The sequence below is a fragment of the Gavia stellata genome, chromosome 3 (genome assembly GCF_030936135.1).
Source record: "Gavia stellata isolate bGavSte3 chromosome 3, bGavSte3.hap2, whole genome shotgun sequence".
Classification (NCBI taxonomy): domain Eukaryota; kingdom Metazoa; phylum Chordata; class Aves; order Gaviiformes; family Gaviidae; genus Gavia; species Gavia stellata.
Window position 1 is genome coordinate 20,321,321 of NC_082596.1, and position 72,089 is coordinate 20,393,409.

Here is a 72,089-nt window from a genome sequence, read left to right on the forward strand (position 1 = left end):
AGAGAAACTCAAGTTCAAAGTCTCTTTCTTAATCAGGTAGACAACTTAACATAAATCTCGTTCTCTACAACCCGGGGAAATGACTCAGTTGTTAGGTTACTGGTAATCCAATGTGGATTCAACCTTGTGGGTATGGCTTTTTCAACAGTGAAAAGGTTTCTGTTTTTTTCTAATATGGAACAAAACCAGAAGTGAAACCTCAATTTTATTGTAAAGCAAAACTATTGCATTCTGGCCAGGCCTCAGTAATATCACTTCCCATTGAAATAGTCATCTTCATTCAGGGCATTCGCGCTCCCCTCCCTCCCACCCCCATGGTGGCACTGATGCGTTGGTTCCACAGCTTTCATCAGATCACTGGGGACCTGACAGCAGACAGACATCCTCCTGACACCTTCTATCCCTCTGTTTCATTTACCTCATCAGAAATAGGTGAACAGAGCCAGTATCTGGCAGCCTCCTGGTATTTTCTTGCTCACTGCCACAGAACGCACCCACAGTTCTCACCCACCACTGAAAAGGGAACAGGACAGAACAACAGAAAAACCACCACCCTGGCGTGACCAGACGTCATCCCTCAGTTCTCATGCACATCATGGTTGGCCACAGCATACGGACAGAAACCCTGCACCAAAGAACCACCGCAAAAGATGTAACTGGTGGGAGGTAACAGGCGAGAGACTGCAGGAACAGACGGAGCATGAAGGAAAAAGACCACATGGCTCCACAGCCCAGCAGAGCACAGGCTTTCTTACGTCTTCTCTATTTCAAGTAAACCTTCTCCCTGACTTCCACCATTTTCAGTCTCTGCAGCCTTTCTTGCATTAATTTTGTCTAAAATGCTGTTCTTACTGCATTAGTCACCAGTCACTTTTGTTGCTTTCTTCCTATGATTTTACACATAGATGGCCATATATGAAAAGGCACTTTTCAATTGCTTACAAATACACATCCAGGGCGATTTAGACAACTATCTATTCTGCTTCCACTTAGGAGTCTGGCAAATGAAAGACACAAAAGAAAAGAAAAATAGTTGGTGCCTAAATTTAAGAATTGAATCCATGCCTAAGCACTTAAGCATTTAAATATGTGGTCTGATTTTCAGAAGAATTTGGAATCAAAAAAGTGCCAGTAAGGCCTAATGGGAGCCGATGACTTGGAGAATTCCATCCCTTATTTTGTTGCCTAAAAAGCAATCCAGGAATAGGGCCCAGGAGCTCATTTTTTAAAAAATATTTCTATGTATGCTGGCTAGAGCTGGAGGGAATAAATCGGATCATTGATCCCCTCTGAACTGGCAAATCACTACAATTTTTAAAAAAGCACTATTCATATTATATAGGCATTCAGAAGATTGAATACGACAGTTGGGCATTGAAAGGACACAAGAAAGTTTGTTCTTGCCCTAAAGATAGATATTAGAGCTGAGTAACAGGCCCCACCGCCTTGGCACAGAAGGCCCAGGTGCTCTCAACCTGGAACACACGTAAGACACTGCTCCTTGCACTAACCTCAGGCACCCACCAGCCTGTTAGGCTCCTACCCCTAAAAATTCACTTTCTGTTACGTAGTTAGATAGCTGAAACACAGGTATCGGCCAACCTAAATGACCCTTCTTCACAGAAGGCTTTTTCTTCAGCAAACTTTACATAAAAAGAAGGGCCTAAGGAAAAGCAGACATAAATCTCTTGCTAAGCTTCTTCATCCAATTCCCTCCCAAAATGATGGTATTGCCTATTGATTTGCTCTCAAAGTTTGCTCCCAAATGGCTGCCACTACATCTCTGCTTTAGCGAGAAGATGGTTTGTACGTGGAAGAACCTTGATGTTCCTTAAACTATTCTGATAATAGGTGTAGCCGTTTCTTTCATACAGCTAATCAGGCTCAAATTTACCTGAATATGGGAGCTTCCCAAGAGGAGTAAATTACCTGCATTAGCAAAGGCTTCTTTCTCAGTCTGGGTGGTGCCTACACTTAACTAAATCAAAGTTTACTTAAAAGCTTATTAGAGCTTTTGGCTCCACACAGACATCACATTTCTGGGAAGTTTTGATCAAAAAGCTTGGCATGGCTACAATTACAATATTGTTACATGTCACTAAATGTTATTGATATGTTTAAACCAGAAATTCTGTGTTCATTTTATATAAAATTTATCTCAATTGCAGTCAGAAAGACCAAGATATTTATAGGTTTTTCAGAATTTTCATCCTCCCTTTGAATCTTTCAAATGGATTTCCAGCTTACAATAAAGCCTGCTAATAATGCCCAAGCAGTCCATACAATAATCATTCAATAAAAAAACCTGAAGGAATAACAGCATTGATTACAGAATTAAAAGGACACAGCAGCTATTGACTTTTAATAGACCTCTTAATAATTTTTCATGGTTTTCATTCTTGATTCTAACTTAAACAGAACAACTGCAACCGCTGCCCAGGGAAAGAGATACTGGTTTACTGGATAGTTTTCTTACGCTGCTGCCCGCGTTGTGATCTATCCACATTTACACAATTTCCAAAGTCTAAACCGAAACAAATATTCTCCGACGGCCAGTGACAGCTTTGAGTGTTGTATCTGTATTTAATGGAATAAAAAACACAAACCAACTTGTCAGACACACCACTGTGTCAAGCTCAATTACCTAAATAAACAGAAGTAATGGTTAATTTTACTTGCTGCTCACTTTTTTGAAACTGCCTCAGTGTTGATTTTTGCAGTCTCTTCCCGGGAGAACTACATCTGCCTGGTTTAAAGTTTCACTTCCAAACACCATATCCAAAATCTAAAAGCTTGCTACGGAAAAACTATATAAATTTGGGAAAAGATCCTTCACTCTTTAGGGAAAATTAGCCTTGATCCTAAAAGGAATCTTATTTAAGCAAGCACCATTTGTGGGACAAGTAGTGCTTCTATTGCTGATGCAAATAGGTCATGCTATGCCGTGATGGAAGCCCGTCAGGAACTCTTCCCATGTGAGCAGTCACTCTAACTGTGTCTTTCTCCACCGGCAGCCCTGAGGCAGATGCCTCCGTGCTAGCCACACGGTACGAGGAACCTTAACATCAACAAGGTCACACTGAAAACAGTTAAAATACACAGGAGAAAAATATTTTTGCACTCCAATTTCAGATTTTTTTTAAACACAGCCTTATGCCTCTCGTTATTTACGCATCGCAAAATGTAGCATATTTTATCATCCTCTACAGTGAAGAGAACTACTGGACCTGTGCTGACTCAGGCAAGCTGCAAAGGTGGCTCTTCCTCCTTCCAGCCATCCCTTGGATAAAGGACCCCCCACCTGGAAGTAGTTTCCCTAAGTTATTCACTCTGTGCTTTCACACACACAAAAAGGCCCAGTGACTGTGAGAACTAAACTGCAGTCACCATGACATCATAAGTAATAGATCTTCTTATACATTTGCATGTCGTTCAGCATGGATAAAATCCACCCTCTTACATTGCCAAGCACTCACAAACGAGCTAAGCAGACTGCAGATGTTTAACAGGACAGGTCTGTTGTCTGATGTCCTTTCAACCCAAGGCAAAGGCTCGTAAGTTGAGCTTTAGGTGTCCACTGGTAGTTCAGTGCACTGAAGCTAAGAACATGAAAAAACTTCACAGATCCAGGATCAATCCAGCAAACTGATCCATCTGTACCCTCACCTCCACGCCTAGCCCCAGGGAAACTGGTAGGGTACCACATCGGCACAAATCTTCTGCAAGACTCCTGCTGTGCAGAATCAAAGGGAAGAACAGTATAATACAGAGTGGACGGTCCCTAGTAGGGGCAGAAACCTGCAGGCAGATTCATTCCCATGTGCAGCCCTATAACAGTTGCGTGGAGACTCCTGCGCTGTGTTGAGTCTCTCAGCACATGTATCTGAGCACCTACTCTGTAGGCTCTGGGCTGTGCTGGTCCCTTTTCGGTTGCAATGGTGCCTGATCACCAGGAGTGCTCACCTCAGGGATCCTGAGTGCAGATGAATGGCATTTTCTTTGCGATTTGTCATAGGATGTCCTACTATGGCATAGGGGTTGAACAGGTCTTTGTGCTGCTCTGCAGCCTTTCTTCCTTCTAGAAAAGCATTAAAAGGATTGCATTGCTTTATACAGGGGATTTTCTCATCACAGAACAAAGTAAATTCACCTATGAAGTGCACTGATAAAGGTTTTCCATTTCACATCTAGCAGCTGAAAAACAACTTTCTCTACCAGAGGTGGGTTTTGGGGGGTTGGGTTTTTTCTGCTTTCTTTTGGGTTTTTTTGGTGGGGTGGTGCTTGGGGTTTTTTGGGGAGGGTTTTTTCATTGCTTTTTTTGTTTGGGGGTTTGTTGTTTGGTTGTTTTGTTTGGCTGGGTTTTTTAAGAGGCAGGTAGATTAATGGATCATTTGTTTCTGAAAACTAGTCTCCGGGTTGAATCCAGCTTCCAGGTGGTGCTTGCAAGAAGATACAGATCTGTAAGGGTGCAGAGTCATTCCAGGTAAGACTAATGACTAATTTCAAGTACTTTATTCTCCATGTAGACTCAAGTATCTGTAGTTAACAAATAGTTTGCCCTAAAATTCTATTCATGCACTGAGCAATGAAAATAATAAACAATACTTTGAGACATATTAAGCAGCATTAGTTTTCTAGACAAACCCTTCAAGAAATGTCCTAACGCTCCTCCACTTTGATATGAACTTGAGGGAGGGTGGGAGAACTGTCCTTTCCCTGCATACCGCAGTACGTGCGCATTGCATAGCGCTGTTTCACTGGAATCTGTATGGTTTAGATTTTAATGGAGTGTTGGGTTTAGAGCTGAATATATGGAAGCTCTTGAGTTACAAGAAGAATTATTATTGCAAACCTGACTACAGCTACGGTTGGTGTTTTTGGAAGATGAGGGTGCAAGTAACAAGAAGCTAACAAATTCATGCCAGTAAGTCAAGTTTAATTTGCTTTCCTTTTCCCCTCCCTTCTAAAGCTGGCTGAAATACAAGTTCCACTATAAATGCAGTGACTAGCAAACATGGATGCCATCACAAATACAGCGCTGCCAAGAGGAAGTCCTCCGTTGACTAATAACAGAGTTTCCAATAGCAACTGCAAGATGTTCTGGGCACTGAACTGAAGAGATTTAGGGATATATTCTAAACAAGATGTGCTTTTTGCAACTACAGAATATGAATTGTATAACATTTGGACAAAAGATTTATAAGAATTCACCAGTAATTTGTATTACAAAGGCAGAATCGGAGATTGTGCTGGCTCTTCAATGACCTTTACTTCAACAGATAACACTAAGCTCTCCCCATCAAGCCTATTATCAAAGTATGGCTGCAAAAATTAAAGACACAAGCCATCGCTACACAGTTTGGCATTGCAAAGGTCTCGAGTTTTTGCTGTCAACTGGTACAATATGAAAACATAGCCTTTTATTTTGGAAAGAGGAGACTGCATGCTTGATAATATTTTTGTGTAGCATTTGTCACTGTTAGAGCACAATACAGAACATAATCAAGTTCATTTGTTAACTAAGCAACCCATTCTTTGAAAACCTATTCTTTAATGCAAGACAGCGTCAGTGACATTACAAAATCTTCTACTAGAACTGGAAAATGACTTTTACAAAGATCGTATTACATCACAGCTTCTCTTCCACACCCTTTGCTTGCTCAGATTGCAGGACATTTCGTACCGTTACTTCCCCTGCAGACACAGGATATTTTAATTTTTTTCTTCATTTGATAATGGAAAAACCCCTGAATTTCCATTGCTGCAATTAAGTAGTTGTATCAAAGTCTGCACATGCATTTTCACCAGAGTAATTTATTTTATCTTTGAAGTAAATAGAAATTTGTCAGAAATATTTGCTAGATCAATTTGTAAGCTCTACTATGTGGGAATTATGCCAAAATACAAGCACAAATCAGAGTGCTAAACAGTAATTTCAAAAAGATGCTAAGCAGTAGTGAAAACTAGAAGGTTCTAAGCAGCCAAATGAGATGAAATTTGTCATCAAATCACTGAAAACAAGAAACAGAACAAACTTCCTTACAGAGAAACTGATGCCCAAGTCTGACATTGTTATGTTAAAAGCTGCCTCTGAGTAAAGTATTATATATGACACCTCCCAGCAGCATAGATACAGATGCCTGCTGCACAAGAATACTGCACTGCTGTTTTTTAATACCTTGGAGGTAAAATATTATGCACGGCTAAGTAATTTTAGTCTAGAGTACCACTTCCCACCATTTTTAATTTTAGAATGCAACCAAGTTATCTGAGAGGTAGGTAAAATAAAAGAAGACTAATGAGGGTTTAAAACTCTAGATGGCACACTCATACAGTAAAAGACTATAAATCTGAACAGAAATACATAGGTTCACCTATGAGATTTTCTTGGTTTTCCACCTGAAACATACATAATCTATCTGCAAATACTGTTCTGTGGCCAGTTTGTGAATTATAATAGGATCTGCACTATTTCCCCAAGTTAGAATTGGGTGACTTAATAAAATACTATGCAGTATTTGCAGTTTTATATTTCAACAGGACTGAATTAAGTTAATTTAAGATTCCACATACAATTAATCCTCATGGCATAGCACCCATCCTGTCACACTACCATACTCCAACCTACTTGATGGATAATGGGAATGAGATCTTACATGTTTCTTAAAGGCACAGTCTTGTGCAACAACCAGTTCAGTTACACACATTTTCCAGCTTTGAACTCACAGGGGTAGTTTTTGTTGCTGCTTTGTTTTACTACATCAACTCCAGGGTTATAAAAAGGACATTTTAATACATAGCCTTTAACCTACCCATCTATATAGAGTAGGCAGTATACAATCTGAAACTCAAATCAGCTTGGATGGTGGTAGCAGTCATGAAAATGACACCACAATATTTTTATTAGCATTTGTCAAGGGTATGTTGCTGCTGTTATGCAATCTTACTGATGCTGTAATAAATGAAATGATAGCTGTGTGACTGAATGGCCACAGTACACATACGAACAACATCCAGAATGATCAGAACAGCAAAATTAATAAATCAGAGTGTTTGACTAATTATCTGAGGAAATAAACAAGTGCCTAAAAGACAAATACAATAGAGATTTACAGTGCGCTAGATGCTTCATGCTAATGATGTAAAAACACTTTTATCCTCCAGTCAGTACAAGGCAGTCGACCAAGCTATCTCATCCTTACAGTGCCGGGACACTTGGTTACTGTGGAGAAGCTAATATACCATAGCTTACCACAGTGAAGGGCACCCATACCGTAGGTACAAAATTAGTACAGACCAGCATGCAGCCCTGCATTCAGATGGTTTTGAAATTCATGATGTGGAACGTATGTACAACAAAGGACACACAGAAGGAATAAAAAAAGTGCATATGTATCTAGTGATTGGAGAACTACATGGACATGGAAGCATTTGCCCACAAAGCCACAGAGAAGAATGTCTTTGGCCTTAAGCCAGCATGAGAGACCCTCTGAAGCGAAGTACACAAATAACTTTTCTCCATTTCTACAGTACTGGATATCAACTCATTAATAAAACCACTAACAACAATCTTTTTCTCTAATAAAGTGCATTCATAATCATTCCTTGCTATATGGTAAATATTTACCAGAAATTGTACATCTGTAGCATGCTGTTACTCTTAAATATGCAAGTAAAATAAAAATTTCTAACATAAGTTATTCATCTACATATAAAAATTTGTAATTTCCATTTGAAAGACCAATAAAACACTAATTTTTTAAATCATTTAACAAGTTTATTTCTACAAATTATGGCTTAAAAGCAGGTACTGTAGATACAAAAATCTAGAGAGACTGATGTGCAGCATATGTCATTTCTTTATGTTGTCTTTGTGGATAAGTTATTCATTTCAGTGGGTATTCATCACATTTCTCATAGCAGCAATAAATAGGTATTTTACTTTTCATAAAACATTATTTTAGATAGCATGTTAATCAATACAAAATTAACTTTTAACAGCACTAGAGTAACATAACACATAAGTCATTACAGGTTCATCACAGAATTGGAAAATTTAATATTGGATCTCTGGGCCAACCTAAGACTGAGTGATTTGCAGGGTCTCCAACATGTCTTCCACTGCCTTCAAAGAGTATTTAGTTTCTTTCTTACTGCGACCTGCAAACTAAACAACAAAAAATGATTGTTATTTGTCATCTATCAGAAATTCTGTGCATAGATCCTGTGCAAATAACAGTTCTAAATACTAAGTACCAAAAATTAACTCTAACTACTACAAACCTAAAAGCCCAGCCTCTTCATTGTTTCACTAAAACTCAGCATTTTTACAAGAATACAAGCTGTATCACCCTTCCTCTTATAAGTAATGAAAAACACAACAGAACTCCTCAATTTCACTCATTTGCTCTGAATCTGAATGTTCTGCACTAATAAATATTCCACTTCGAAATTTAACATTTTTCTGAATAGAGATATCCCTGTTCTTTTGTTTGTTCATAATTTTTATTTCAGACTAATTTTTTATGTGATCCAAATCAGATTATATTCATAATTTCAATAGTAATGAGACCTGGACCTGTTATTTAAGCTAATCTATTTTCTATTTTTGTTATAGTGAGACAGAGAAAGTCCTACTTACCAAAATCTACTATGAAATAGTACAGTCATCATATAATCATAATTTATGACTCAAAGTAACTGTGAGTAATGACCTTGTATTTGATTGTAACCTACTATTACAACAGCAATTTCAGAGAGCATTTGAAATAAAGTCTGTCTTGATAACAAAGAAAGATACAGCTTAATAAATAGTACTTATGGCTTTCAATTCCCTAAGACACATGCAGCCAAGTTTGAGAAAGGAAGGGGTAGAAGGGTAGGAGATGTTGATCACCCCACAGTGACCTCAAAAGGGTTTTTCTAACTTTACTGATGATTCCTGTCACTCATCAGCCATATCTAACACAGTGGATTTATCTACTAGGTTGGTCTTCAGCCAAATGAAACTCTCAACCATTTTTAATACACCTGCATTAAAAAGTTTTGCATTTGGGGTTGTGAGGGGTGGTAAAGAAATGACAGAAGCAGTAACCATAACTTGCTGCTAGTAAAATAGCCTATTCTCTACCTAAATGTTAACATCTAAACACTCAATAAATTTTCAATTTAATGTTTTTTATTTCAAATACCATTGGTGTCTCACATAGTTAGTCCTTGATTTATAATGTGTCCCTTCTCTCTTGTAATTAACTTAATTTAGCAAACTCTTCATGACCTGTTAAGAAAGATTAAGTCATCAAACCCAGGTAATATCACACCAGCAACAAGCTGCAGGACCTGTTAACCTGCTTTTGACCCCCAGGCTTCAATCTAACATTGGGATTCCCAATCAGTACTGAGTTCTTAAAAAAAAAAGTTTTGGCACAGTAAATGAAATGCTATTTCAAATTAAATAGTTAGGAGAATGAAACGTTGTTACTGTGACAAACTTTATACTTAAGAGACATACTGAAAACACCGTATTTTCATATTTTATATTTCAAGATGATGAACTGATGTGCCACGTTTTGACTCTAGTAGTATGTATAAACCCATTTTTCAGGTTGTGACATTTCCATAGTGACCTGCAGTAGTCAACTTCAGCGGAAAATCAAAGATTTCTTAACACTCTCCCAGGTGAGAGAAGTAACTTTTGCTTGGATCTGCCTTAATACAATATCCTCTCTTTGTTCACACTAAACAAGAAGAGTCCCAAGCAGATACTTGGGGAGTCCAAATCCCTTCATAAAAACAAGCAAATAAAAAACAGAACTCAAAATCCTCGACTGAAAAATTGTTTCAATTCAAAGCATTCAGAGATTTCAATAAAAAGCACTGAAGCCTGAATACATTGTGGTCAAAAAGCACACTTGGCAAGACACGCAGAAAGCATGCAGAGGAAAGCTTCAAAATAAGAAGAATTTTACTTATTTTACTTCTCTTCAGGGACACTGAAAGCAAAACTGACATAAGACATTAGTTTAAAAAATGTTACTTGCTAATTTCAAGAGTGGTTGACTTCATGATACTGACATGTACTTTAAGCTGAACAAATAAAACCAAACTCTGTGTCGTAACAAACAGAAGTATACTTGGAAATGTAATCACTTCAAATTTGCCCTGACGAACAATTATTTTGTCTATTCTGCCATTACACAGCAATTTGACTGATTGAGCCGGGATCCATTTCTTAAAATCATGATTTAATTTTCTGTTTCCCAAATGGTTTGTAACAAAATCACCTCTCCAGCCATAAATAACATGGGGATTGCTAACACAGAAGAATTTAGCAATGTACCCGAGAAGCATGTATCTGGAAAATTACTACAAGTAAGATCGCATTAAAGATTTTTGTGAGCATTAATCAAACTTGCCTGCCTCTGCTGAAACGCTTCTACCAGCGGACATGCTAAACCAATTATCTAATTGAAGAGCACTAGGTAGCCATATTTTGTTTCGATGTTAAAGTAACTGTGACTCATGTCCTCAGTCAGAACAGATACACGTTCTTCACAGGGTCTGCACAGAGAGAATAATCCAGTTTCCCAGTGATAAGGCAAAACTAAGCTTATAATAATAATAAACTTACAATAATTCTTTGAATAATGAATACTTCTCTAACATCTGAAATGAAAGACTAAAATGAAATTTTTTGTGTTTTTTTCACTCAAACAATTAAATTTCAGTGGCCTAGAGAATAATGACCTTTTTTTCCAGAGCATGTGTTAGCAGCCAGGAATTCAAGCTCCACACAGCAGCCCTAGCTACAAAACCTTTCTGTCTTCCTTTGAAAGTTTACATTTCTCCTAGATTAGGCACAGATGAGAAGTACTGATCAGCACGGAGTGTTACACATTTAACATCAAAATAAGTATATTAACCAGATGGAGCATCAAGTATCTGTGCTTTTCAGAAAATTATTTATTTCAACTATTCTTTATCACCGTATTTTCCTGTAAAGAAACTACTGTGCAGTCTAATCAACATTGGTGAAAGCAAGGTTTTCTTTTTACACCCAAAGATTGTTTTCTTTAAATGACAGTAAACTAAAAAGTTCCTCTGATTTCATACAGGAAGGCACAGGAAAAGCCAAAATCAAGTGCCAAAGAAAACTGCCTGAATGAGAGGATAAACCAAAAGAAGGGGACCAGTAAAAATATTTCACATAAATTGCATATAAAATTAAAAAATGCAAATATAGCCAGTGCTGAATTTGAAAAAATAAAGTCAGTTTTCCAAAATTATGGAGCAAACTGCTGGTAATTCAAGTTCAAATCCAGACTGAAAATGGGGAAAAATCTCACTGCACGACAATTGCTCAAAAGTAACTTTTTGAATTAGTAACTTCGTATTTTAAAGTCACAAATACATATAATTTGCCTAGGCACCCAAATCAGGACTCTAAATGCATCTTATTCTCTAGACCATGACTACAGGAAAAATTGCATTTAACAGTATAAGAAGGTCCAACTAATGAAACAAGTCAATGCCAAACTCAACAAGCTCTTAAGGCTCTTATTACACTTTACAAAGTGCTTTGGATAATGCAAGGAAAGTGGGGAGGATTTATAGAGATAATATAAGTATCTAGCTTAAAACCTGGCTAGACAAACCTCCACTAATGGAGGAATGCTGCAAGGGCTTCCACTGGTACAAGCGACCAAGGTTTCATCCTTCGGTCCAAAAGATCACAATTTCCAACTGCTCAACATGCTAAGGGAGCAACAAATCAATACTGACTCATACGGGAAACTGCCACCTACTACATCACCAAACACCATTTGCTGTAACAGTTGGATGTTGTAAGTCTCTGACGTACACGCTGGAGGTAGCCAAACCCTTCTGCAGTCATGTAACAAGCTCAGTAGGGTTGGGCTGGGGTAGTCCTGTCCAGCTGTAGTCACTAGAGCTTCTTGTGGTACTTCTGTGAAGAGGAAGGGGGTGTTCACAGCATTTGCTTGGCAAATCCCAGCTTGAGCACTTAACGTTTTCTGTATAGCTAAATTCCCCCCTATGATTCCAGTCAGATATGGTATTCGTCACTTTATGTCCCAAACAGCTAAAAAGAGCAGCTGAAGTATGCAACGTATCACAAAAGTATGAAGTCACAAAAAAGTTATGACATGTGTTTTAAATATATGTTAGTTGTGCTAACATGATCTGTCCTGCTAAGCATCAACCAAAAATGCTTAACGTAGGATTCAAAAGAGCTTTGCAGAAACAGTGGAATTGCACTTTCCAGTAAAAAAAAAAAACCAAAACCAAAACCCAAAAAACCCCCACACACCCAGAAACACCCCCAACACTATCACCACTCCCAATACAAGTCATATTTTGTCAGAGATATTGTCATGTTAACAGAAAGCCATGTGGAGAGAAAAAAAAAAAAGGAAAAAAAAGGCAAGCTTATCTGGCTGTGAGTCAAGTAACTACGAACTGTCATAATTAAACTTTCATTATCTTTAGAACCAGGAGGTGCCTATTTCTAGGTCTTAATCTTGGTATGCCACCATTCCAGGGCCAACACTGGTTTTACATTTCCATCCTGATGCACCCTGAAAGGAGCTGTTTCCCAGAAGTGCTAACAGGTCTCTACTGGTGCTTTGAACTGGAAACTTCAGTTGTAATATTCACTTAAAAAATGTGTTCAAAACCCCTCAAATGTAAGCAGTTTGTTTTATTAAGATGTAGAACATGGAATAATAGTTTTCACTCAACATTCAAACATCTTTTAAAACCTGTTTTGTTCTATCAATGGTGAATCCATTGTGTATTCTGTTCTTTAAGGGGGTTTGGGGCGGGTTTTTTTTTTTTTATTTAAATCCTGCTACACTTGTTTTTTCCATCAATATTGTGCTTACAGGAATGTCAGACATACTGAAGTCAAAAGAAATCCTGCTTATTTATGGGAAATCAAACAAACTTGGTAATTCATACACACCTTACTCTCATGAGCAGGTAAATGGTTTAATAATGAAAAGCAGGGAGTCATTTAAAGAGCAAAACAGAGAAATAAACTTTAAGCACACAAGCATAAAATGCTTAATTATGTCCTCAGGGATACAATATTCTTCACTGTAAAGTACAGGGAGAAGCTACAGGGCCAATTAGGGGAAATGGAAAATACTTCAAAGCTGTAATACATCAAAAACACATCAGCCACAAGAAGCTGCACTCTTGGCAATGAATTGACATACAGTGTATTAAGGAAACTGCATTGACCATAAAAGAAAATCCTAATTTTGACCATCCTAATAATGGTCAAAAGGCCACTTGGTAGTATTAACTGTGAAACAGTAGCAGCAAGAGAAAAATTAAATATTGGGTTCTGATAGAAAAGTATTACAGAGAGAAAGGAGCATTACACATATATAGAGTCTTTGCATTTAATACCAACATTTTTGCTCAGAAAAAGTTCTGGGGAAAACTGGACAGTATGATGTTGATGTTCAGGATTATATATACATCAACTTTGATTGGTAGATCATTAAGAAGAGTTGTAAGGGAGTCAAATAGACATACTATGTTTGGGATTCACAGACAGCAGAACCTATGAACTAAAACCTGTTTTTGTGCAAAGTTACAGAAAAAATATAGAGGCTTATAATACAAAAGCAAATACAGGTGTTTATGCACAACTTTTCCAATAGCTGAGAAGACTCCTAATGACATAAGTAAGCTTTGATTGTGGCCTACAAAGTCTACATTTTCACAATTCAATGGGCATTTTTTCTATAAAACGATGCAAAACCACCTTCAGTCATGATTACTAAGGTAATTATTTGGAACACCATTAAACATGATTTTGAAAGGTCAGAATAAATTGAAGGAAAATAAAATTCTAGATTTTTCATTCATTTTCTAGTAAAATAGAAGTAGATGACCAAATCACTAAGAATTAAGACATACCAAGTTTTATTAAAATACTTAGCTGTAGAACTGTGTATTGGAGGTCAACATTATGCTAGCATACATTCAGTTAATGTTAGTAGAAAAAAATCTGTTTAAAGCTAATAAGTAAGTAATACTAATTAATAACTGTGAAATATCAACCTTATATTAATTAAGGCTTCCAGGAAATCAAACAGAAGTAGAATGCAAAAAACCCAAGCAAATTATTCTCATTTACACATCATATCTAAACTTTTCAACAGCAGTTGATAAAAGTGCAGTAAAGAACTACAGAGCATGTTGAGAGTATCATAAAACAATGATGCACTAACCTGGTATGCTCTATTTATTTGGTTAGCTGCCCAGCTGGCATATTTCATATTATCTTTTTTCATTTTGGCACTTGCTTTTGGATTGGAAGCAATATGGCTGGCAGACTAGGAATACAAAAATAAAAACAGTGTAACTATAAAATATATGTGCATGAAATAAACTGAGAGCATTCAGCACCTTTGCATTCCGAGCTCCATGGACAGTGATAGTGGAAAAAGAGGAAAAATAAAAACAGTTACTGGTAAACAGCATGCAATTAAGAATTAGCTAACTTTTAAAACAATTGTTTGTTTTAACTAAAGCTAAACTAGACTTCAGTTCAGTTGTGTACCGAGTTAGGAACCAAACCTGGATATGATCCACGATTTTGCTTTACCTAAAATGACAGTTATGAAATGGATTTCCCCATTCAATTTGTTACCAGAGACAATACAAAATACATCACTTGTGTGTCCAAACTGGTATTAAAAACATTACATTTTGCCCTGTGGCATCAGAAAACGTATTTTAAAAGCAGGTAAGACTATATACATAAACTATGCCCATCTTCACCTGAAAAAATAAAAACAATTACTTAAGAACCAAAGTCATTTCAGATACTTTTCCACTTATATAAATAAATCCACTTCGCAAGGAATCATTGCTACTCCCTCCCAGAACATCCTTCTGAGTGCAAAAGCACTTGAATGCAAAGAACTACAGAATCCTACTCTCACCCATCAATGAAGAACCTCCAGAGGAGATTTTAAAAAGGAGCATGGAAGCAGATGTCTACATGAATACTATATTTCAAACTCAAAGAATGTTCCCTTACAACTACTTCCCTGAAACTACCTCCAGAAGTGGGAGAGGAGTGGGATTATCAAAGAAGCAGCCTCCACGAACTCAGGAACACATTCTCTGAAGCCATGCCCACGTGAATTGAATTTGTGATCTAGTACAGGGTCGGGTCCTAAGATGAGGCATAATTCTCTCTCGTTTCCGGAATTCAATGAAGTACTGACCAGTTTCCTCAGCAGATATGGCTGAAAGCCTTTGTGAGGATTTTACCTGGATTATGGACATGCTTTGGGGACTACAAACGCTGGGCATGCCTGTCAAGTGCAAAAGCAGCAGCCACAGCAAAACCAGATACTTAAGCCTGGAAACAGTTTACAAAGAATTTAGGAGCCAAAGGGTGGATACAGAAGCAGCAACAGCAAGCTGTGTTTGCAAAAACCACCTAGAGAAACGTGCCAGCAGCCAGATGAGCAAAACTGAAGAACTGAAAGACAGCGTACATGCATTTTTGCAGTAATGAATGTACATTGTGCAAATCAGGTTTTATGTGTATGACTTTCAGGCACTGCCAAAACAAAAAGTTTCTCAAATGCTTGGGTCATGTTAGCTCAAGGTTGCCAGCCAGATCATCATAAGTAACAGGCTCTAAATCTACTTTACATACTGAAAATAACAGGCAGGACATAAGATCTGACAGGACAAGCCACAAGTGGCCATAATAAACCCCCAGGCCTGTCCTACAATCAGTGCAGAAGCCTTTATGTATACATACCTTAAAAATCAGTTTAGGCCAATAAACAGATTTTCTACAAAACTTACTCCTAAAAAGCTAAATGACCTAAGGAACAGCAAGGAGCCAATCTTTCCTCCTTCTTGAACATACAATCACCAACCCAAGAATCTCTGCAGATGGGCTAAGAAGATTAGATCCAAGTCTCTTGAGTCTTAAAGGTGATGCCTAACAAGCCCTTGTAAGGAAGCTCCTATTGCCTGGTATAAAGCCTCAAAGTTACCTGCCTGATGCGTCTCTGTAAACTGCCCCCCTCTCAAGAGACAAAAGGGTAGCCTAGAATTTATTTATTTTTTTTTAATATGGACCTTTCTGGTTTTGCCCCTAAAAAGATCGCCTCAATATCTTTGGAGAAACTGAAGAACTGGTGCCAGTACACTCAACCTGTAGTTACTGTAGTCACGGCCACACTCAAGCCAACAATGCTGTACAAGCTAAAGACTCATTTTGAAATCAAAAGTAGAAAGTTTTATTTAGAAATAGGAGTGAGAAAAAAAACAAAAGAAAAAAACCTGGCTGGTTAAAAAAAAAAGAAAAAAAAGAGAAAAAAAAGCAGCCATCATGCTGTGCTGGTACTCTTCAGCAGTTCACCATCCTGTAGACAGGACTGTGAGTTTAAACCCTTTTTCAAGAAGTTACCTTCGTGTGCCAATAATTATAAATCTTTGCTAAACATGGGCAAGACTTAAAGGTTAAGAGCACTTCAAGTAAGAAGTACTTATTGGCATAAAATTCTATTTTAAAACAGTGTCAATAATCTGAGCTATTAAGTTAAACCAAAAGAAAAAAACAACCAGCAAATAGTAAAGGATAATATACATGCATAAAAACATATTCAAAATGATAAACATGGAAAATACATAATCATGCTTACCATGTAAAGTCCAAACAAAGCTCTCATATTTCTGTTGTTAAGCTTCAGTGCTTGTGCAAAATACTTTCTCGATAGCTCAAGGTTTTCAAGCCCCCCTTGAGTGTATTTAACCTGTAAAAATTATAAGCTCCTGAAACTTTAACATGTCATCCATACCCCAGGCATTCACTCTTGAAGCAAAGATATTATGAAGCTTCACTTCAGGTTTGTTTCACATGATACTTCAAATCAGGTTGACTCCTACCAAAGGTTGAGTCCTACCAAAGGCCAGTCCTACCTACTACTGGCTTGGGAGAAATCCAAGCTCTTTTCAATATAAAAATTTTAAAATATTTAACTGTAGGAGAAAAAGAGCCAGCATTAATTTAATTAATTTATTGCTACAAGAATAAAAAGTTATTATTTTGCACCTATACATACTTAAAACCTTGGGATAGTCTCTTGTGAGAAGTAAAACAAACTTTAAACCTAAAGCTTAATTCTGACTGCTATAGATCCATACTAACTCTATATTCCTTCAGCACAGCATTACACCCGTACACAAAACAACACAATACCTTTGTGTTTTACATTATTTTTACATTAGATATTATACAATATCTATTCAACTGCAAAATAGCACAGAAATTTTAGAAGATTACTCCATTGTTTTTCTATTCATTTTGCCTGTTATTAGATCAACAAAGACAACATGCTTCACAGTCTTTCTACCAGAAAGCTATTTAGACTTCTAAGTTTTAACGTTAACCCAATTTTATCCACATTAACAAAACAAATTAAATTCATTCTAAGCAGTTAATGGTATAATTTAGGAAAAAATAATACACATCTGAAAAAAAAAAAAAAAGAGTGCAAATGGCTAAATCCTTGAGCTATAACTTCTAAGGGCTCTCTCTCCCCCCAGTACTCTTTCAGGCAAAATTTCCTATGTGGATTCCAAGACCTGGCTACACAGTAACAGGCAATATATCACAACCTCCTAAGCAGCATTGTTGTGGAAAAGTTTAACTTCTCATACAGTTAATGTGAAAAGTGCATAAACACTTCAACAAGAATAGCTCATTTAAAACGAATTTTTATCTTCAATAATTCCTGCCCTTACTCTTACATTTAGCTTAGTCACGCTAAGTAACAAAGCAGAGTTTTCTTAACATGTTAAGTTCTGTGAAATGTTCTCTGTGTACTCTGTTAAATCTCCTAGAAAAAAATTAAATAAACCATTTTTATTCCATTTTCACCACTTCAGTGACATAAAAACAGAATATGTATTCAAACATAACTGATTTTTCTGAAAATACTTACTTCAGCATATTGCTGACAATATAAGTGGTTATGTGGATTAGTCATCATAAGCTCCTCTAAGCAGAAGGCTGCCTTTGCATAGCTGAGGAATATAAAAAAGTGACAAAATGAAACAGAGTATACAGTTCTTTGCCTCAGTTTCTTTACAGCACAATAAAATAAGTCTTACTCTCCCCCCCGTAATTTCAATTAAGAAAAATGTTTTATTTTTAAACCAAGTTACTATTTTTACATCACAGATAATGAAAAATATACAAAAATTAATAGTCTAGGTATATATGGAACAGCTCATGGAAAACATTTAATATACTCATTTCTTATTAGCAAGTGCCATTTCTTATCAACGAGAGTGATGAGTACAAACAGGCATTAGGTACTATAAGACACTGAACTCAGACTACAAAATAGTTCATTTTTTTTCCTACAAGAAAGTCCAGCTATCTGAGTATTCACAAACCAAGCTGCAGACCAGAGCACTTACACTGTCAGTTAACTTTACCTGGTCACAGAAGTGAGATCAAAAAAACATACTAAGAACAGTTCTAAAAAAATCAAAGAGTTCACGTCTACATATGAAAATAGCATCATACCAGTCCAAATGGGCAACAACTTATCATTGCAAAAGAAAAGGCTAGTACTTGTTCTTTAAATGAAGGCTTTCAGAAAGATTAAGAAGTCAACCTCAAAAATGTAGGGTTAATTATAAAAACCTTAGCTTCATAATCTTTCAACTAATAGTTTCCTGCAGAATTTGCATCTTCTACAGGTATGTGACAGCACTGTTGCACAGAGTTTACGTGACAGGATTCCAAAATTCAGAGACGCAATATTTATAATGACAGTGTGGGTAGATATTTAACATCAGAGTAAAAGCAATTTAGCAATTATGAGACAATATTAAACCATATAGTCTGTGAAATCTTATTTCTTAAAATGAATATATTCTGGTTTTCTCCTGTGCACATTATGATAGTCATGTATGTATTTCAAATACTAATTTAGAGATAAAAGGATAGCCACCTCATTCTCCAAAAGCAGACGCCGCAGTCCTCATAACGGAACACAGCGCAGAATTGAGGACTATACAAACCTTGTACATCTAAATGTGTTTATGAACAATGGTAACAGCATGGTGATTTCACAAGCGAGACTCAATTTGTGACACTGATAAAACAAGGAAGCTGATGAATTGTTTCCTTTTTTAAAAATTAACTTTCAGTTGCTTTTTAGCCAAGATCCCAATTTTTTCCCCATTTAATCGTCAAAATAATAATGATGCTCATAAAAGTACAGTGAGCACAGTCAATTTTTTCTATGAACTGGAGAAAGTTCTACATACTATTTTTTACTGGAATTACAGACCAAGACAAATACAAGCAAAAGCAATTTATTTCTCAGGTTTTATTACACAATTTTGTAATAAAGATTATAGCCAAAAAACCCCACCCAAACCCAGTAATGGAATATGTATGTTTGCACCACTCTGTCATTCACTTTTGTACTGACAGATATGACAAGCTTAAATATCTTTCTAACCTTTTTTTTTTTTTAAAAAGCTATTTTCTTGGAAAAGTGGCTGATGAATTTCCCAAAACAAATGGAAATCTGCATATCAAAATTCTAGATTATTCCTTAAGTCAGCATTTGCAAGAGTTTGATAATTATTTTCTTTGAGAATGGGTTGGAAGGAGAGGTGATGGGGAACAATTTTTTCATCACAGTGGGAATGGCTACTTCTTCCTTGAGAATTTAATTCTTTTACTACTCTCTGGAAAGGAAGGAAGGAAACAATGTGATATAATTCAGGCTGGGCTGAAGAACTGAAGAAAGGGGAAAAAAAAAGACACGCCTTTGGGTGGAGGTTAGAATTAATGCTGTGATATTAGAAAACTTGCACTAAGGCTTTGAGCTAATCCTCTCACACTGGGATTTCCTCCTGTCACTACAGCAATAAAAAAAAGCTAATGAAAACATTAAATATCCAATAAGAAAGTTACTACAACATTCAGCATTCTTGATTGCATTGGGTTTTGCACCCAGGAGACCAGATGCCTCCAACTCCGGATCCATGTTTTGTTGTGTTTGGTTTTTTTTTTTTTTTTTTTAAAGGTTACTAGAAGTTCTTGCGGAGGTAGGCTAAAAGAAAATCAGAGTATCAGTTGCCATGATCCATTAATTTTAGAAGAATTTAAAATCTATAACTAGTAAATATAACTTGAAAGAAAAATGGGAAATAAGTGCTGTTCTCTGCTACACTCAAACCACTTCTTTTAAAATATCAGATTATAAAAAAATGACTGAAACACACAGGTAATTAAGTAAACGGTTCCTGTTTTAAAATCAAATGCCTCCTTAAAGCATTCAGTAGTCAAATAAGGTTGGTAATTATTTCCTGTTGATGCTTGTTATAGTGGAAATGAGACAGCATACTTTCTAACACTAGTCCTTAAAAAAAAATCACTGATGTCTTTGACTTACACAGAGTAGGTTTCAATTTAATGGTTTTTATGTGGACTTAGCAAACAACTTACTCATGTTCATTGATGTAAAGTTCTGCAAGTTCATGCCAAGCTTCTTGGTCTCCAACAAATCTGTACAGAGAATACAAGAGAGGAAAAAAGGAAAAAAAAAAGAAAGAATGTGCAAGGGATTCTGTAAATGACCAGCATGGAAGCAAAAGCGTAAATCAAATGCAAATTCCATTTTAATTAAAAAGATTTATCAGAATAGCAAAACACAATCCGTATTCTTGTAAGACACTCACTGTTCCAGATACTCATTCAGCTCTCGGATGGCCTCAAGATTTTTTCCCTGGGCTTTTCGAATGGCAATCTTACGCTTTCTTGCTGCCTAGGGGTTGACATTAATAAAGGATTAGGGTCTCATAATTCCCTGGGTTTTTGTAAAGAAAGCAATTTGACTGTGCAAATTATTATCTCAATACCAGTGGAATTCCACTGCAGAGCAACTGCTAAGTTGAAGTTTATAAACATACCCTATGACATCCCACTGAGAGATTGAAAACAACTTCTTACAATCACATTATGTATGCTTTTCTTTGGAGGCACAAACTGTATGCATTATTTCATTCAAATAAATGACTGTCCAGATTCTGATAATTACAAAACAGCAGGGGATGCTAATCTTCAGCCGTTCCAAAGACCCCCACCTTGTCATTCACAAGATCCTTGACTATAGAGGAGAGATGGTGACTGAGTCTTAGAGAATCCCACAGATGTATCTTGGTTGCCATTGTATAAATATGGCTTTCAGCCATTTTTAAAGATTCTTGTTGGAGTGCTGAATGCCATCTTTAATTGATGTTAAATACACACCGATTTCATAAACAAGGTTCTCATGATTCCTGGAGCATAAAGTAGGCTCTTCAGTGTAAAGGGAATACAAAATAGCCATTTCAATGGCAAAACTGAGCAGTACTTCAATATGCGGATGGAAAATATATTTCAACATAAACAATATAAAAACCAGTTATAAGAATTATAATGTATTTAAATTTTGAACTCCATAAAAGTTGTTACAGACCACCAGGAGAAAAGATACACAGAATTTTAATAGTTGATTATTCTGTACTTCAAATATTTCAGTTTTCTGAAGTATGTTGGTTACAGTTCTCTAAAAGCAGTTTTCAGACCTCTAGGAGTTGTGAATCAAGACACACCTGAGGTGTAATTCAAAACAAGGGACATCTTCCCAGCAGTCTGACAGAGTTTGGAGCAAACAGCACTACACCTCAGCTAGCCTGAAAGTCATCAGATCAGGAATCTGACAGACTGAAAGCAAAACCAAATTCCAGCGTAACATGCCTCAAGGAACAAATGCTATCAGCCTCCTGCCTTGCCTGTAACCCCTGTTCTCCTGGGTGATCACAACTGCTGTAGTCAGACACGAGAAGACAGACGGTTTGGTGTGTGTGATGTGTCTGCATGTACACACACACTTATATGTCATTTCTCCAGGAGTTAATATTAATTTAAAAAAAAAAAGCACACTTTTCCAGTAACAAAGTCCCACTGCTTATTCCCCTCATAGCTCTCATCCCATTTCATATCTTATAAAGAGGTTATACAGTTGGGTATCACCTTATGGAAGCCTTGCCAGCACAGGAACGGACAACTCTTCAACAAAACCTTAAACAATTTTCATCTTTGAATTTAATATAGCTCTGAAATTAGTTTCTTTGTGATGTGCCTTCCTATGGTCACAGTCACGTATACGCCAAAAGAGTTCTTTATATTTTTACAGTATTTTAAACATAACTATTCTCTTAAATGATTTCTTATCCTTTGATCATCATTTGAACAAATTTATTGCTTCCGGAAGAAGAGGAGAGTGTAGCATTTAAATAAACTAGTTTGAGCTACCAAAACAGCATAGCTAGAGAGGCTTTTAACACTAACTGGAGGTTTATTCTTTCCTTTGAGGTTATCCCCCTCACCTCCTGCACAAACACATAATCGATGAAAATTCAGTGAAAACGGCTCAAGTGAGGAAAAAGTACTTCACTCCTCTGCTTAAGTGCAAGGCACAGGCATAGAGAAAATTCATCAGAACGATCAAGAGACAAATTAGGACACAGGCAGCGTGGTGGGTTTACCCACAGTCATTTTGTTTTCCACTGCTGCTTTGTCAAACTGCAACCTGTGAAGTTACATTCATCATTCTACTTCTGTTGGGAGACATTTGGCTAAAAGCCATAACTGACTCTGGAAACTTTAATGGCTAACCACATTTATCACTACAACAATAACACACACAGTTTATTTTCTTTTTGAGTTTTTAAAATAAAGATAACAGTGTAATTAAACTTTTTTTTTAATATAAAAAAAATCATCCCACATGCTTATCATACTGCTGCTATTACTAAATAAAATAAAAAAACCCAACAACCAACCAACCCCATTGCTCTCTATCACATTTTATGAAGAGGTCTCAAAGCATTTTGTAAAGCAGGTCAGCACCCTTGCTATGGTGGGAACACCAGGGCAGTGTTAAACTCACTACCCAAGGCTGATATTATACACAGCCCACTGAGCCCACAGCATGAAAGAAGGGAAAGTGGGGATAACAGTGTGCACAGCCAAAGGAGCGTATCATGCAATTACAGCTTATGAAGACAGAAGGTTTTTTGCAGGTAACAGACTATGTACTTTAAAATGTAGCTTTTGGATTAAAAATTCAGTCATTATTTTCAAAATTTAAAGAAAAAACAATCACGAGTGATCAATACTAAACTGCTTGAGAACTGAAATCATCTCTTCAATATATAAAATCAGTCAATGCGTCTGACAACTTAATTTGCAATGGCAATCAGGAACAGTCTACATAAGCCACCCTCCTTTTTTGTTTTAATGCAACTCCTTCAATCGCATGCAAGTCAGTCCTCCAAAAGAGTCTGGAAACATTTTCTCCATGGCTGCTTTGTTTCTTAACCACAGCACTCCCAAGTAACACAAATCACTGGAACCTCAAGACATTAATTTATGAAAAGCTACAACTATTTCCAGTCACAAATATAAACTGATGTTTACCTATAATAAGCATGTCATCTAATGCAATCAAATAATGAGGATAATTAGACATAACTAACATGTTCTGATGGTAGCACTTAGGAATTAAATGAATTGCATATACATTTGACGGAATTTATCTGCTTCTAAACTGCACCAAATTCCACAACATTTCTTCAAAATTACACTTTTTCTTATTTGAGGAAAAACAGCATTTAAAACATCATTTTTTATCCACCTTCCTGATCACCAAAAATAAGGCAGCATCTGGGCTTGAAATCTGCACTCTCTTCACCCTCAAATAAACCTTCAAAAAACTGGGATAAGTTTATTTACAGAGAACTCTTAGTTTACAAAAAAAGAGGCTCAGACACTCAAAACAGTGCTGACATTCAGAGGATGAACAAAATGTTGTATAGTAGCATAGAATTTTTGAAAGTCTCTTTAAAACTGCTGGGAAGAAGTCAATGAAGATATCAGGTTTTTTTAAAGCGATTACTAACATCTTTCCATCACATAAATAAACTTATAATACATATATTCTGAACACATTGCCAAGAGATACACGTAGGTGTTCAGTAGATCTGAAGTATTCAGATCTGTGATTCCTAGGAGCGATAAGACAGGCTAAAAAATAAAGACATGAAAACAAACTACTATTGCTTTTATCTGTATTCACAGACTACTCTCCCATCTGACCTTCTAGTTTTTCTTTGAATCATAAAGACTGTCAGTTTTTTTTTAAATAAAAACTGAAATTCAATGACTCTAGTAGTCAATGCTTCAAGAAAAACATATGCAAAGGCCTGCACTGTAAACTCCTAATTCTCATTCTGATTTATATTGTCCCTGAGCCCCTATCTGGCTGCCTGTTGTATCAGCCTCCTCCTCAGCGAGCTAGGGCTCGCACTCAGTATGCTCACTGAGCATCCTGAGGAAAGCAGCATAACTAATGACAATTTACACACATAGCATCCATTTTTCTTTCTTTCCATCAAATTAAACAAGATGTTTTACTGTGCAGAACCACTGCCAACACTAATAACCACTTTACCAGACAAAAAAATAGTTATTTGATAAGGAAAGCTAGACTCCCACCAATTCTACAGAAGCTTTACCTAGCATCTATTTCATGTATCTGATTTATTACCTGCCTTACTATCAGCTGATATAAGAAACCCAGGCAATTTCATATGTTTATTTCAGGCCTTTTTTTAGTAAAATTCTCACATTTCAAAATGTAAGCTCATATTTAGGGGACCTCTTGCAAGATACTAAAAAACTGCAAAATGAAGAATACAAATTTGTTCAATCATTAATTTCAAGTCCACTGAGACTATTCATGAGAAACTTAGTTTTAACTATGAGATTTGAGATTATTTTGAAATCTATGAAGCATGCTAAAATAGTCATAACAATTACGTTAATAAAGATAAAAAAATAGCATTCAAGAGTTACATTTCAGTTCTTCACATCACAACAGTAAGATTTTTAAGGACAAGTCTGCTACAAAAATGAACTCAATCTCCTTTCTCCTTCCACCTTAAATCAAAAGGAAAAGACAAAACTTTCAGTGCTGCAAAAAGATCTGCAGTGTTTAACCACACAGAACCTACAACATGGAACTCCCCCTATCAATTTTCCAGAGCTTAAAACAAAATGCTGGAATGGTTATTGGCCAATTCTGTAAATCCAGCATTCTTAATCAAAAGATATATGCCATCTTAAAGAAACACTTATACCGTAATCACTATCACATGGACTAAGGTACTTCAGTATGTCACATATTTATTAAACAGTGAACCTTTCTAAGATATTTCTTTTAAAGACTAATAATCCCCAATCTGGCTCGAGAACTAATCCTCCGTTTGTCATGATTCTTTTTAATTAGCATTAAGTAGACTCAAAGTGAAGTGAGGAGTTGAACATTTATCAGCTTCTGTGTTTGATTAGTAAAACATACCAACAGAGAGTCTAAGATTGTTCTAAATGTCATGGTTGCAAAGAAAGTATTAGTGGGAGAATTTTCAGGGACCAACATATCTAAGAAAGGAACAATTTCATATCTGTATAACTGCTGCACCATTAAACAAATTATATTTTGCATCTTAAAAAGAAATTATTCCGTTTTAAGGAATTGTTTTTATCAAGGACTTAACATTTTAGAAAATGTGCATTTGATCTAAGAGTTTGATACATTAAAATAATTTCCTTCAAACTGCAATATGCAAATCAAAACAGAAGTGTAAACAACTGCAACAAAGATAAAGGGAAGGAATTACACAGACGTAAAAAAATACCACATAATCTGAATACAACCACAATAACGAATGTCCTCTTACCAGACTTAGAGTTTTTTCAAAGTTAACCATGGAAGACAGTTAAATCAGGCCAAATTTTGCAAATGAAATTTGTGCAAGCATAGAGCTGCTGAGTTGAAGCTGCTCCTTTAGGGATAACATCAAAGCATAAGTAGCAGAGGTGAACGTAACTTTTTACAGGATTCTAGGGGGAATCCAATAAACAATAGCCTATGAAGTCTAACACCGGCACACAGCAAATTGGTAGAAGCTATAAAGGCTAAAAAGCTAAAGCCTGGAATTGGAAAACATGAAAAATGTTATATACCAAAGAAGATTAAGAACAGTTTACACAGAGGAAAGTAAGGCTTCCCTGATCTACTGGAGTTCTTCAAAGGAGTCACTAAGAGCGTGGATGAATAAAGATCCATTTAAAAGTCAACTTCAACTTCAAAAATAATTTCAACAAGATCTCTCACTCTGAAGCCGAAAGCTCTGAAGGAAACTAAGCTGCTACAGTGTAAGAGGGGAAGGTATTGACATGGATAAATAAACTAGTCAAAAGATATAAAATAGAGGAGAAAAGAGTTCTTGTCTACCAGAGAGTACTCTGCACTGAGAATCCCAGAGTCGTCTGTACTAAAAACTGCTGCTCAGCATCTTCATAAGTTATCTAACAAGGGAATTAGCAGTGATGTGCTAAAGTTAATTGATGATAATCAGTTTTGTAAGTATAAAGAACAAAAGTCAACTGCAAAGAATAGCATTCACAACAGTGAATATCAGCATGGTAAAACAGCCCCTGAAATTTTATCTAGATAAAGTGTTGCATACAGGGTACAACAATACTAATTTAACGTACACAGAAAAGCTGTCTGAATTTGCCCAGTTAGGAAGGAGATGTGGGAGTTACAATAAACAGTTCTATCAAATGTCAGTTCAATCTTCAGAAGAGGCCTTAAACAACAAACCAAAAAAAGGCCCCAAAAACCAAAACCCACAACACTGTGACACAGTGTGACACACCAGTGGCATCATTTTGCCACTGTATAATTCCATAATGCTTTTGCATTTTTAACACTGACTGCAGTTCTGTCCTCTCCTTCCTCATCCAAATATAGAAAAAAACCAGAAAGGATACTCAGAACAGCAGCAGGGTTTCAGGGCACCAAATGGCAACAAGAATTGCTGGACAGATTAGGACTTCTCAGCTTAGAGGGAAGAAAAATGCAAAAGATCCCTAAAATCACAAGCATGAATAAAGTGAACAGAAAGCAACCGTTGACTGTAACAGAGGAATTAGGGGTATCAAATAAAATTGTTAGATTGATGGTTTGGGGGGAAAAAATAATAAAAAAATGAAGAGAGATTTGCCCAATCCATGAATAAATTATGAAATTTCATTTCCGAATAAAGTTGTAGACACACGCACACCAAACTTACACAAGTTTAAAAAAAAAATAAAAAAAAAAATTGATACACAAATTCCATGAAGAGCTATTAAAAACAGAGTTACCACTTCTGGCACAGGAAAGCCATAACATGAAGATGAATATAAACTGGCAGAACAGACCAGAGCATAATGTGATTGCCCTGTTCTTATACATTTCCCCTGGTATCTGCTATTGGTCACTGTCAGAAACAGGACAAGCAAAATGGACTTTTGGCACGACTCCAGTATAGCCGTTTTTATGTTCTCAAATACTTAATTTCAAGGGACAAAATCTCCACCAACATTTAAAAGTGCTATGCTCACAGAAGTAAAACATGGGAAAAATGCTGGAATGCACTCTGCTCTGTCACTTCACCAATCATGACTGAACAAGCAAAAAAAACCTTGCAAAGGTAAATGGTGCTCTAACTGTCAAAAGAAGAAAACACTTCTTTAGGATCCACATCGTGCATCCCCACTTTAACCACCAGTCCTCCTTGGGGACTAGATGTAGCAGCAGCTGCAGCTCTTCACAGCTCTCACCAACTCCATCCTGCATCAGACACAGAGCCAAACTATCTTTTTCAATTCCCTTTAAAACTACTACTATACATATTTAAGTTTAGGCAGTGCTTTTCTGGCAGTGCTAGCAATGTATTTAATGAAACATACACACGTCAACTCAGAAAATTCCCCGTATTAGTAGTTGCTTCATTTGGTGAGCAATTTGCCTTTTTGCAACTTAAAGCATAGATTTATGTAGGTTTATGTAGATAAATGTACAAAGTTGCAAGAACTTCACAGGAGGTCTCTGTTCAAAATGAATGCACAGCTACTGCAGGAGTTTTAAACAATTATCACTGTTCAGATGATAAATAGATATCCAATGCTCAGACTGTAGAGACAAGGAACTGGGGAAAAAAGTTAGCTATACAGTCAAGATGGTAGTAATGCACAATGATAGAAAGAGATGCTAGGGAAGCATGAACTCAGATGTTCATGATATATAATTGCTGCCTATTTACATGATACTAAGATTTTGCTCTGAATCTTTCTACTATCTGGATTCCCACGTCTTCAACTACCTCCTGTCCCTCTTCTGAAACATGTCCAGCTTGGCTAGAAAAAGAATCTCAAAATAGCATGGGAAAGTGTAATTTCATGTGACCATATGCATACACTTGTTCCTGCCCACTCCCATAAACAACAGAGTTGTTAGTGAAGTATTGTACAAACCCTGAAAGACAACTACTTCACCCAGAACACTATCTTGTTCTGAAAAGTCTTTTAATTCTTTGTTCACACAATTATATTACTAGACCCATGAAGTTAATGAGATTAGCCACATGCCCTAAGCTAAGCAAGCATATACAGCATCTTGCTGTATTAAAAGCTTAGTTGAAAAAGCACCAAGAAAAACAGCAGAAGAATTATCCCAATAAAGACATCAGATTTTCTGTGGATTAGAATTACGGCAGAACTTTGTGCCTTATCTCACTTTCCCCTGGTGTTGACCAAGTGCTCTGCAATCTTCTTGATGGCTGAGTTGAAGAATCAGGAGAAACTGCAGTAGCACTAGGATGACAGTGGAGTGGGTTAGACACCAACCTAAGCCTTGAACACATGAATAAAATTTTCTTTCTCATCATCAACCTTCTTTATGCTCTTGGACAGGCTACCTCGAGAAGGGCTTGACTGACAAAAATGTTTAGCTATCTAATTAAAATAGATGGGCCTACATTCCAATTGCTCCCCAAAAGCAGAATCTTTGCCAGGGTAAAATAAAAGCCATTCAACTTAACCTCACAGAGACATCCACACATATTTTAAAAATTCCTCATTTAATATTCATTACAAAATTGAAATCAATAGCAAAATCAGAGAGCTAACTGCTTGCTTAGGAACTGAGTCCGAAATAATTTTGCAGAGCTGGGCTTTCATCTGCTCTCCGTATGTAAAATGTCAGTACTATTTCATCTCACATGGCTGCTGTGGGGCGAATGAGAGAGCAAAACCATTCAAGATACTACTTCCATTTGTAAGGTTCTTATGTACAAGCCCCATTCCCAGAAATACAGACTTATGTCTCAAATAGAAAATACAGATATATCAATTCCATGCAAATTTCCTACCGAATTTTACACAAGCAATCCATCCAAAACATAAACCTTAATGTAGTATCCAGACCACTAATAAAGATGCTGAGAACACTGTCAAGATCAACTTGCGATTTAAAAATGCCTAGGGTTTGAATGTGGCATTACATTTCATATCGCAGTATTATACCATAGTTTAGCCACTGTATTACCTGAACTTACAAAGGATACATCTAAACAGTAACTACTTACTTCAAAAGACTACCAGTCATTTTAAGCGCAGGCAGATTCTGGCATTTTTTAAGCAGCATGCTTTGAGCATTTAGCCTTATCTCCAGAAGGTATGAAGTGTACCTGGGTTTTATTTAGTGAAAGAACAGAAATTCCATCCACAAGTGTGGTTACTTGCAGCATTCAAATGGTATATGCCTTCGCTATTAGAGCTAAAACAGTTACTGACAGAACTAATACACGCCAGGTACTACAGGGAATAAGAGACATTTCACCAGTAGGTCTCAAAGCTGTTTACTGACAGCAGAAAATACAGTGCCTCAAGGCAAAATGTGATTTTATTAATTTTTTTTTAGGGAAGAAAAAAAAGCAGCCAAGACTTAAATGTTAATACAAATCCCTCTGTTCTGATCTCCTACCCACCCTTGAAGCCATCTGTTCCCCTACATCTGACCTTACCTCTCCTGTTAACTAACCACCTAACCTTCCATTAACTGTCCCTCTCTCTTATGGTCCTCACAGTTCTGCTTCGGCCTCTTTTTACTCAGTTCCTTCTGGATTTTTTTTTCCTTCTCCTGCTCATTGCTTGGGTGCAGCTCAGAAAAGAACGGAATCTCCCTACTGTCTGCCTCTTTCTCACAGCCCTACAGCCAGGAGGAGCAACTGCAAGTAAGTCCTACTTAGTCTCTGTAGCCTGGGATAGATCACGCTCAATACAAACGGGATTTTAAGAAGATGTATTTAATAAAAATTCCAAGAGTCTCTGCTGAGAACATGAAGCAAAGATTTTCAAATGCCTGTAACTTAGCCAGTTTGGGTGTTTTTCTCATAGTATAATAAAAGCTGCATTCTACCAAGAGCTCTTTTCCTGTTAGTATCCAAGGCTTCCCTCCAAAGCAGAGCAGGATGAGGATTTCTCAATGAAGTACATTAACAGCAAAAACAAACAAAAAAGTCCTTTCTACCAACCCTGCTAAAAAAACAATGCCCCCCTTATTTCATTCTGAGAAACAGACTAAGCATTTTATCTGAAGATCTACAAACAACTCAGCCACTGTTCGGCACCAGTATAAAGATTTTCAGTTGGATACTAGATTAAATTTCAATTAATAAAAAAGTCCCTACAATGGAAAATATTACGCAGCCTTAATAACAGAGTAATGTGCCAGCTACAGCTCTAATAAGCCTTCATTTCAACTAAAATGGACAAGAATGGAAAAGGTTCCCGTTCTTATCCTATTAAAATGCACGTAAGTTGTGCTTTTCACAAGAGTCACATTTCATTCATTAATGTTAAACTCTTTAGAGAAGGGACAGCCTCTTACTCAACGCCTACATGCTTTGAAAAATGAAATACGATCTCTGAAGTGACAACATTAACATTGCTCCATTGTCAAATGAGTCATCTTTTTCAGCAAGTAAGCTCATACATAGTGAGATAAAACATTGACAGATGATCACCTTTTAAAAACAAAGAGTACGTTGAATTCTAGCCTAAGAAATGAAATAATTACTGTTATCTTGATTTCAGAGTTTTGCATGCAGCAAAACCTCATCCAAAAGTGTAAATGTCCATTACATAATTTGAGTTCAAAGTTCACTTTTCATAACGGAAAAGTCTGCTAGGTGTCTAAACTAAGTATTTTTTTGAAAAAGCTTTTTCCATGCTTCTATTTGAAACTGTCCGTCGATGCAAAGTATGATTTTTACATGATTCGTGTGAACGAATGTCTATGTTTCACTTACAGCACTTGCCAAAGCCTTTAATGTATATAAGCAACTCCATGTGTCAGCAAACGAGAAGAAACTGCTATAAGGTAAGGTGAGTGCCAAGAAAAACTCAGCAACAGTTTCTTTTTTAAAATCTCGAAATATTTATTTTCTGACAGCAGCCACATGCGGGCATGGAAATAATTAGCAGGTAAAAGACACAAAGAAATCTACAGATGACAATTTATCAAAACTTGCTCTTTAACTTTCACTCTTTACATGCAAGGCTTAGCCAGCCTATTCTACAGTTATATAGCAAGGAACCTTTGCTTTGCATTTAACACTCCACTTCTGTTCTCAGATCTTAAGAAATCCAATAGATGATGCAGCTGTTCTAATATTTACATCTTATGCTTCTAAATATTATTGTTTTATGGATCTTTATGGTTTTGTTAAAGGAGGAAATCCAAATTAGATAATAGTCATGCATATTACTTATTTAAATATATCATTTTGTTGTATAAAACTATCCAGCAAACCACTCAGATGACGTTAGCCATGTTGAGACAGCTGAAGAGTAAAACTGCCAAAAATGCACACTTGAAAGATCTGTGGTCCACAGAAGTCACTGTAATATGGTACTCCATTTTCCACTGGCTTCAGCAAAAGGTCATAAAATGTGCACCTAGGTGATGTATTCTTGTGGCTTCACTGTAGATGGGTTCCATCTTGTTTTAACATGACTCTGAAGACCTAGTGTCTCTGAAACTCTTTTGGCCACACACTGATAAAATCCATCAATATTTACTACAGACAGCTATGCACCTTGTGCTCAAACTTCTACTCAAAAACACTACAGACATTCCAAAACCAACTGCAGATCACCTACGTTTGTCTTGCAGAACATAGTTCAAGTAGACTGCTCTAGGGAGAGCAAAAAATAAGAGTGAAGAACTGAAACAGTTCTTTTTACCCTTGCACAAAAAATAGGAGTTCTATCACTGCTAAAAGACACAGACTTTAACCTACCACTGTTGTCCGAGTGCTTAACTTGGTATTAACGTTTTCAGATGTGTTGCCTTGAAAATAATTTTCTGGTTTGGTGGTTTTAGGTGCTTTTTGGTTGTTGGGTTTTTTTAATTTGTTTTGTGGGGTTTTTTTAATGGTTTACTTAGTTTAAGTGATGGCTCTTTATCTATATCCAGCTCTGGCATACCCTAGTTACCCCCAGTTATCTGTGTTTCTGTGGGTCTTCCCCTTCTGAATAGCAGACCACATCAAATAAGCTAACTAAAGAAAGGCAGAGGTTCAAAATGCACCAAGGAACATTTACATGAGACTGTCAAAACATCTGCAATAGCCCAAGTATTACATTTACATAGAAGTTTACCCAATAAAGAGAACCAATTCCTCGAAACCAAGTAACACAAACATATACCCTCAAACAGACAATGATTAATAATAATTAATTGACTTTGCAACATGTGATATAAACATTTTAAACTCCACAGTTTCTTCATGTTTCTAGTTTTATCCTTGAAAATATATTGCTACAAGTTTCCCTAGACTTTCATTTTGGCATTTCATAGCTCAAGGTGGCTTACACAACAAGTATTCAAAAAATGCTTAAAAGAAAAGTACAGTCTGTCTCAAATTTTATTTTATATGATCAGCAAGCTTTATAATATTTTTATTCAAAAGCTAGTAAAATGTCCCAAACAATAAATCAAAATAACTGCTATTCAAGCACTACCTGAGCATATTCATGCTTAATCTTTAAGTAAGATTAAGCATTAAGATGACAGAAGACACGTGGCAGTCTATATTGGTCCTTTAAATACTGACTATTCAGGGCAAATGGAAAAGCTGAAAGGCCCAATCTAAACCATACTAAGACTGCTGGAAAGCTTGCTAGTTATAATCCTGTCTTCTAAATTCAGTGTTTAAGCAGGTATTACATTATGCCTTCTCATCATGAAACAAATCTCATTTGTTCTAATGAAAGTAACATAGGTTATTATAGTAGGAAACTAAAGGAAACAAACACAGTAATACAGACACAGGTTTTTCTACAGTGAAACCCACAAAACATTATCACAGTTTCAAACAACAAAGCACTGCAGTTCAGAAAAATCATTCAAACTTACTGTGTTAGTTGAATCTTCTTGTAAAATTCTATCATATAACTGGATAGCATCATCATACCTGTTCAAAGAAATCATTCACATATTTACTTCTGCTAAGACAGAACTCCTGACTTTTTGACTGTCCTTGCAATAGTTAATAACCCTCCTGCAATTTTATACTGAATATATTTAAGCAAACTATATTCATACAAAATTATCTTGAGTAACTGTTAAATATGAAGAGCAATATTTTATGTCACCAAGTTAAAAAAATACATGGTAATTACTTCATGGAATACTGTTTCAGCAGCAAGTTATACGTTTTACACCCAATTTCTTACTCTCCTATCTGTTCTCTTTTTCTGTACCCAATAGGTCCAATCATCACATCCCAACTCTCCCTTTCACCTCTCCCAAGCAACAGAAACCCCAAAATTTGAAAGGTCATCCAAAATAATGACTTTTCACTTCATTATTGTTATGTAAAACTTCATGTAAGTTTCTTCTGTTATGATTTTATAAAGTATAAGCAGCAGCATACAGTAAACTGGGAGGATTCACACAGGAGTCCACCCCTAGACTATACCATAAATCTTGAAAGAAAATGTTTTCCACCATCACTACATAGGTTTTATTAAATATTTCTGCTATTTGAAGTATGCTCAAAACAGGTTACTCCAGCTGCTATAAATGCTTTAAACCTTCTGGGAAACAGACCTGTGTATTCAGCCAGCCATGCACATGACTGAAACTGACAAATGAAACAATTCAATTCAAAACACATTTGACTGCACAGCTGTTACGCTATCACCACATAACTAGGGCATACTTTGTGTCTTCATGTATAGTTTGACAAGGAGTTTTTCAGAGGTACTGCTGACTGATTTTGATGCTACATATCCCCTTCTCACCTTGGACACACATTTACATACTCTCACTGCTCCCTAAGCCCTGCTGACATTAGCATAGCTCAGCTGTCCAGTCCAGTTATCACAAGGTATGAGAACAAACGTGAAAGGAAGCACAAAAGCAGAAACAAGTAGAAGGTGACTGCTACAGACTTGAGCAGATGTGCTGTACAATGCTGTAGTCATGTTCACTGTTAGTTGCTACTTTATCCAACATATTTTATAAGACTGAACATGATGGCCATAATCCCACTTTACAGGGTGAAGTTCCAGAATACTATTTTTTTTGATCAGCAAGTGTCTACAGGGATGTCTCAGTCTACAGGTATGTTCTTCACTGTTTCCTCTTGCTGCTGGGGAAGGCAGGATCTTATCAACTCCTACAAGTCACTTAGAATTTAACAAGACGCTCACTTCTTCAACTGAAAACATGATCCCTCCAGCCTAAGTCTCCCTAGGCTTCATTTATAATCAGTGGAGAGAGACAGGCTTCTCCAGGGCATGGCTTAGAGCACCTGCAGATGGGTTCCTCTTCAAGACAACCCAGAGCTGAAGCCTCTTTCTTCTCCGACTTCTGGAGAAAATCTATGAAGATGAAACCTCAGCTTTCATTAATGCCTCTGCTCCCCTGATATTCCAAACTCAAGGATCTAACCTGACAAGAGACATTTTGTCAAGAATTTTTAAGAGCACTTTTGGAAAACTGTCGCTCAATCTCACTTCGTTGCTGAAACAACACATAATGTTTGCGCAGCAGTCACCTCCCACAAAGACCTGTTCCCATGCAATAACATCTTCAATGCAGTCACATAAGCCTGAACAGAATTATGATCTTCTGCGCTTCTGAATAGGTTTCGGGAAGGGAAGAAAATCTGCTGCCATTCTCTCACTGTCTTCTTATGCTACATCAAATGAAGACAGAAAAAGAGCTAAGTTTAATGGAAATTCTTCATAAATGTGTATTTGATATAAAGTGAGCGTAAAACATGGAACATTTAGTTGCCCCAAGACTGCTACTGTGGTTGTGGAGTCCAGTTATCCACTGTTTTTGATCCAAGCAACTGACATTCATTGGTGGCTCATATCAAGTAACATTTTAAAAGTTAATTTTGCAAGGATGCAATGGATGAAGAACATCTGCTAAATAAATAAATTACAACAAAAAGCATTTAGGGGTTTACTTCTAAGTTCCAACTCTTCATATCAAGATGGCCCAAAAGCTCCAAATCTCACCACCTCTGTATGCAAAATGTGGCATGGAACAGATTTGCTAGCATTCAAAGGCATTGGAAGCTGGAAGTCCTTCTCAACACCCAAGACAAGTGCTTTAGAACAGAACGTTGATATTAAAGATGTATCCAAAGGAGAAAGGCGGACAATAAAGGTCAACCTCAAGCCCTGAGGTCACTCCACTTTGAAAACTGTGAAGTTTTAAGCTGTTCATTATTTTAATGATTCCTGTTAAACTTAGTATGCTGTAACCCTTCTATAGATGATTTCAAAAAGGTCAGTCTGACTTTTAGGTTCTGCCATTCTATTCCATATGGTTTTTTGAGTTGTTTCTATAACTAACTCTATAGATTCAATCCTTATTAAGTTCTACTCGATTTATCCACACTCAGAAAACAAGGGAAAAGAGCTACATCCTGCAGCAATTAGAAGCACAGGAGAACAATGAAGGCAAAAAAATGCTGGCACTGATTTTCACATGCTACTCTAGCTCTGTGAGATGAAACATATACCTCTCAGACTTGTTTAAAAAGTGCCTAGTGTTTTACTGTATAATGAGTTATGTCATTGAGTAAGAGATCTTTGTAATCTATGAAGTCTGATGGGAAGATTGCAAAAATGTAACACCACACAGTACATGCAATAATGCAATAAAAATGTCTAAACATTATAATATGATCATGCACATCATTATTTTCTATAAAGAAACTGCCCAGCATTGCTTTGCCGTGTTTTTATAGTGCCTGAATTCCTTTTTAAGAAACAGCAAGCAAACTTCCAGACAGAAAGCACATTTTTTTTTAAATTCAGGTTTTACCTCTCCATAGCTTCAAATCTCATTCCAGTTAATCGTTTAACTCTGTGGCTCCCAGGAAACTGCCGCCTTAGCTCCTGAAGACAAAACTATACAAATAAAACCAAAAATACTATTGTGAATATAATGATCTACACGGAAGCTGGAAGAAAAAAAAAATAATAAAGTCCTTGGCTGACGAATTCAACAACCTGAAACGGCACTTCTAAGTAAAAGCAAATTGCAATTTTTTAAATAAGCAATAAAAGGTATTGATAAAGAGAACCTCAGAAACTGAAACTTTGACTGTTAGGAAACTAATTCTAAAAAATATCTTCCCTACAGGCCATTAGATCATCAGGCCTTCTTAGAAATAGTTATTTGTCTAGAAAATTAAACTCAGCTACTAAAACAGTTCTGATACTATTAAAACTTGAAGTCTACTCAGTTGCCTCATAATAACACAAGACAGTAAAAAAACAAAATAAAGATGGTAAGAGCTTACGTGATGCTTCTTTAATAAATGGGTATCTTACAATGGAACAAACTATGCTAATACTATGCCCTGTGTTTATTTTTAAAATACAAATTGAAATCCAAAGAAAATGTTTGTCACTGACTTGGGTTGAGCCTGCTGGCAGAAGAGGCATAGCTTCTAACTCCTGAAATCAATGAGACACCTGGGCTGGATAAAAGAAATTAATCACAGGCAGATTTCTCTGGATTAGCAAAAAAGGATGTTTGGTAGAAGGACTGAGTCACAACTTCCCCAGAGCAAACAAACTCTAACCATATCATGAATGTGGCTAGATAGCATTGCAAAGTTTGTAGGTGACTCATTAAGGTGGGATGCAGGACAGTCCCCAGGCTCTCAAAAAGACCAGTGGTTTGAATCACATTAAAAGCTTCACACAGAACCCTCCTTTTCCAGGCATTTATTTATACAACTCAGTTTAAAAACTTGTTCTTCAAACCTAAGATTCTAGCAGAGGCCTATCTACATCATCTGTTCCATCTCATCACATCCACTGATCAAAGGAAAAATACAGAAGCAATTCAGGAAAAATTAGTAGGTTCCTGCTCTGTTTCTGTAGATAAACAGGTTGCTGGAGCACAGCAAAGAAATATATTCACATCTCTCCATATGCAAAAAAACAGAGAAGGAAGAGAGAAAGGAAACAGTAACCAAAGAAGTAATGCTTAGCCTCAAGTAAGCACAGAATATTTTCATCGTGATCATCTTTGTTTCCCATGAACTGAGATCTCAACAAAGCAATTTCATATAGCAAGACTCAGGTTTAGTACAGAAACAGTTTACTGGCACTTTGAGTGATGTCTAGGTGAACTGCTGCTGCTTTGGACAACAAATTGTCATAAAAAACTACAGGTACTTAGCAACACGTTACATGACGTCTGAACTAACCAGTGAATGTTCTTAAGAGACAGGAAAACTTACATAAAACTCCAGGAAAGTAGTTTCCCTCCAGCTTTTACAATACAAACAGCCTTCTAGATTTTAAAAAGAACTTTCGCAGACAATAAACCCACCTTGTGGCCCAGTGATTGGGGAAACCCAAAGGACAGTGATCTTCAGTATAAAAACATGCAATGCTTTTCTCCAGTAAAATTTTTAAATGTCAAAAATTGTAACATTTGCAATACTAAACACCACAATCTGCAGATGGAATTTTACATCTAGAAAAACCCCATCAACAGTATTAAAAAAGCTGATCAAGTAGCACTGAAGTGCAGGAGTACTACAAGACCAGAATTGTTCACATTAGATCTGACTACACGATCATTATTCAACCGAATACAGCAGCCACAAGGCCAAAATAAACTCCTGTAGATTAAGACATCAGACAAAATGAAGTGACAAGAAAAGTTGTGAGACAGTCACGAACAATTCACTGCAACACTTTCGAAAACGAAAGTGCACAAAGAAACTACACTAGTGATGTCTTCAAAATGTTCTGGACTCAGCAGCACCAAATGTCCTCTTTCTGAATTTAACCTGTAATCCCCATAATCATTTATGTTATTGAGGACTGGTTCTGCAGTATGTCAATAATCTACTTTCGAGATTCTCTCAGAAACTCAGCAGTTACAATGGCAAATCTCATTTGTATGTGGAGCTTTAATTTGCAGTTAATTTGCTTTCTGATTTTTTTAATCACGTCGGTTTTTAATTTTGAAGGTCTGACAAAGGCAAAGAAATATAAACGTGGACTTCACATGTAAAACTTCTTCACTGGGTAAAAAACTGGCTAGACGGCCAAGCCCTAAGAGTAGTGGTGAATGGGGTGAAATGCAGTTGGCGGCCGGTCACAAGCCGAGTCCTCCAGGGCTCAGATTTGGGGCCGGTCCTGTTTAATATAGTTATTGATGATCTGGATGAGGGGATCGAGTGCACCCTCAGCAAGTTTGCAGATGACACCAAGTTGGGAGGGAGTGCTGATCTGCTGGAGGGTCGGAAGGCTCTGCAGAGGGATCTGGACAGGCTGGATCAATGGGCTGAGGCCAATTGTATGAGGTTCAACAAGGCCAAGTGCCGGGTCCTGCACTTTGGCTAAACAACCCCATGCAATGCTACAGGCTTGGGGATGAGTGGCTGGAAAGATCCCCCGCAGAAAAGGATCTGGGGGTGTTGGTTGACAGCCGGCTGAAGATGAGCCAGCAGTGTGCCCAGGTGACCAAGAAGGCCAACGCCATCCTGGCCCGTATCAGAAATAGTGTGGCCAGCAGGAGTAGGGAGGTGATTGTGCCCCTGTACTCAGCGCTGGTGAGGCCGCACCTCGAATACTGTGTTCAGTTTTGGGCCCCTCACTACAAGAAGGACATTGAGGTGCTGGAGTGTGTCCAGAGAAGGGCGACGAAGCTGGTGAGGGGTCTGGAGCACAAGTCTTATGAGGAGCGGCTGAGGGAACTGGGGTTGTTCAGTCTGGAGAAGAGGAGGCTGAGGGGAGACCTCATCGCTCTCTACAATTACCTGAAAGGGGGTTGCAGAGAGGTGGGTGTTGGTCTCTTCTCCCAAGTGACTAGTGACAGGACAAGAGGAAATGGATTCAAGTTGTGCCAGGGGAGGTTTAGATTGGACATGAGGAAAAATTTCTTCACTGAAAAGGTTATCAAGCATTGGAACAGGCTGCCCAGGGAAGTGGCTGAGTCACCATCCCTGGAGGCATTCAAGGAACGTGTGGACGTGGCATTGTGGGACATGGTTTAATGGGCATGGTGATGTTGGGTTGATGGTTGGACTTGATGATCTTACAGGTCTTTTCTAACCATAGTGATTCTGTGATACAGTAAAACACTGGTAGTGCAAGTGCCTGCCAACAGTAAGTGATTTCACTAAAACATGCATATGAAAGAACTGGATGACTGCAGTAGGGACATGCATTACACACAGTCATTTTGTGCAGGACAGAGAGGACAACAGTAATAAAAAGAGGAAAGAAAAAGAAAACACAAAAGTCAGATAAATTACTCTGAAAACCATTTCAGCCTCCTCATTTGGAGCAGATGAGAGGTATACCCCTAAGCAAAATGCATCACAGCTGTCAAAAGCTCACTGCTAAAAACCAGAAGTTCCAAAGCCGTTTGTCTACTTCAGGGCTACAGCTGTAGCAAAAACCCACATATGATGCTGACTTGTTTGAAATAACTACTTCTTTATTATAAATCAATCAAATTTAAAAAAATAAAAAAACAACTAAGTTTCCCTCTAAGCTTTAAACCTCATTTCTGAGCTGCAAGTAAAATGTTGCACTCCTTCACCTCAAGCAGTATTCCTTAGAGGGCACAGAAACTGAAATTGAAAATCCCTGCCAAGGTTAGTAAAAATAAATAGTGTTTCACAACTGATCTTTCAACACTGGCTCCCTCAACAATTTTGTGAAAGTCTTCCTAAAAAGACCCTGAAAATAAAGACCAAAACTGTTTTAGATATAAATCAGAACACAGAAATATATTTATTTAGACAGTAAGTCTATTTGTTTTTGCTTAAACAGACAGCTATACTACAACAGTATTTTCTTCTGAGGAACAAAAGGAAGGGAAGTTCAGCGGGTTCATGACAAGTTCAGCCTTGTGTGCTGTATTTTCCAGCGTACTCCGTTTTACTGTATACATATGGGATGCAAGAAAAACTTGTCTAGTTCTGCCTACTTTTAAATTGCCCTTCTCCCAACTACATCCTCTAGTCTGACCCCTTGTATATCACAGACCATTAAGTTTCACCCAAATAACATCACATGAAGCTCAAAGACTTTATGGGGTATTTTGCCATCTGACAGAGAACAAGGCACTGGAACAGTAATCCCCATGAACGACCTGAACTCCTGAAAATACCTTTCTTTTAACTTAGAATAAACTCAAGCTTGCTGGCTTTCAGGGCACCAGACAAGCTCATGTTTTTTTCCCAGCATTTTGTGAAGGAGGGGTGAAAAGATTATTAAAATTTGCCTGCAAAAGACGCTTTTGCCTTTTTCAGTTGCTGCCTTTAAAGGATTAGCTAAGCTTCGTTGGGTTTTTTGTTTGTTTCAGTGTTTTTTCATTTTTAATCTAGTGAATAGGTGTTACAGTTCTAAATAAACTCATTTTATCTAAATTATTATTTGTATAATTCAAATAAATTTGCATACAAATTGACTAAACCAAAATATCCAATAACAATATTTTTATCAAGTATCACTGAATAATTTGGATTGCAAGGGACCTTTGGAGGTCACCTGCTCCAAATCCCATTCAAAACAGAGCCAGCTTCCAAATGACTGCAGGGCCATGTCCCAGTCCATTTCCGACCACCTCCAAAGCAGATTCCACAGCTTCTCTGTGCCACTTGTCCCGAAGTGTTCACTAACCCCGTTAAAAACTTTTTCCTAACATCTAACTGGAATTTCCTTTGTTGCAGCTTATGTCTCTCGCACTTGTCTTTTGCTACACATCTACAAAAATCTGTCTCCACCTTCTTTATACCTTCCCATTAGTATATATTCAAAGATAGCAATAAAGTCCCTTTTTAGCTTTCTCAAGACTTAACAAACTCAGATCTCTCAGCCTTTCCTTATACATTATGCAGTCCAGCTCTTTATTCATCTTGAAGACTTGCTCCAATATGTCAATGACTTTCTTTGATGATAGGTAACATGACATACAGTATGATATGCATGACAGGACATTTTACCTCAAAACATTCAAAAAACCAATATAATTTGAGAGGTTTTCAATAAACAAACACTCTCTGGACAACATGGCAACTTCAATATTATTCTTGACATTTAGCCCACACCAGAGTAGCTGTAAATATTTTCACGGCTATTGGAAGAGACATGATCTGTCTAAACACAAGTTACACATTAGAGAAGGTGGGTGGAGGTGGTTTCTTCCCAGCAGTGTATTTCTCGATAGACATTCTGCAAGTCCAAGCTATAGAGTTCAGAATATCCTATAACTGTCCAAAGAACTATCTGGAAGAGATAGCCAGGAAGAAAACTTAAGGTTTGAGGGAAAAGTCAACTTGAAAACTTACCAATGCCAAATCATCTCGACTGCAGTCCAGGGCAGCAATCATCACCTGTTCATATATTATCCAAACTGGACACAAAAGAAACATTAAATGCAGATAATTTATTTTTTTAAGATAATGGGAAACACCTACAATGTAAATAAGATTAATGAATTCTGTCTGTATATTTTTCCCCTTCTACTCCCGTGGATCACTACTGAAACAGGGACATTTTAAGAAACTGCTGGAATTAATTAAAAACGCATTTAAGCAATTTTATTGCTTTCAGTAACAAAGTACCTTCTGACATCTTGAAAGGCAAAAAAGCTCTAATTCTCTGCTTTTCCTAACATTATAGCTGCAGTCTTCTAAACAGATCCCCATTAGGACTTGCTCTCTGATCAGACCTGGAAAACAGCCACCTGGGCTAGAAAGAAAACAAATTTGCCTTAACTGTTTCATTGCTGGAAGTCCTACAAATGTTGTTGTCTTCCTGGAATTGAACAATTTCTCTAAAACAATGACAGATTGCATTATTTCTGTTCTAGGCCTACTGACTTCTACAATATAAAGAATTTAACAGTATAGCTACGCAAACTGCAGAAAAGAGAGGTTATGGTAGACAGAAAAATGGGATGCGAGTATTAGAAGTACTAAGTGTTTTGAACTCACGTAAACCCAATCAGGTGCACCCAACATTTCACAGAACTGAAACAGAAGCAAATGTCTTCCAAAATAAAAATAGAAAATAAAAATAAAATAGAAAATAAAAATAACAAAGGCCCTCTCATTTTTAAAAACAGTTTCTGTGATATGAAATTCCACTATTTTTTACAGAAAATACTATTTCTTGCTAAGTATACAAAAGAAGAGAAACAGGCATTAATTTGCCTGTAACCCCTCTTCCTCATTGGAACTGTTTGTAACACATATATTCCATTTTTATTATATAATGTATACATTATTTCCATGAATGTAAAAATACGTACACAGATACAGACAAAATACAGATAACATATATCCATGATATAAATTATATATTATGTTTTTTTTAAAAAAACTGTAAACACAAGAATAAGATACTTCTACAGTTTATGAAATGGCTCTCCCCATTCAATCAAATCTCTCCTTTGTAAGAGAATCAAGTAACCACTCCAGAGGAATGTGTTTTTCTAACCTATACTAGGGCTTTCATGTTCAAGCTTAGAAAAAAACCCAAAAAACCACCAAAGGTCTTATTCCTCTACTTTAAAGTTCAACTTTATAGCTTTGGACTATAAGATTGTCCATAAGAAAATTCCAACTTTTCATTAAAATTATGATGTGGTTAATAGTATCCCCGGCCCTTAGACTGAGTAGTTAATGAGTTATTTTTATTTTTGAAACTGCAATAATGATACAATCTTTTTTTTTCCCCAGTTACATTGGATGTCTTCTGCCCAAGGAGGCAAGTTACAGAGATACCCAAACAATCTACCCCATTGCATTATTTTTCCTTCTAATATGCATTCTGAAATCAGCCCTTGTAATATCCGGGTATCTTCTGAAAACACATGAAGCAACAAGACACCATATAGAACTCATTCACCTTCCGTGGCTACCCAAGAAAGAATTCTAGGTCTACTATAGTTGTCTGGGGGTTTTTTTGGTTGTTGTTTTTTGTTTGTTTGTTTTTACAACTGTATACAGTTACCATTCTGATACTACTTTAAAAAAAAAATCATACAGAATGCAAATACATAAATAAATTTCATATACTTGTATGCATTTGCTAAGAACCTCAGGAACATTGCAGCTAATTTATCTAATGAAACCTGAATGTCAAGTTTATGAAAGAATAGAATACATGTATCTTGAAAAGGACAAACTCAACACTGACAAGAAAGGAATGACTCAGCCTGCCTTACTGAGAACAGTGTTTCAGAAAGGCATCGCTAAGATCTGAGAGGAACATCAAGCTCCTCAACAATTTCTTACTAAAATACAAATCTCATAAATTACTAGCAACATGGTAAGACGGAAGTAAAATCCAGGTTAGTTCTCAAAGTTGTTCTAAAGCAGAGGGAACCTATGACAACTGTCTTGCAGGTGGGTGTATTAAGCCTACCCATGCAGTCTAAAAACAAGCATGTACTTGATACACTTTGTTATACTTTGTTTTATTTTATGCTTATAGTAAAGAATGCTATTGTATTGTGGCACGTTTCTAAAGAATTCTCTTTTAGTAATAAACTATATCCAAGCTTCTATCTACTGAAATTAGTATAAGGTAGTTAAAATAACCTGAAAATAATAACTTTATGAATAGTGGAAACTTAGATTTACCTTTAACTACAATATCACAAATGTAATGTTATAATAAAAACAGCCTTAATATTAATTCCTGCAGCATGTATGACTTGATTAAGGAATAGCTTTCTCTGTTATAAAAAGATACTTTTCAATTTTAGTCGCAGTGTTGAAGAACAGAAAATCAGTCAAATGACAGCTAGGTAACAGCTTCACATCAAGTTTTCACATAATGGTCTAGCTACTAATACAACAAACTAACACTTCTAGTAGGTAATTTTTCCATCTGTTTTCACTGCAGCCCATATTTGGGAAAGAAATAAAATCTAGGAATTCTGGCAGCCTATTAGACTAAGAAAGTAGTATATATTTCATCAACATCAGCAGATACAGGAAGGCAACACAGATGTACAAAATAAAGGCTGAAAAGAGAAAACAAAATCAGACAATGGAAGTTTTAAAGATAATGATTGTTTACTTACTGTCATCTCCGAGTTTAGATGCATACTCATTAATTAACTCTTCTCCAACATCCACTATCTGTTCACTGTTTCGGTAGTTTTCTTCCCTCCATTTCCTCATTTTATCACGCATATCTGGGGGCAAAGGACAGAAAAAAATAAAAAGAAAATATTGAGATTTCCAGATAGTAATGGAATTTGAATTTTATTTCTGGAAAATATACATATGAAAAATGGGTTTAGAGAGCAACAGATCTAAAAAGGTGAATTCTACTAATATTAGAAAACTACTAGAGAACAGATAGGTGTACCAGACTTCTGAAATCGTATCAGACAAACGATGCTCATGCTCGAATATAATTGACTCAACTGTTTGCACTCTCTCAGGTTAGTAACATATGCAGTAAAAAAACCTTATACCTAGTTATCCAATAAATAGTAAAAGTTAGCAGACATTACCCATGGTTAAGAAAAATAAACAAGAGATTTCTCCCAAGTGGTTTCACACTTACATTTACAAACAGCACTAAAAATGCACTTCTGCTCCAGGTGAACAAATCGTCACTTGAAGCGTTATTAGAAAAACTGTGAGAACTCAATCACTGCTCACGTTTATCATTGTATGCAAAACGCTGCGAACTCTCACTCTAAAAAGAATCTACACGCTCCTACGGAAAGGAGCTGCAAGACAGACAGGGAAGTAAAGGTTTTCTACACCAAGGAAGTGCCCAAAGGTATAAAAATTACCACCACCTAGGTAAGACAGAAAAGACGGTTTATTTTAGCATTAGGGTTTTTGTTTCAGGAATACATTTACCATGGATCAGTTCTCCAAGACAGCAGGCATACTCATGAAGTCAGCTAGAGAGCACTACCTAGCCTAGGTTTTATTTATCCTCTGGATCAGAAAATTGCTAAGAATGTGATCTTATATACACATATACATTTATATACATGTAGATGTTCCATATAGAAGAACAGATTTTGAGGAAACTTAAGGATAATAGTTTTCATTAATAGATAGTGGCTTTACTAATATGAAGGTAACATGACAGCTGTTGCCAATATGTTTTTTAAACTTTACAACAGCTGGAAAACCAAACACAATGACAGATCTAAACACTGTCATTTTTTCTTGCGCTTCAAAACACATAGTTAACATAACTGACAGTAAAAATTAAGCACTGAACTTTCTTCCATCTACCTGAAGTGATCTCGTATCACTCATAAGACTGTTATTGTGCTACATTTTGTATTTTGAAATTCAACCAAAACCACCACAGGGTTACATTTCATATGCATGGGTAAAGTCAAATGGTTCTAGGCTCAAGATGGTCCCTGGAAATTCAAAGTTAGACAGCAAGAATGTGAGAGAACACAAACATTCACAAAAGCTGACAAGCTAAACCCATAAAAATAAATAAGGTGTCTGATTTCTACCTACTCATTTACTTGGAAAGTATCAATGCCTCCATCCCAGTGTGATTCCAAATGGAATAGTGTCTGAATTATGTATAATAGAATGCACATCTACCATTCATTAGCCAAGTACAGCATTTACAGCGACGGAAAAAAACTGCAGGACAGAGAATAGTATATCAGCTGATGACCAAAAAAACAAAGTTAAAATAAATGTTCTCACACGTGTGCATCCATCAAAAGGCTCATTAGTTTTGGAAATACTGAATTTTAAGTAAAAGGTAGAAGAAAGAAACTGCTAAAAACTGCAGTAAAACCTACGCAAGGCTTTTTACAATGTTGTCAAACTTAATGAAATTTTTACTAAGAAAGCTATCAAAAGAGTCAGCCAGTAATAATTTAAGTCTTGGAGGCAAATCTACATATAGCACGTAATACAAGGTTGGGCAGTAGCAATTGGGGATTTTAGAAAAAAAAAATTGTTAAAGAAATGTCTAGTTTTAATTGCAATTACTCCTGTCACATATAAAGGCTGGTACTGAGCTATTGATAGATTTCGTTTAGCCTTAGGTTCTCTTAAATTAGCAAGCTTTGCCCATATAAATCAAAACATTAGAAGTTCAAAGGAGCAGACGCACTTGCCACAATGTTTGCTGTTCCCTAAAAACATGTAAGCAGCCTACAAGAAGCCAAAAGAAAGAACCTGTGTTTTATTTTTGTGTCTGTTAAGGCATCAGTTAATTTGGCCTGAGCAACCAGATATGAAGTCATCCTCTTATAACTGCTTATACCTTGTTTAGTTGGATCATAGCTTAGCTGGGCACTGCGGATGCTGCCTCTAACCATAACAACTCAGCTTTCGAAGTGGCCTCAACTACAACCTCAGCATCTCACCTTTGCCTGCTGTAATCCTGTAAGTTTATATACAAAATGCAGAGTGAACTGATCTGTCCCTTTGATTACAACTGAAAATTACGAATACATAAAAGCAAGCAAACAAAACATGAAACACAACAAAAACATCTCACCCATGCTTAATTGTACACAGATTATGAAAGATATAAAATGTTAGACCATTTGCTACTGCCTAAGAGTCTTTCCATACAAAGTAAATGTGAATTCAGTTTCCAAGTCACAGGAAGGAACCAATTTTGTCATCTGAAGTGGACCCTAACGACTAGAGATACTAAAGACAGAAGTGTTCAGTTTTAAAATTTCTTTGGGATTTTCTTTGTTATATACGATGTGCCCAGATACATACTTTTGCAAGAAAATGGCCTCGCATATACAGACTGTTAAGTTTCATCTTATAAAACATTTTTATGATATTTTCAAAAATTACAAAGAATTACTTGAAAAACCCTCCCATGAACATCTAAAAGAACCTCTTAATATGTCACTACTTAAGCAGTGTAATTTTTAATATAAGAAACAGTAATGCTAATTTAATGGTCCAGAAAACCTAAGTAACTTAAGCAACAGTCATCATCAGCTATTCAAAATCTTGCAAAAGATTCTTTTCACTTGTTTTCAATTTGTATTAAGAGAAATCTAGTTTAGATAATATGCCACCTTTTTTGTTTGGTTGTTTTGATATCCAGTGAATAAGAATTATTGACTGGAACAAGAGTTGCCATGACAGCATTCAAAGATCTCCGGAAAGCCCGTCTATCACTAGCTGAAAGTCAACACCTTCATTTTACCTGGGTTTAGGATGTTAACGCAGTTATGCCTCTGTGCAAGGAAGAGAAAGAAAAGAAAACCTGGTTTATTTTGTCCAATTCTGACAATATGTCAGATGAGTCTTCTGTGAGAGCCAACTGTTACTTTAATAGTTTCTATCAAGACTGCTTCTTGTTTGCAGATCACACTAATTCTGCACACAAAAACTAACCTGTGTGCTACAAAACCTGCTTCTAAAATTACACTATACATGTGGTTTTGTTTGGGTTTTTTTTTAGTATTCCCACTCATGGGCCAAATTAATTTTTAATGTACCACTGAAACCATGTTAAATACTAATGAATGGTCTCCATAAAGTTCTACACGGCTTAAGAGGCTCCTGTAAGAGGCTGCACATGACCAGTTACGACTGACATGCTAACCCACTACATCATGCTTCTTTGCCAGACCTGCAGTCCTTTGTTCCTTGTCACTTCACGTAGTTTCTAGTTCTTCTAAATATGAAGGAAGCTGGAAATACACCACCATTTTCCATGGGATAATTAGCAACAATGACCAAAAAAACCCAAAAGCAACGTATCACTTCAGTGTCAAGCAAAAAATATACGATGCATGTCAACATGTACGCATTTCTTTTAATATCATAGCACCCTGATGCCATGTTTGGATCATCTAAGTCTACTGATCAAGACCCTGAAATTAAAAGAGGCTTCCCTGCTCCACAGATTTCAAAATGCACTTTAAAGCTCAAGACACAGCAGCAAAGTAAAGAAAGAAAAATAAAGACAACAGCTCCAACAGTAGAAATCACAGTTATTTTCAGTGATTTTGCTGAACCACCTGTGCAATGCATTTACCTAACATACAATTTAATTATTGCTAAACTCCCACCTTTGTCACAAAGGACAAGAGTGAAAACAAAGCAAGGTATAACCTGTATTTCATTTGCCTCATGTTATTCTTCTTCCCTAACCTTCAATCACAGTTCATCTTTGAGCAATATTTAAGTAAAAAGCATCATGTTTAGAAAGGACTGAGTATATAAAGGACATTTTTCAGATAAATACCAACCATACACCTGGCTTCATAGAAATCAAGTGTTTTGGACAAATGCAAGGTGAGCTACATTCAGCTCCTAGAGCTGTGTTCAAGTTCTTTGTTAGGGACTGGGTCACAACACGGTTGGGATCACCCCACTCATGAAAAGCCTAACTGCACTATGGATCTGTTAAAAGTACACATGGAGTAGAGAGAAGAGCCGCCTTCTCTGAGAAGAGTCTTTGCATGGTCTGTTGCAGTAATCCGTTCACTTTTACTTTACTTTGCATCTCTTAAAATAGAGGAAAAAATACATAATTTTTCAAATGTGTGCTTCTAAAGCGCAGACAGCTGCTTGTAGCAACACACAAGATTTTCAAGGTTTTCCCCTATACTCCAAGTCTTTAATTTGGACATAAACTGGAAGATATCAACTTAGAAGTTGATATGACAAAACTCCCCAGCTAGTCCCCAAAAATTTCCTATTCAGCATACCCATATGCAAAACCACGCACCTAACACAATGCCACAAACATCAATCAAAACTCTTGGAAATAGAATATGGAGGTTATTTCCAAGATGTGCTGGTTTTGGCTGGGATAGGGTTAACTTTCTTCATAGCAGCTAGTATGGGGCTGTGTTTTGGATTTGTGCTGGAAACAGTGATGATAAAGCAGGGATGGTTTAGTTATTGCTGAGCAGGGCTCACACAGAGTCAAGGCCTTTTCTGCTCCTCACCCCACCCCACCAGCGAGTAGGCTGGGGGTGCACAAGAAGTCGGGAGGGGACGCAGCCGGGACAGCTGACCCCAACTGACCAAAGGGATATTCCAGACCATATGACATCGTGCTCAGCATATAAAGCTGGGGGAGGAAGAAGGAAGGGGGGGACATTCAGAGTAATGGTGTTTGTCTTCCCAAGTACCCGTTACGCGTGATGGAGCCCTTGCTTTCCTGGAGATAGCTGAACACCTGCCTGCCGACGGGAAGTGGTGAATGAATTCCTTGTTTTGCTTTGCTTCTCCACACGGTTTTTGCTTTACCTATTAAACCGTCTTTATCTCAGCCCACGAGTTTTCTCACTTTTACTTTTCTGATTCTCTTCCCAATCCCCCCTGGGGGGGGAGGGAGGGAGTGAGTGGCTGTGTGGTGCTTAGTTGCCGGCTGGACTTAAACCACAACACAAGAGTAGGATGCTCACTTCAGTATGAATTAGTCAAGACCAAAAGCAGTAAGCTTGAGCGTCCTATACCTGGCCTTAACATTAGAGGATAAAGACACCAACTCTGTCTGCAATACTTTCAGCCAAAACAATCCTGGGCTAAATGCAGAGAGAACATATCCACAATGCATGTTACCTACCTTGTGAAAAATCTCATTTCTCTTTCCAATCACTGACAACTGAGAACAACAGGAGGAAAGAAACCCTAAATCTCTGCTTTTTGTAACAATTTCTGTTCAAGCAAAATAAAAACTGGATAAGTTCTTTACGCAAGGTGTTTTTAGAGCAACTTTTGGGAAAGTCTAACAGTACCACCAGTAATGCTCCATACAACTTCCCATCCTACACAGTGGCCTGCCTGCTGTCTATCCAAGCTGAGCTTCACAACTGCTATACCTTCTCACAACAGCTATAAAAGAAAAAGCAACCAATCTTTTCCCAAAGTGCTAATTTAGTCAATGATGGTGATACAACCAAATATCAGAGCAAAACTATATACCAACAATCAGACATGCTGGCAAGGACGCCCGCTTTTTCATCCTTAACCATTCAATTACAGCACTATTTTTTTTTCAATACCAGCTAAAATATTTTCTGAGATTAGTGCAATTTGAGCTCAAAACGGAGTATTTAAAATTCCATTTTGTTTTTCTTTGGAGTCCTCTAGAAAAAGGTGCAGGAAAGACATCATGGGCACTATTTCTGATGGGCAAGTTACTGGCATCTGCTAAAATGCGTCCTGTGCAATGTTCCTCCTCTTATCTCCATACTACAAAACCAAACCAACTAATAGTCTACACTCAGGAAATTATTCTGTTAAGTTTTTATTCACCTGCAACTGCTCAATTATTTCTGCACAGATTAGCAACAAATAAATAAAAAAAATCAAAGATCATACAGCTTTTATCTGCATTATCTTCTCTACTGTATAATGTCTGTAATGTACTGGACTACCCAGGTAAAGGTTCCTCCTTTACAGACAAAATTATTATGGAGAAGCAGTAACTTATTCCTGATAGGAGACTCTAACGAACTTGCATTTGAACATGTACTGCTTACAAGAGAAGAACCATTCAAAATGGTTCTCTGAGGTAAACCTCAAAAAGTATTGCTATAAAAAAAGTAAATAATACTTATGATCAAACAGAGACAAAAGCTACAAAGACCTGGGGAGCAGGATTTTCAAAAACTTTTGTGTCACTTCAGAGCTTCTGGAAGTTCCTCCACAAACGCTTATCACCAAGTTTCAGGGAAACATCAGGTAACTTTAAGGCGTTCCAAAAGGTTAACTGAGACACGAACTGCTGACCCAACCGAGAGGCCATTTCCTCCCCGAAGGGCCGTATTAGAGTTAGGGGGGTCGGGAAGCAGGGCTGGGAGGAACGCCCCGCCGCCATCCTCTGGGGGAACGGGGGCCCGTCCCCACAGAGCGGGGGCAACTGCTGGAGGGCCCCCGCCTGTACCGGCGCCTGGGGAGCGCACCCCAGCAGGGAAGCTCACCCCGCCGCACAGCGGGGACCGGCACGGGGCCCTCTCTGCTCTCCGAGCGATGTGCGCGCTACAAGCCGGCGGCCCCGTGGTCCCCGAGGGGCTGCGCACAGAGCGCCGGCTCCGCTTCTCCGGCAACGCCGCCCGCCTTGTGCCGGCCACCCACAGCCCGAGAAGCCCGGCAGCTACCAGAACCCTCGCCCTAACCTCCTGTGCCGCCGCCCGGCCCCGTCCGGGTACCGCCAGCGCCCGGCACCGGCTGCCGGGGCACAGGCGCCGGCCTGCCCCAGGCCCGCCGCGCAGCGGGGCGGGGCTCCGGGGGCACCAGGCAGGTGCGGCCGCCGCCACTCTGCGCCCGGGGGTCGGTCGGCGCGGGCGCGAGCCCGGGCCCTCCGGGAGGCCGCCGTCTGGCCGCGGCGTTACCTTCCCAAGTCACGTCGTACATCTCCGACACCTTCGCCATCTTGGCGGCCGCCCGCGTGACGCGCCGCCGTGACGGCCGCGGCCGTCATTGGCGGGGAGGGCGGGCGGCGTCCCGCGGCGGGGCCGGCCCGGCGGGGCGCCTGACGCGCCCTTCGCCTGCGCAGTCCCGCCGGGGCCGACGCGGGGCTCCCGCCGCCCCCGCGCCCCCTCCTTCCCAGGCGGGGCCGGCAGGAGACGGCCTAAACCCGCTGGACGTGAGTCCCCGAGGAAGCGGAGCTGGCAGGGACGGAGAGTGTAAAAGTTGGCACTTACCCCGTCGTGGGTTTGGGGGTTTGTTCAGTCTGTGTTTGCTTCGGGGGTGCAGTGACCAGGGGAGACGTGCGGTCGCCTTCTCCGTGGCACCCCGTGCTTGTCCTGCCCGCAGCCGGAGAGGCCTGGCTTAGCTGAGTTAAAACGCAGAGTCGCTGCTCGCTTAGCCTGAACCAGAGATGGCACTAAAGGCTGCACAGTAATTTCTTCTATTTTATAATCCGCATAAACTTTCCACGTCCAGTTGGCGCGGTGCAAAGTTTTACACCTTGAACACGCACTGGGTGAGGAGGCGCCTGCTTTGGCTTCTCGTCAGCCTGTGAACTGCCAGTGCGTTTCATGCCTCCTGGCTCCTTCTGGAGACGAGGATGAACCATCCGTTCCTTTGCGTTTGCTCCAGCCACCCCACGTGTGGTGAACACCACAGCAACAAATTTCTGGCGGTGAGTCGGAGAAGCCCTGAAGGGGCATACAGCTGGGAGCGGGGCCAGGGCCCCCCACCGGGCCGCACCCACCTCTGTCTCCCCTCCGCCATTTATTTTCAGACACTGTGGCTTCTGCTGACCACCAGTCACAGCGGTGAAGGCTTTCTTAGTAAAGAAGGCTCTCAATTTCAATACTGTGTAGTTGTTAGACAATATCTCCACTGAAGATGTTCAAAAAATGGTGATGGGTTTTTAACTTCATGTATGCTAAAGGAACTGGTTTTTAGAAAATGCCACCAGAAACTTACTTGTCTGACATTAAACTCTGACAAGATCTCCTCTGGAAAATGCCTCAGACTCCATACTCAGAATTAATCCCCTAGCTCCATCAACAAATGTACCCTAGTATCAAGAAAACTGTTTCTGTATTTATTGTGTTGCTTCCTCTGAACTAAATTAAAATACTAATTCTTAATACAATCTACAGTGTAATTACATATAATGACTTCAACAGCTAAAAGGCCTCAACTGGAATTCAAATGGTAGTCTAAAAAAACTCTGTATGCCTAAATTTTCTTCCCTCAAAAGTGGTTTTTAATATTCTAAGTCACTGAATTTTTTAGACCTTGTATAGCACAGCTGTACTTCCAGCTAATTTTACAATGCCGGTGTCTATAATACCTGGACAATTCCAAGAACATTTATGTATTTATTCTCATAGTATTCCTATGGGTAGGGAAGTATTACTCCTGTTCTACAGGTAAAGGAACGAATGCAGAATGGTTACGTGCCAGATCCATAAAGGATTTAGCACACACCTGCTCTGCACATTACAGGGTAACACTGAAATAGCTGAGGTAAAATGAGAAATTAGCTTGCAGAGATCAGTGCTGCTGAATTGCTAAGCTAGCTGTAATGCCTAATGTGGGACGTAGACAGAACTTTTAAGCATATAAATCCAAAATTTTTATCCTTTTAAAAGCCCAGTCAGCTGCCACCTAATGCTGAAGGAACTGAAATTTGAGAAATGTGTGTTTGAAGTGTTTGGGAGGGGTTTGGACTTTGAGTTCCCCTGACATCTAGCCCTGTGCTTCTGCACCTGCCCACAACTTTCTGTCTCAGCAGGCGGCAGGAGACGGTACCTCACAGCCGCTCGGTCCAGTTACTGTTCTCAGCGATGACTCTGATCTCTCTGCTAGCTAGATCTAGACAGCTTCTCGGTTATGTTGGATTGATTCCTAAGACATACAGCCCTCCACCTGCACTGTAAGAGGAGACTGAATCCTGATGTTATGCACTGTAAGTGTCGCCTGCTGCCTTTTTTGGACGTAGTCTTGAACAACTTGCCTAAAATCACATACGCCACTTTCTGCCGAGCTCAAAACTGACCCTTCCACTGCATTCCTCTGCTCTTACTGTGGAAGAGAAAATCATCCACACTCACCAAGAGCCGGGAATTATTGTTACAATATCCCGTTATGCCAGATACTGTTATAGTTGGAAACAGAAGTGGGTTTGGTATTAAGCTTTTTCTTGGAAACTAAAACAGTGTTTTTGAAAGCTGTTTTCTAATGCCAAGGAGCTCAATTACTTGATTCAAAGTTGAAAGTGTTTTGCTAATAAAGCTTAAAATGCTCCAAAAAGCCAATAGTCATATGAAATCTCTTTTCTGGATCTGTCATGTTTTGCTCTTGTGCCACTTCTGCAGGAACCAACCAGAAAGGTAGTGATCCAAATCTCACATAATAATGGTGAAGGCAAGGTGTTTTGAGGGTGCTATTTAAAAATGCAGAAAACTCACCATAAGCTTTTTGTAGGTATCACAGCTAGTTTTACATGTTACCAAATGGAAATTAAAAACAAAAATTAACAAATATCCTTTTCCGCTCAGTTTCCTATTAAAAGAGCTTTCTCTTCTATTATGAAACCCATCAGTCAGTTCAGTAATAATTTATTCAGAATTATGGTTCAGAGAAGTGACACCTACCAAGGAAGAAGAACATATTTATTTTATTTGCAGCTTACCAGTACAGCAAAGCATGGAAGTCTGTGTCCTGTGCATGAGATATGGGACATATAGAGGTATTTGGGCTCATCACCTAATAGGATTTTAGTTCAGTAATATTTGGGTTAGTTTAGTAATGCAACAGTGGTGGCATCCTTCAAGGAGGTAGGAGATAGGAAAAAACAACTCCAGGAGAGTTGTGGTGCAAGGAAGAATGTACACATGTAGGATCCATGTATGCTGTGAATTAATAAAGTGCTAATTTGTCTTATGTGTTAACCAAATGGTTTGTTTGCTTGTTAAGATGCACTTTCCCCCTGTGCAAGAGTATGGACAAACTTTATTTTATGTATGGAGTGTTTACAGATACTATTAACTTGTGTAGCGATGGTAAAGATCAGTCCCAGAAGATAAATTAGTGGATGAAAAGTACAGGAAATTCAAGAAATTTGTATCATGTGACTCTGTGCTTTAATGTAGCTGCCTTTGAGCCTGATCCTACTCAGCATTAATTTATTAACGTTGGAACTTCAGGTATTTTCTTACATCAAGTTTAAAATTTCCCAACATGAAAGAAAAATGGGTAAGAAAATAAATTAATAAATTTGCTTTATGGGATTACTTTGAGGAGTAATATAGAAAGGAGAACATTTTAACATGTTTTTAAGTTTTATCACACCATCACCGCAAATAAAAACCAAGTAAAAATTTTGTAACTCATCTTGAAAAATTTAGAGGTTTTTTCCTTATCATTTTGACTAGCACAACTATTATATATTGGAATATATGTAGCAAAGCAGTAACATTTTGAATTTGTAACTCAGCATTAGTATTTACAGTCAATTTAAAATCAATTCTCTCTTTCTGACTACCAGACTAGAGGACAAGAGGAGACTGTAGCTGGAGGAGGTTTTTATCCTTGAGCTATAAATCTTCCCGGCTATTGACACTCACTAATGGAGAACACGCCAGAATTACATCATTCAGCGTGCCATGAAAAAAGGCAAAGATGAGACACTTTTGGAAAGCTGGGGAAAACAAGAAATGTAAATCAACTTGATGAACTGACAATGTTAACAATCCTTAAGCAAGTCGAACAGCACTTCCTCTACAGCTTGATACTCTAAACTGTATCCTGAGAGCCTCCTGAGACTGATTTTAAAATGGCAGTGTAGCGAACAGACACCACAGACCCAAATTTCTGAGTTCATATGATAAGGTAGTATGTGCTTCATTTTTAGCATTTACCAGCTGAGTATATACAAGCGTGAAACTGCTGTCCCAAAGACAGCTCTCTGTGTGCTTAATCAAGAATTTTTGCAAAGTCTTAACTAGATCCTGTGGACGTTAATTAAATGTAAGAATCCATTAATAGTAATAGGTTGCAGAAGCTTAAAATTGGTGTTGGAAGCTTCTATTTCCTATAGCTAGAGTGAATAAATTCACAGTAAGGAGTAGCCTTTGCTGGGGGCAGGTGGGGAGCTGAGGAGGGGGTGTCGGGCTGGGGCACAGCCCGGGGCTGCGCCGGCACCCCGCATGCCTGCTGGCCTCTTTTCTCTCCCGGTGGACGCCAAGAACAGGGCCAGCCTGGCTGGGAGATGGGCAGCGTCAGCCCCTGCTGCCCCAGTTCTCCTTGGCAGCGGTGCGGGGTGTGGGAGGGGGCAATGTGTGCAAATTACCGGCTGACCTCATGCTACAGTTTTCATCCGATTTCTTTTCTGCTTCCCAGGCAGCGTGAACACACCTCTCTCCTTAAGCAGGCCTGCAGGGCTCGGCAGTCTTGTGCTTGCTGGTAGCAAGCAGCAATACTCCTCTAAGGGCAGAGTGGAAGAAATAAGTATCTTGCCCACGTGCCTGCCGGGACGAGTACTTCTTTTTTGCACAAGAAATGAGGACGAGAAGCAGTGAGACCGGAGAGAGCCCCTCTCCCAGGGCAGCAGACGTGCCAGCTCTCCCAAGCCATCGGCTGTAGGGGAAGCAGATGGGGAAGAGCCAGAGGTAGGGCTTGGGGCTGGGGGTTTGCAGCTGAGCAGGTCCCATGGACTTCCTTCAAGGGTGACGGGGGCCACCACAGGCAGCTGTATGCCTGTAGGCCTGCGGCCGAGAGGGGTCGGATGTTCCCTCCTGCACTCACCTCTCCAGCTCCCAGCCCAGTTACTCATCTCCTCATAGCTGCAGCACTCTGTCATATACATTTGGGGTCTTTTTTGACTGACTTGAAATAAATTGTACTGAAGTTAAGGGAATTACAGCGCTCTCCCCGGGCTGAAGTCTGCTCTCAGGATGTTTTTTTAACGCCCTCCTGACATCCTGACCATTTAAAAATCCTCTCATTTTTGAACCTCGTGTCTGTCTCACAAAGAATTCTCCTGTGCTTTTCCACAATCCTTATTTATTAACTTTGTTTCTTTTTCCAAGTTGTCTCCTTGTGTTCAGCTTCGTCTCATTATTTTTGTGATGTTTCTGAGATGATCTTGTCAGGACAATCACTGGACTTGGAGGGGAAATAATCTCTTTGTAGGGCAGCATGTTTTATTCATGGATACAGTGTTTTGTGTTTCTACCCTTAAAAAGAAAGGTAAACCGTAGTGGAAACAGGGACTGGTTATCATATCTGCCAAGGCACAAAGATGGTGACAGCTTGTTGGTGGTAGCTAATCCATTCTTACTTCAGCAGAAGCAGAAATGTCTTCCATGCTGTTCCTTGGGCAAAGCGCCTCCTCATTACTGAGGAAAATAGGAAGTCACTGTATACGTGTTTCTCATCTCAGTATTAGAGATAAGAAAATCAAAATACAGGGAGCTGATGTAACTTACCTAAACTCCTAAAGCAAAACAAAGGACTTACCCCCCATTCATGCACAATCTAATTGTCAAATTTGAAAGTCCTTATTCCTGGTTTTAACCATATCTCTATTCTGTATTCACACGCATTTGTTTTACGCACTGCTCACAACATACACTGCCAGGTCCTGCAGCAATTCGGGTAGGTTTGTAAGGTGTCAAACTTTAACATTGATTTTTCTAGGTATTCCAGCCCTTCTCCTGCCTTGACTTCTTAGAAGCTTAGTGGCAATGTATACCTTGTTATTTGCCATTTAACCCCTCATTTTCCTTACAAACTGTTCTAGGATGCTTAGCCAACCTTTACGAGTTTCCACACTGCCAGCTAGCTGCTGTTTTACCAGTCCAACCAATTGCTCTCACACTCCAAGTCACTGGTAAGAAAAGTAGGGTCCGTATCTAAAGCACAGGGCATGTCTGGAGGAGCTACAGTGAATACCACCATTGCAGTAGTAACGCACATCAGTATTGGCAGCAGCCTCCTCAGCTGCATTTTTATTCTACCAGAGCCATGAGCACACCAAACATATGAAACAACTCAACTGGGAATCAAAAGAAATTCATTAGTAGGGCCAAGAATACCTTGACTGCATACAGTGCTACAAAAATCTGAATTAGATACTTGCTGGTTCTCTGAATGCTAATCTACTGATTGCTTCATCCAGTTCTTCTTCAGCTTGGGGCTTCTTTTTGGAGGCAGAAGCACACTGTAGAACTGCAGTGGTAGAACATGGACACTGCAATAGCAGGTATCCCTGGCAAGCGCAGAGCAATGTGCTCTGAACCTGCCCCATGGCGTGGCCTGGGGAGGTTCTCTGCAGATACTTTTGTTAGTGCAGCCTCAGCTGCACCCCGAGTTACCAGGCAGTCTCAATTTCTGCCCTCTTTGCTTGATTTTGAAAGAAAAATTTCAAGGAGGGGAGGAAGTCTTCTCATGGATTGATAATGAAAATGGAATTAAGGAGGATTCTGACTTTTCTGGGGTGTCACTAGCTTTGATTTGGGATAGAAACTTTAGTGGACAATTTACACATCTCCCCCGCCTTGCCACATCCTTGGCAGTATGGCTGCCAAATGCGAGAAATAACATTTTAAAAGCACAAGCCAAGCAGAAAATGCCTCATAATAATCTAAACTGTGATTCTAATTACCATGACATTGTTACACGCTAGAGCTGTTACATAAGATTTAAAAAAGAATATACAATACATCATTACAATCTGCATGAGTGAGTGTTAATGGACTGCAGCTTTAGAAAAAAAATTAATCAAAACAAGGCTGTGATTTTGTCTGCAAATAATATGACTCCTTACATGGAAACTGTTCATGTTAAAAGTCAGCAGCAGAAGGGTTCATCTCACTTCACTTTAAATGCATACAGTCTAGATGTCTATATATAAGCTATTTATCTCACATTCAATTTGTAGTCAGTGGAGCAAATTATGCATTTGTGGGGTGCATCTCATCCTAAAGTAGGTGTCCAAGGCATAAGCTAAATCACAACCTACAGGCAACTCTTTCTTTCCATTAACTGTAAAGGGAATCAAGAGGACTAGCTCAGCTGCAGATGTCTTCATTGACAATGTCTATGTTTAGTTAGATGGATTCTCCCTAGAGGAGTATCTCCTGTCCTTGCTTGAGCCTTGCTACAGCCACTGAAAATGGGAAAGAGAAAACAATGCTATTAGCAAATATCTCTCTCTTAGGGAATGAGTCATTAAAGTTCTCAACAGAAAGCTCCTGAGAGTCGTCTTCTCTCCAGTGATGTTGTTCCTTTCTCTCACCATTGTAAAGAAGTGACATTTGCAAGTTTTTATACATCTACTAATTGGTGAGTTAATGTATATATTTTGCAGTCACAAAGTTTGTAAAAGAGAGTCTTCAAAGAAAGTGATTCACTGTTGTGAAGTGCCACCATGCTTTTCCAGCCAGGAACCTGTGAAATATTTCTGTTCCTAGCAAGATGATCAGCTTGAAAGAGAGCAATGGAGCCCTGGCTAGTGAAAGAGATCACAGAATCACAGAATCACTAAGGTTGGAAAAGACCTGTAAGATAATCAAGACCAACCATCAACCCAACACCACCATGCCCACTAAACCATGGCCCACAATGCCACGTCCACACGTTCCTTGAACACCTCCAGTGATGGTGACTCCACCACCTCCCTGGGCAGCCTGTTCCAATGCCTTACCATTCTCTCAGTAAAGAAATTTTCACTAATATCCAGCCTGAACCTCCCTTGGTGCAACTTGAGGCCATTTCCTCTTGTCTTGTCTCTAGTCATTTGGGAGAAGAGACCAACACCCACCTCTCTGCAACCTCCTTTCAGGTAATTGTAGAGAGCGTCAAGGTCTCCCCTCAGCCTCCTCTTCTGCAGACTGAACAACCCCAGTTCCCTCAGCCGCTCCTCATAAGACTTGTGCTCCAGACCCCTCACCAGCTTCATCACCCTTCTCTGGACATGCTCCAGCACCTCAATGTCCTTCTTGTAGTGAGGGGCCCAAAACTGAAGACAGTATTCAAGGTGCAGCCTCACCAGCCGATCTTTCATATCAGCCATAACCATGTAGTGCTTACAGGGAAATTGCTATCCACCAAGGTAGGACACCAAGGCAAAATTGGTAAAAATAATTAAGTGCGGTAAATGACTGCTTGGGCAGACTGTGGAGCCTTTGTCACTGAAGGGTATTAAGAACAGATGAAATAGGAATGATTGCATTAGGGGATGGGTTTCCTGTTTCTATGACTTTCTATGTTATTTGTATGAGAAAGAAGAAAACAACTTACCTTCTGATATGACTGCAATTGCTTTGCCTTCTAATACTCACCTGTGAATTACCTATCTTGGATATAAGCATGATAAAACCATAAAATGCAAACTGTCGCTTTGTAACACTCAAGACAGGATGTAAGAGGAGAGGAGGAGAAACTATATGTACTTAATTTAAAACAAAACAAAACACTCAACGAACTATTTTTATTTCACACTGACAGCACATGGGGTTTTGTGGGGTGAGCTGCCTGCCGATCAACATGAATATGGTGCTGCTGCAGCAGATGGCCAGAGGATGAACCCTAATGGTCATTCCGTGGGTTCTGAAGAAGCTCAGCAACTGCGCGGCCTCTTCCTTCACACTTGTTCACTGGAGAAAAGATGGGAAGGGAAAGTAGAAAACAAAGGGAAAAAATGGTAGAGGGCATCGCTTCTAGGGGGACCATACTTAATGCCATCCATGTGTAAGATTAGGCAGAAAGGCTGGTGTAAAGAATTGCCTGTCTTGTCCCGACCTACTTTCTCATCCCTGAGAACACAGTGTGTACTCAGTTGTGCTGGTACAACTGTTTGCTGGTTCTCAACCAGTAAATATAGGCAGGAGAAAATTAACCCAAAAAGAGCTTTAAAAAAGGAGGATCATTTGCTCCAGCTCAGGGCCAGGGATCTAGTCTCTCTGTTCAGTTAACCATATTGAAGGAGCAATACACTCTGGCCAAGGACAGTAAAAAATGGTTAAGAATTTCCTTACACGTGGAATGATGAATCCCTTCTGTTGTGGAACTGTAGCTGGGTGGCATGACCGTTCTTCTCTTGAGCTTTCATTTTATACACACTTCAGTTTCGGAATTATTCTGCATTTTAGTTTTGCCGAGTCTCATTTGCACATTATTTTAGCATTTAAAAGAAAACACTTGTTTCCTTTTGGCACAGCTGACTGTGGACATTTTTAGCTTTCTTTATCACATATTTTGCCAGTTTAATAAAATTAAGTGTTTGTTGAACAATTTATTGCTGTGAATGCAATTGCAATGAAACAGAAAGCCTCAAGACATTACTGAAATATTACAAACCACCAAGCAATATGTACAAGCCTCAGAAATAGTGTTCCATGATCTCAAAATTGCAGGCAGAAAAAGCTCCAATTAAATCAATACTTAATTCAGCAGAAAAACCAATGTTTTATACACGAACAGACTTAGAATTTATCAGGGATAACATCTGCCCTACAGACCAGCATCTTCTTCAGTGCAGTATTGCAACAGTAGGAGCACTTCCAGTCTGCAGAATAGCACGAGTTAGCAGGTGACTTCTTGAAAGGATAACTATGTGTGGCATGAATGTGAACACATACATACTCAGAGTGCCATATGGGCTATATTTATTTGGTGTATATATGCAGAGGAGAAAGAAGTATATGTGTTACATTTCATATAATAAAACAGGTGTTGTTGCTTTTCTGTAAAACACTTTTTGTCCTTCTCATGCTTTTCTGTGAAGGCAGAAAAAGTAAGCAGGAAAAAAAATGTGAAGAATTTCAATAACAAAAGGTGCTATAAAAATGCTATTGACCATAAAGTGATCCTGAAAAAATTGTAATTATTATACACTAAAGTTCCAGTGTGACTTTCCTAATTTCCCTAGTCTCTGGAACTAGGACCTGCATTGCCTTTGGGAGCTCTTTCCAGATTTTCAGATCAGCTAATGAGTTCATCAGTATCCAGATACTATTCCAGTAATAAAAAATTTTCCCATATGTTGCAAAAAGGTAAAGCAGGTCATCATCGTATGTATAGTTTTTATAATATTGGCATTCAAGTGACTCTGGAAACCATGCCTTCTTGCCTCCAGCCTTCCCAGTGAATAATGCACCACCATTCTGTAATGATTATAGGCTGTAAGAGTATGCACTGGGTGGATGTACTTTGGGTATATTTGGCTTCTTAAGTTCTGGCAGGAGAGGCTTGATGGAATTCCTCAAAATAACAGGAGACACCTGCACCCTATCGAGAATGTTATTAGTGGGAGAGAATAAAGATCTCAGCTTGTCCAAGGGTCTGTGTGTCTTATCTGCTCCAAACACAGATGATGTGTATCTTGCCAATGCCTCCCAGGCTGGTGCTCATAAGTTTGCTCTATTGTCCTCAGGGCTCTTAAAGAGTGTCTTAAGGTTTGCTTGTTCACTGGTTCCTTTGGTGAAAGGGCAAATACTGAGTATGTTTGTACCACCTATGACCTTAGTGCAGTTTGGAAACCCCATTTTCTGAAAACCATGCTCCAGGATTTATTGCTCAGAGTTTAACAACTTCCAAAATAGCATCACAAATCTGTACTAATACGAGCAAGGGTTTTTCAAGAACAGATGCTAGTCTTGAGTGGCTTTCAGGTCATGATCTTTTGCTGGCATGAGCCCTCTTATTTGTGCGCTTTGATAGTAGAGTGATGGGTAGACATTGTATGTTGACTGATGGATAGGAGATCATCTGGGACAACATGTTTTCTAATTCTGTCATATTTTGTCACTGTGCTCCAGGTCTTCTGGCCTTGAACATCTTGGAAAGTTCGCCACAGTCAGTTTCTCTCTGACCATCTGCCTGTCTCACAAACATTTGGTCCGCATTCTGAGAAGCTCTTCTGATGGATCTGTGGTTGTTGCTTCATACCACATGACTAGTTTTTGTCCTTTGATTTACAACACTTCTGTGAATGTTTACTTTGAGATGGTACAGTCATTTCACATCTATTAAAACAGGAACCTCTCCATGGCATTTAACCCAAAGTGAAGAATGGGTTGTGGGCTTTTTCTGGTCCCACAAAGGTCTTTTTGCCTGATGGCCTACTCTTCCAAGGCTTGAAACTAACACTGCACATACCTTTCTGTTCTACCCTTCTGCTCTCTGCCACTGCACAGGTATTAATCTTTAACAAGGGCTCCTCTGTAAGGCAGACCTGCATTTTCTTAGCATGGGTCTTAAGTCCCATTTTTTCTGTTCTCCCAATTTTCTGGTTATCATGCCGGCTTTTGTTCTTTCTGATGATCTCCTAAATATCATCAGGATTTCTGCATAAGCTGTGACCATTGACTATCTCCACCATATTTCTTCTCTTCTTACTGATCCAAAATGTCCTTTCTCTTCCATCTTTTGTTTTTCCTTTCCATTTTCACATGAAGCAAATATGCAATAATTCTCCTTTTTCTTCTGTGTTGTCCTCCTGGTCTTACGATGGTTACTGTTAACACTCACAGATCAGTTTTTCAGGTCTTCTCATCAATACATATCTGCAAATCCTATTTTTCGTCTCCTCTTTTCCATTACATCCCTCTCTCAACTTCACTGTGGACTCCAGATACATTTCTGGATCTTCTCTTCCCCAGGGTCTATCAGATGACCTGATATGGCTCACACTGCTGTTGAATGCTCAAGGATAACGTTCAACCTGCAACTGTTGCATGCAGATAATTTTCATTATCTCTTCAATTTTCCAGGTGGCTTCCACTTCTCTAGCAGCTACTGTCTTCTCTTCTCTGTCTTACTTTTACCAGTAAAAAAACCACCACGACAACCACAAAAACCAGACCCGCCTCCCCAGACCTTTCCCTCCTCCTGCTGTCTGCCTGCTGTTGTCCTTAGTTAAAGAACTCTCAGGTATTGGCAAATTAAGTTTTAAGTTTCCTTGATTCAAAAGAAATGTTTCACTTTGGAAATAAAACATCTGACAATGGCAAATCTAAAAGTTGCAGAGCTTTTGCTTCCACCGAAACATTAGAAGTGATATCCATACCAATTAAGGATGAAAATGGACCATTGATAATCCGAATTTCCTGCCTGTTCTATGATGAGGTCCTGTAATTACAAGGAAGGGACTTCCATCTATCAAGGTCCACCCAAGTGTCCAACAGAGTTTGCCAGCGTTAAATCCTGAGGGCAGTTGATGAATCCCCTGTGCACTTATGGAGGAGATCATATATGCTTCCTAAATGTGGCCTGATTAGCCTCTACATTGCTTACCATGTGTGAACAGCCAGAAATCAGAGGGATATCTGCCCTCTTTAAACTTCTCACGATGCTTAAGTAGCCCCAGCTTTATAACAGCCCAGTTGCAATAATAACAAATTGTATGAGGTGCTGATACAATGCACTTTAGTATGTACTTTTTTGCAAGCTACTGTAGAAATGGACATGTATTTTTTTCTCATTTTCCATGTACAGACTGATAAGCATGAGGGAGTATTTCCCAAATTCCCTAACAACCTACTTTTTATTCTAATATACATCTGCGGGCACTTCTTGTATCTTTTGTCACATCTTGCTAGCTTTTTGGTAAAGGCCAGTAGCACAGAATTGAAGTGAATACTATGCCTTTCTAAAACTGTATAAACATACATCCAACTTTCTTGGAAATTTAAGGGCATACTTTCTGACCAGATATTTTCACACGTCTGCTACTTTTGTTTTGTGTTGTAAGTAATAAAAAATTAGTTACATTAATACCATTGTGAGAAGATCGAGCAAATACACAACCAAAACCTACCTAGGTTTTAATGAGATTGTGCTGGCAGTATGAGTTAAAAATGCATTGTTTTTCCTTGAAGTGATGAATTCTACTGTCTTGTTTTAACTAAATATTTCCTCTACATTTCTTTTTTTATTATTCATTTGCTATTCCATGGGACAGCAATTTTTGCAAAAGGCAGCAGTGAATGTAAAAATGCCTGATGTGTCCTTAGAGATGGATAAGTAGAACGCTGGTGTAGGATCTGTAAAAATTAACATCTTTGAAGGCACCCAAAGTGATTTGCATATGGTCATTTGTTTAATTTCTGCTTCACTCATCTCCAGGTCTTAAATCTTAATATCTGAAGATGATTGTGAGTGGCTATGCATCCAGACTTACCAGGGAACCTAAACACTTCTGTAACCACATAAAATAATAACTGCCTTTTGTCTAACTACAACTTTTCTCAAAAGGACCAAAGTATAAGGGAAGTTATAATCTCAAGCTGCACTCCAGACCTGCCTCAAACACAGCTTTGACGTCAACAGCCCTTCCTTGCAAAACAACTGCTTGTCTTCCAGCTTCTGAAAGTAAGCTGCAGTGGGAAACTTTGACCAGAGAGGAACATAGCTTATGTGCTGAAATTGCTTATTGTGGAAACCCAAAGAAACCGTGCATATGTCTTTAGCCTAGTTGCACAGGCAAGAGGAAAAAAATGGTGAATATATACATTTTAACAGCCCCTCTCAAGCATAAGAAACCATACTGTGTTGTCATTTACACTCATAACATCTCCTGAAGCCCGGCATCATAGAAACAGAAGTGAGAGCTGATGGCTAGATCACCCCTAACTATGATAACAACCGTCTGGGGGTTAGGAGAGGAAGATCTCCATGATGATCCTACAATGGAGTTGCCTCTAGTGAATGAAACACAGGACCTGAACTCAAACCTGGATACCAGGGTGCGAGAGCTTTCTGGTGAAAGACCCCTTGTAGTGAGAATTAAGAGGAATATTGAAACGTCATGTACTTCTCCAGTAATACAAAAAAAGCTCATGCTTGTGGGTGATGCTATTCAGACTGTCATATTCTGTATCCTGAAATTCCTGGTGAAAGAATGGCATTTGCCATGGGTGAGGTCTCAGAGGTTGTCCTCTGATATGGTCCTCACTGCCTATGCCCATACAAGTAAACCCATGTGCCCAGGACCATTCTTTGGTACGGAGGCAAACGGGCATTGAATGGTCTCCATCTCTACTGTTAAACTCTCTTGTCCTCCAAAACATGGTGGCCTCATCGAAACTGCAATGGTCTCTGGCCTATGCCTCTTCCTGAACTGCACCCAGGAATTACTTGGGAGATTGCTAGCTGACCTTGGACACAGCCATCCCAGGGACTATTTTGGCAATTTAATAGTAGAGACAGTTGATTTCCTGTGTCTGGGAACCCTGTTTGATTTACTAACCCAGATGAGGCCATTGGATACCATTCAGAAGAGTGAATGAGACAGTGGCACATGTAAATTGAGAGATACGGTGGACATCAAAGGAATGACAATCAGTTATGTGAGCTCAGATACTGATCAGTGAGTGGCAGTGGATTTGTGACATCCTTGCTTTTAGATGATAATATGGATGGTCACTGTGTTTTTTTTTTTTTTTTTGAGTATTCATAGTTTTAATATTTTTTCTGCCTGTACAAGCATGTTATAAATCAAAGGGAAAATTTTTCACTTTCAGTAAATGTTTTTTTACTCTGTGAGTGATTCTACAAATATTATTTCCAGGGTATGTTCATACTCAATGGGTAGAAAAGTAGAAAAACATGTCCTTCAATGTTTAGGGGAATGAATTGGCTATGCTTGCACTCTCAGTTTTCATAGACGCATCAAGGAGAGCCTTGATTGCAAAAGACAAGCAGAATCTGGACCAGTACATGTGTAACAAATTATTTAGTCATCAGCACTTTGCTTTGCAAATAGATGGCTGCTAAAAATAATAGTTGTTACTGTCTTCCCCTCAACTGCACAGTAGTTCTACAATGAGTACCAGAGATGCATTAGTACAGCAATTGAAAGTTTCAACCACAACATTCTTCTCAAAGGTATCACTGCTAGAAACCCCAGGGTCACTAAGTGGAAAGGAACAAGAACTTATTCCACTACATGAACCACATAATATTTCTGAACTAAAAATGTACAAAAGTTGTCAAAAAAATAGCTACTGTGAACCGCACCATACATAAAGTGTTGTAACTGGATCACTTCTCGGCTGAGTAGTTCAGGCTGTTGCTCAAAAAATATTTTACTTCTGAAAATCAGAATGAAAGAAAAAGTGTCTACTGATGAAGGGAATTTATCATTAGCTTCAGTATCATCTTTCATTTTACTCTATTTATTTTGGTTTACATTTACTGACAGTTTAGGTAAAACGTTTTACAATCTGATGACAAACTAGTAAGTATGATCTCATTAAACAGTTCATGTTCACCAGTGTATTGAAGAGATCCACAGATAATGTATGGGATTTATTTGGTCCTGAATTTACTGGACTTGATCCTACTCAATTAATTTAATTTTTATTTCTATAGATGGCAAGAGTTTGCAATACACTGCAATATATTTTTCCAGTACATCAGAAGCAAGAGACAACATGTTAATACTGCCCAAAGTGTTAATATTAAGTTATCTAGAACTATACAGTGTGCTCTTTTTACCTCTCAGACAATTTGTATTACATATTTTTGTTATGAAGAGAGAACATGGTATATTACCAGCACAAATAGTTTCTTAGGTCATCCTATGGGTCACACTTTGTTCTGCTGTGATCCTGATGCATCAAGCACAGTTTATGTACTAATAAAATGACAGAATAGTACATTTAGGCACTTGCAGGGAGTTCACATGAAATGGTCCAACCCGCATTAAAGTGGACAATTTTTAGATAGAATGTGTTTTACTGTATCACAGAAGCACAGAATCACTACAGTTGGAAAAGACCTGTAAGATAATCAAGTCCAACCATCAACTCAGCACCACCATGCCCGCTAAACCATGTCCCTCAATGCCATGTCCACACGTTCCTTGAACACCTCCAGTGACAGTGACTCCACCACCTCCCTGGGCAGCCTGTTCCAATGCCTCAGCACTCTCTCAGTAAAGAAATTTTTCCTAATATCCAGCCTGAACCTCCCCTGGCGCAACTTGAGGCCATTTCCTCTAGTCCTGTCGCTTGTCACTTGGGAGAAGAGACCAACACCCACCTCTCTGCAACCCCCTTTCAGGTAATTGTAGAGAGCGATAAAGTCTCCCCTCAGCCTCCTCTTCTCCAGACTGAACAACCCCAGTTCCCTCAGCCACTCCTCACAAGACTTGTGTTCCAGACCCCTCACCAGCTTCGTCGCCCTTCTCTGGACACGCTCCAGCACCTCAATGTCCTTCTTGTAGTGAGGGGCCCAAAACTGAACACAGGATTCGAGGTGCGGCCTCACCAGCGCCGAGTACAGGGGCACGATCACCTCCCTGCTCCTGCTGGCCACACTATTTCTGATACAGGCCAGGATGGCGTTGGCCTTCTTGGCCACCTGGGCACACTGCTGGCTCATTTTCAGCCGGCTGTCAATCAACACCCCCAGGTCCTTTTCTGCAGGGGAGCTTTCCAGCCACTCGTCCCCAAGCCTGTAGTGTTGCCTGGGGTTGTTGTGACCCAAGTGCAGAACCCGGCACTTGGCCTTTTTGAACCTCATAGAATTGGCCTCGGCCCATCCATCCAGCCTGTCCAGATCCCTCTGCAGAGCTTTCCTACCCTCAAGCAGATCAACACACCCACCCAACTTGGTGTCATCTGCAAACTTGCTGAGGGTGCACTCGATCCCCTCATCCAGATCACCGATAAAGATATTAAACAAGACCGGTCCCAAAACTGAGCCCTGGGGGACTCCGCTTGTGACCGGCCGCCAACTGGATTTCACCCCATTCACCACAACTCTGGGCTCGGCCATCCAGTCAGTTTTTTACCCAGCAAAGAGTGCACCTGTCTAAGCCATGAGCAGTCAGTTTCTCCAGGAGAATGCTGTGGGAAATGGTGTCAAAGGCTTTACTAAAGTCTAGGTAGACTATATCCACAGCCTTCCCTCCATCCACTAAGCAGGTCACTTTGTCTAAATTCCTTAGTAATTACAGATTAGGGTGCTAGAGATGGTATGAGAGCTGTTTCTAACTCTTAGTTTGTAATTTGTGTGGATTTACTGCTTGTATTTTTACACACAGTTAATGATATGAGTTATTAGCAAACGTAACTGAAACTTTTATAATCTAGGTCAAACTCAGTATGCATTGATATTCTACCAATGCCTCTTTACTGTTCTCGTTTTCCACCTTTATTCAATAACACAAATGCCTTTTGTTTCTGTAGGAGAGGATCTGCCCAAAATCCTTTGGAGACCAAAAGAGTACTGACATTCCCATGGATGCCAAAAGAAGTTGTACCTAAATGTCTGTTATAATTCTAAGCAAAGACCTTAGGATTTGTGCCATACTTGCTTTCATTTTACATTCCTCTCTTCAGACTATCAAAATGTCTTGATTTTTTTCCTTCCCTGCTTGAGAGACATCACCTTTTATTTTTCTGAAGGTGAAAAAATTGTGTTGAAGTAATTTTAAGCAGAGAAAAAGAGCTCTTTTGTCCTGTTAGGATGTTCTAACTGAACTTTTTTAGTCACAGCTATGAGAAAACTTGGCTGAAGTTTGAAAACTGAGATGACACTGCTAAATAGACCAGACAGCTACAACAGTTACATTTGACTGAAAAATCACTTCTGAAAATACTCACTGGACATCTGTCAAAAAACACCTCCTCACTCATGATCTCACATAGGAAATGGGAAGGGCATATATTATTTATCTGCTAAGTTTGATATAGGTGAGACTGAAAAAGCAATTGTCTAAAGAAGACTGCAAATGCCTCGTTGCTATGTTCAGAACAAATTTCTCCCCCAAATTGTTGCCTTATCCTGAGGGAGAGGGTGGAAAATCCTGCAGGATCTAAATGCAGTTAGTCTGTGACCATTTTAAAAGGTTAGTATGCACAAGAAGCAGTGTGGTTACAATATCACCTTGGCCTCATTGTTCTGCCTGTGTATTCTGGGAGAGCAATGTGTGCAGAATACAGGGGGACAAACACATACCACAACATCAATGCTGCAGTGGAGGGAGGAGTGGTAATGCCTTGTTTTCAGTTTCAGCTGCTCCGTGTTTACAATGCACTTTTGCAATATTTCACTCGTAGGGAACAGATTTACTCGCTATTTTTCTTTTTGTGAGATTTTTTGTTTCATTTTGAACTCTCCAGGCCACTAATTTACTAATTATCTCAATTACTCTGTGCATTTAATAGTTCCAGTTTCCAAAATTACCTAGCCAGTGATGCAGCCAGTAAGTCCCAGCCCAAGAAGCCCCTGTCACAGGTACAATACAATCAGATGACTTTGCCCTCAGCTTTAGATTCCTAGGTTTGAAAATCTTGAATAGCTGTACCAATCTGTTTCATAATGAATAGTTTGTAAAAACCTTTGGCCCATGAAAAACAAATGTTTCATACACATTTTATTTTCACTGGAAATTATTCTGAATTCGTGACTGCCCTATACTTGATGTGTATGTGCGTGGCTGAACACCGCAGCCTATCAAAGGAAAAGAGACCACTGTAGTCAAGGGCAGCTTTCACGATCTTCTAGAAGGAGGCAAAGCTCAGTTGTGAGGAAGACCACAAAGGTAATCCTCCATGCGTTCCACAGCTGTTGTCCTGAAGGAAATGAGCACATCTTGTGGGTTCTACGAATTATAAAGATAAACTTGGACAACCACATAAAAGCATTAAAAATTAAATGCAGCCTGACTCCTGTTGCATTTTCCTTTTGGAGGTACACAGGTCACTGTCTGTGTCGGTGTTACCTAACCACAAATAGCCTTCTTATATTCTGCAAGCTGCATTGCTGTCAAATGATAGTGATGACCCAGCTGCTCTGTCTAAAGATGTCAGAGGAAGAGAAAAACCAGACTGCTACAAGTGACACAGCGAATACTCCTTTCCTGTAACAAATTCCACATTAAATCTAAGTAATTACTTGGCTGCAGTGGTACTTAGTCTACAGGACAATGCGTTTACAGGCATTTAGGAACAGCAGTTTACAATAATGCTTGCATATGGGTTTGATATCTCATGTTGTTAAAACAAATCAGCAAGTCTAGACTGTAATTTGCTGAAGCAATTTATGGTTGTTTCATGTTTTTTTTCTCTAAGTAGAGGTGAATACATTTGACTGTCCTAAGAGGAAGGATGGTAGTACACATTCTTTTCATTTTAACCGTAAGACTGATCTGAAACAGAAGCATTAACATGCTGATTTTCATACCACATAAAACCTGCCCTAAACTATTACTGCTTTATTCCACTACGATGTTCAAATATTTTGCCAACTGCTGATTAATCATGAAAAAAGCACTGCAAGTTGGTCAATACTGCTGCAGCCATTTCTTTGCAAATGAGTAAATTGAGACTGTCAATGCAGTAAGTCAGTAGCAGAGCAGGGAGCAAGGACCCATCTGGGAAACCTTCAGCTGCCTTGTATTGCTACTGAAGTCATCAAAGCGTAACAGCTGACAGTAGTGGAGGGTTCTCCTTAGCTTTTCACTCTGGGGCTCCTGCTCCAGTAGCAACGCAAAACAAATGCTTTTTGTATTTCTGGAAACATTGCCAATACTTTTCTTCTAGGTGACCAAATACTTGCAGGTAATTTTCTCACCCTATTTTCCCATCTTATTGCAAGTTTCACACAGCATCAAAATCTCTGTAACTCAAGAAGACATCACCTTCATTCTGCTTAGATGTGATTGCATTTCTGAAGAATGTGGCATGATACACAGCTAAATAAACAAAAACCAGGCTGTCCAGAGCTAAGAAATACTTTCCCAGTGAGAGTTTGATTTTCTTGTACTGTTCAGCCAGGAAAACAACTCCCCAGTCCCCCGCTGCTGGTGCCTGGCTCCCCACTGTGGTGCACCCCAATGCCGAGTCCCCGCATGGATGAAACTGTTTCCAGACCAAAGATCCAGAGGGGCTCTGAGATTTTCAGTGAACCTTCACAGAGACGTCTGCCACTTCGAAGCTGCCCGTCCTCCAAAATGGGAGCCTGCTTGAACAATGGGGGATATAGCTTCAGGCCACTCACCAGCAAATGAGTACGCTTGGCACTGGCAAAACAGAAAATGGGTTTATATGAACTAGTCATTAGCTGACTACTAATCAGAAGAAAATTTAGGACATATTTTTTTCATAAAGTTT

At 38.7% G+C, this 72,089-nt stretch overlaps 1 protein-coding gene across 2 annotated transcripts; it reads right to left on the reverse strand.

The window, feature by feature from the left end:
- Nucleotides 1-7,761: 7,761 nt before the first annotated feature.
- On the reverse strand, nucleotides 7,762-51,951 carry EMC2 (ER membrane protein complex subunit 2). Of its 2 annotated transcripts, XM_059815349.1 has the most exons (13): nucleotides 51,894-51,934; nucleotides 44,643-44,756; nucleotides 44,390-44,404; nucleotides 43,849-43,860; nucleotides 41,896-41,960; nucleotides 36,390-36,475; nucleotides 33,456-33,513; nucleotides 20,776-20,861; nucleotides 20,543-20,602; nucleotides 18,012-18,093; nucleotides 16,710-16,820; nucleotides 14,265-14,369; nucleotides 7,762-8,167 (listed from the first exon to the last, which is right to left on the reverse strand). In XM_059815349.1, exons 1-13 carry the CDS (start codon nucleotides 51,931-51,933, stop codon nucleotides 8,081-8,083), a joined length of 921 nt encoding a protein of 306 aa, XP_059671332.1. In that variant the 5' UTR covers nucleotide 51,934; the 3' UTR covers nucleotides 7,762-8,080. The 2 variants fall into 2 exon arrangements, with proteins under 2 accessions (XP_059671332.1, XP_059671331.1); XM_059815348.1 differs by lacking the exons at nucleotides 43,849-43,860; nucleotides 44,390-44,404 and having other exon boundaries at nucleotides 51,894-51,951.
- Nucleotides 51,952-72,089: the final 20,138 nt, after the last annotated feature.

Bases quoted from the DNA above. Each gene is read 5' to 3' on its own strand.
- EMC2 (XM_059815349.1), bottom strand. From the start codon at position 51,933: ATGGCGAAGGTGTCGGAGATGTACGACGTGACTTGGGAAG. The intron at 36,476-41,895 runs GTAAGTTTTCAA...TTATTTGTATAG, and splicing joins GTCGAGATGATTTGGCATTG to TTTTGTCTTCAGGAGCTAAG. The intron at 33,514-36,389 runs GTAAAACCTGAA...TTCTTTGAACAG, and splicing joins AGATTTGAAGCTATGGAGAG to GTATGATGATGCTATCCAGT.